At 40.7% G+C, this 50,952-nt stretch overlaps 2 protein-coding genes across 5 annotated transcripts; one reads left to right on the top strand and one right to left on the bottom strand.

The window, feature by feature from the left end:
- Positions 1 to 15,069: 15,069 nt before the first annotated feature.
- Positions 15,070 to 31,879, bottom strand: LOC119741632 (thyrostimulin alpha-2 subunit-like). Of its 4 annotated transcripts, none has more exons than XM_038217462.1 (4): positions 31,749 to 31,879; positions 25,986 to 26,133; positions 16,614 to 16,780; positions 15,070 to 15,856 (listed from the first exon to the last, which is right to left on the bottom strand). In XM_038217462.1, the coding sequence occupies exons 2-4, from the start codon at positions 26,098 to 26,100 to the stop codon at positions 15,758 to 15,760; spliced, it is 381 nt and encodes a 126-aa protein (XP_038073390.1). In that variant the 5' UTR covers positions 26,101 to 26,133; positions 31,749 to 31,879; the 3' UTR covers positions 15,070 to 15,757. The 4 variants fall into 4 exon arrangements, with proteins under 4 accessions (XP_038073390.1, XP_038073393.1, XP_038073392.1 ...); XM_038217465.1 differs by lacking the exon at positions 31,749 to 31,879 and adding an exon at positions 28,361 to 28,675; XM_038217464.1 differs by lacking the exon at positions 31,749 to 31,879 and adding an exon at positions 26,509 to 26,586.
- A 10,004-nt stretch (positions 31,880 to 41,883) lies between these two features.
- LOC119741304 (glycoprotein hormone beta-5-like) lies at positions 41,884 to 47,051 on the top strand. Its single transcript, XM_038217055.1, has 2 exons — positions 41,884 to 42,081; positions 46,697 to 47,051. Exons 1-2 carry the CDS (start codon positions 41,884 to 41,886, stop codon positions 46,907 to 46,909), a joined length of 411 nt encoding a protein of 136 aa, XP_038072983.1. The 3' UTR covers positions 46,910 to 47,051.
- The last annotated feature ends 3,901 nt before the right edge of the window (positions 47,052 to 50,952 follow it).

The raw sequence follows: 50,952 nt of genomic DNA on the forward strand, positions 1-50,952 counted from the left end.
AAATCTTTCTGGTTACCGACGTGCATTTTATAGACAAAATTAACCAATGAAACAATCTTCATTTAACGAAACAATCCTCATTTAACGATGTTTTTAAATTTATTTTGCTACGGTGCAATCAGCAGGTTGGCGAATATTTAGTTTCTCAATTCCGTCCCTTTAATCGAACCATGCGAGTGGAAACTCATAAACATTAATAAACTATTGATGTGCTGCACGATGAGACTTTCACCAAAAGTCGCAAACAAATTATTGCATTATAATTTTAAGTCTAGGCATTTCATCTGATTTCTTTTTCATCAACGTATCACATTTCTTTTACCTACGAAAGCTCATGAGCATGAATGCAAACTTCGGATTCTTGCTTGTCCTTTTAAGTGCTATCTTATACTTTTTCATGAGTTTCCTGACTTTCACTGCTGCCCACCACTGTTATTTCTTTACCAATCTTTTTAAAGAATCAATGTGCAAGTTGGAGTGACTGTCTAAAAAATGAAGTGCTTTCATAACGACATTATGAGTCATTTATTGCGTGGGTAAGCTGGTGCCTAATGGCATATAAATAAGCATTATACCTAAGACAGTGATACACTGCACGAGGTCATTTTGGATAGACCAAGAAGATGCACCGTCATTTGCTGTATTACACACACTGCATTGCAAACAAGGTGAAGTACGAACTCACCCCAAGAATTCATCTATCTTCTTCCCTTGGCCGATTTGTTGTCTTGGATATGGGCGTTCAGTGATCGCCCCATTAATCTTGTAACTTAAAGTCAAGTATAGGTCTACCCTGACAGGAAAATGACGTACGAGAGAGTCTAATTTTTGTTATAGCCAGGCATGTGTTTAATCCATGTTAGACCGACCTGACATTTTTCATACAGGCTGTTTTGGTGTTTATTTACGGAAAAAGTTAAACTACAGTAATAAAATCTGTATTGGTAAATCAGCTGATAATGCGTGTTGCATTATGTGGTTGTCAGTGGCTATTTAGGATGACTGTTACTTTTGATCATCTGAGAACCCCCGTAACGACAGGGCAGCTCTGGATACGTTTTTCTTGTCAGTTTAAACTTCCGTTTGTATGGACTTGTACACTTCAGGCCTCAGGTGCTGCGAGGTTTGACATTTTAGCATTTCTGTTCCCCCTCCCACACAGGTACGTAAACCACGTAGCCTACGGTCGTTAAGCAACCAACTCTTCAACGTAGTAAACTGTCACGGTGGAGCTGAAAAGGGGAGAGAGACGCGTGCAGAAACACCCGTGGACGGACTAGCAACCAGGTGCGAGAACTAAAAACCCTAAAGAACTACAAACATTCTGCCGTCAGAAGTCCTGAAAGATGAGGTTGCGCGTAACACTGACGTGTCTTGCCCATATTGCGGCCATTTTGCTCCTTGAAGGCACAGCTGCAGATTCGTGGAAACCGAAAGCTGGATGTCATTTAGTAGGTGAGTCTTATGTGTTTTTGGTTCGCCCGCTTCTTTGCTTGCTTGTGCTTGCTCTTGTTGCCTACTGACTTGTGTGTTTGTTCGCTTGAAATGTTTGTTTGTTTGTTTGTTGGCTTTGTTTACTTGCCGTAATTGTATTAATCCATGGAATTCAGACAATTGAACCTGAAGAAACCTGTAGAGAGGAGACAATTAGAAGAAAGACAGTTTGAGAGGTGGGAGGAAAACCCCAGAAAAAAATATTCTGGGAAAAACCCACGGAATCAGATAGGGACTGAAAAGCCAATCCACATGTTGGCCCTTGCGGGATTCGAACCCGGGTCACAGCGGTGGAAGGCGAGGAAAGTACCGCTACGCCAACCTGACTCCCAAAGATCTAGCAAAGACCTTTACATGTGAATCACAAGTCAGTCACAATGATAATATCACAAGACACAAGGTCGTAAGTAGCATGAGAACTAAATTCATTTGTTGCAATATGGATTTGTTAGAATGTGACTGCATCTCGTTAAACCTCTGGCTTCTAAAGCTTTGAAAAAAAGTGTGTTGACTTCATTGATTAAAGAAAACATATCAATCCATCATGTCTTGACAGCCAGCCTGTGTGTTGACTGAGAATCTTTAAAATCACAGTAAGCTATCTTTGATTTAAGATAAACTCTGACTGTTCTGTGGTTATGTGATGTGAAATGATCGCATAGGTTACCCCTCTCGAGCCTAAATTTCAGCACCGTCGGAAACTTCCTTTATGCTCAGTTTTAAGAGCCACACGTGGTGAAGTTTCTGAACTTGTCCAATTTGCAACCCCACGTTTAATTAGTTCATATGTCGATTGCTAAAGAAGGCAAATACATGTACCACATGGAATTTGTAATATGGTCAAGATAATAATAGTGCGTTCGTAAACCCCGAAGAAAAGGGTCCGAGTGAATGCGTGCGTTAATGATATATAGCAAGGGGAGTTTTACCCACTCGTCTTGCGTGCAACTATCTCGGCAGTTTTGGCGTCATTATGTTGTTGCCTAGACATTGGTATATCTCCTATTCCCACGGGTATCTCTTATCGGCATTCCATCTGTATACTCTACCTCAGGGTGCATCAGTTTGATAGTGAGCGCTAGCAATTTTCGTTCACCATGCAGCATATTTTGTTGCCGAGAACAACCGATCAGATATGTAATTATGAGGGGAAAGCAAGAAAACGAAAATATAACCCTCATTAAAAATATAAAAGGGGGAAAAGGAACGAAAATTCAGAGAAATATCGAAATTCATTTTTTCGTTCTATCTTCCCAGCGCATGAATCATACATAGATTTTCCTATTGAAGATTTACTTTCACCTTTCTTTTTAAAAAAAACAAAGGTTCTGCAATAGAGTTCATCGATCACAAAACGAAGATAGAATCAGAGATTTCACGATCGGTCGTCATGGTTTCAGCCTCACTAGAAAGCATTTTGCATAATGTCATTATTTTAAAGCATAATAGTCAGAATTGTTTTTATGTCGATATCCTTCTCCTGTCGCGGTTTACGGTGTTTGGATGGAATGGCATGGAATGGAATAGAAGGGCAAATGAAGAGAAGAGAACATAACGGAATGGAACGGAACGGAACGGAACGGACGGATTTGAACGGAACGGAACGGAATGGAAGAACAATTTTAGTCACGCATCAGAAAAATAGGGGAAAGGAAAGCCCTCACATCAAACCCCCAACCCACCAATTTAAAAAAAATAAATAGCCACAATCATCCAAATCTTCTTTTGAAATTTATTGACGCATTGCATAGACAGACCTAAATTGATCTCATATTGAAAACAACCATTATATCGAAATAACAGTGCGTTGCATGCAAACTGAAACCTCATTGTAATCTACTCTGATTTGTTCTTAAAAGAGCCGAGTAAAAAGAATCAAATGATCTCTGACCGTGTGAAAAAAAGAATTGCCGTAAAACAACATTTTAAGAACTCAAGCTTTAAGTGTCACTTTAAGTAATTTGTGATCAGATAATTACAGGGTGAGTAAGAATGATCTGGACCCAAATTTTAAGAACATTTTATAACTAGGCCTATGTAGCCTAGGCCTAATTATCAAAACAAGTGCAAATGAGATAGTTATAGGCTGGTATTTTGGACATATTTGGTGAACGTTTCATGTATATCCATCGTACCATTTTGAAGAAAAGCGATAGCAAAGAACACACGCTAAAAATTCTCTGACCGCGGTTCCATATGGTTCAACCAATTTATTGAAATCACGTACTGATGTGAAGCAATGTAATAACAAATAAAAACCTAGTCATGGTGACTGACTCACTTGAAGTTATTGACACATTAAAAAAAGGCAAAACCAATGGCATAACTCCGCACCGCAGCCACTACTTTGAAAAATTCAAAATTCCTGTTGAAGACAAGGTAATAACCGTTCATATGAAACACTCAGTTTTTTCTCAATATACTCTATTTGCCACAAAAACTGATGAACTTGGGTCCAGATCATTCTGACTCACCCCGTACAAAATCAGGTTAACCTAAAGAGAAGATAGGAAGGGGAATAACTTATGGTCATGATACGTTCTCTTTATAATTGTGAAAGAGATTAACCTTAAGTTCTTAAAAATAACAAGATCTATGTTCTTACCAGATTGCCTAGCGAAGCGTAGGCCTAATCATGTTTGTCAATAATACGAACATGGTTATATTGAACATTCCATACAATGTTCGTCATTCAGTTCAATACACTTATTTCTTCAATCACTAAAGGCCCTTAATCTTCATTATTTCTCATGCATAAAAGACAGACCCGAGCACAAATTCCTTCTAAATGACAGAGTATACTGCATGACGTTGTGGTTTTGCTTCCGTTTTGACCAGAATGAGCTGCACGTCCACTGCCTAAGCCTTTTAGGAATCAGAGATAAAAAAGGGGAAAGCCCGTCAACAGAAATTGAAACAATATCTATATTAATGAAATACATTACTAAAGTTGAATGCCGCTGCCCCAACATTTCCAGGGTATAGGCAGTTGGGAACCCTTGGCCAAGTTTTTTGAAGATTGGTGAAGTTTTCCCATTAGACCCTCGTACAGGCGGCCAACAAATCGAATGAATTAAGTCAGGAGCCGTGCCCCGTGTGACGAATGGTGCTGTCTGTAAGCTTCATCATCAGACGTCAACACGGACGGCTAGCTACGGCTGTTGATTCACGAAGAAGTCGCTCAACTATGTCAGGACACATCCCCCGTCCCCGGAGACTTCTCGACGGTTGCCCACTAAGCAGTAAACCCCTTATCTTTCCGGCTTTTTGAGACCTTCTGGATAAAATATAAGTACACCATACTTACTTTTCTCAAGTGATTTCGAATCATCAATGGAACTCTGTGGTTTTGTTATTGGAAGTGACATTTATGGGACGGTATTTTTTCTCCTCCCCCCTTCATGAAGACATCTATACAATCTTTTGAGGAGTCTTAATTCCCCCTCGAGTAATGTTGTCAATGTACTCAGAAAATAATCACAAAGAGTCCAATTTTGACTCCGTATTTAAGGCACCGTGTGGTATGTTAACAATAATGCATGATCTGAGCATCCATGTCATGCATTGGCTATTAGTATCTGACATCAGTGATTGCATTTCATTCATCTCTGATGTATTTGTTGAGTCGTTCAGCAGAGATATCAGTCTTATAACGACACAGTAAATGTATACTCACCCGTTCGTTTAGCCCAGATTACCGGTCACCGTAAATACTTCAATAAATAATCCTTACTAGGAATACAGCTATCTTGACTAATCTTCAGCAACCTCGTCCCCGTGACGTCACTTTTATTCGTTTCTCATGTCCTGTATTGGATGAATAATTTGAAAATCCAAGAGATTTATATATAACTGGTACTGAGTGGTCTGATGCTATTACAATAGGCCTCCCTCACTGACTAATGCGACCTGACCTACATCCAGTTACTGCAGAAAGTCTGCGTCGCCATTGTAGTAGGCAAATATCGTATAGCGCCACGGGCGGTAGATAGTAGGCAAGCCTTCAAAGCTGTGATGGATAGCAAAAACACACAGCGATGGGTCGGCACGATTTTGAAAACCGTAATCGGCACACGTAGTGACCATTATGCCATTTGATGGAGAATCATGTGAAAATAAGTCCTACTGTCTATTTGCGATGCACAGCAACCGTGGTTGCAGCTAGCCAAACGCTTGCCTACTGCAATGGTGGCCGATCACGGCGAAACCAGATGGTCATAATACTTTAACCTTATACGATTTGACCAAATACTGCAAGTCCGTATTTTGTCTTATATGTGCTTCCGGACTCTATAGTGACCGTTGATCAGGATCCAAAATTTCAACGTGACAATCACACCCATCCAACCGCAAACTATCCTACCAACAATAATGTTGACCAAACTAAAAAGAGGTTTTTTTTAATGAAAATTAATGGGCTTTATATTCACAAAATGCACAGTATACGTTGAAAATAAAACGAGGAGGTACACTACTCGTTTTTGCAGAAACGAAACCGATTCTGTACTAGGTACTCTCGCTATACTATTGAGTCCGAGGTTGAAATAAAGTATACACTGGGATCGAGCATGGAATGCATTGTAATACTTAACCTCGCAAGTATTGCAGTGAAGATATTTGAAGAAGTAAAAAATTATAACCTTGAGAAGAGTCGTGGCCGTTTCGTTTCCAATCACCACTCTATACATGAAATGAGAAAGATCAGCAACACTGGTCAATATTCCCTCGATTTAAAACCAACTGTACAGGCCTATTCCCTGACCTAAAAGTGTTTGCACCGTTAGTTAGGGTTATAATTTTACGTCGGGTGACTTGGAACCATGGTTACCTGTGATTTCAATAGCTCCGAGGGCGTTATGTCGAAATATCTATATGTTTTTAGTCGGGGTCAGTGGCTGCAACATATATAGTGATTGGGAATGCGTAAACGAGCGTCGTGTGTTTTGTGTAGCGGCTAGATTTCAAGTTGAGAGAATGTTGAGAACCATTAGTATTTTTACTACGTTTTTACCGTTCTACAGACTTTCGTCTGTATATTTGTTTAACCCGCGCGTGATATGGAATTAAATAGATTCAATTTCTCTGTTTTGGTACGTGCATGCACACCTGAACAACTCCTTTTAGAGCAACTAAGTGCAACAACGTAAAGTGGTGGCGCTTCCACTTGTCCAATTTAACATGTGAGAAAGGTAATTACTGAAGAAGTTACGCCTCAAGTCCGTGGAAACCAAGTACTCAATTGTGGTGTGGAATGATTTACCCTAATTATTCCAAGGGTATGGATTGAAATCTTAAGAAGGGATGTGAGCTTATCGGGCACATGCACGTTCAAATCTCGCACCCGCTTGCATTTTATTTCAAAAATAGTTTCAGTGTATTCAAATTTTTGACACCGGTTACAAAGACAAGACTTGATAAAATTTCTCTAAAGAAGTACTCTTTCGTCAACAGAGTTTTATAATTTTTTTGAGACATGAACGTCACAGTGCAAAAAAAGAGGCATGTGCTAAATGTTCTTGTTTTCCTTCTCATTGACTCCATGGGCTTAACTAAGGTATCATTTGCAAACCTTGCGTCCGATTGCTGCTTCACCAGATTTCTCCCTAAATTTTGAGAGAGCGCCCTCAATCGTAATAATATGGTCCAAATCAGTGGCCTTGTCCAAAACAGGGTCCAAAGCTACATTTATGGCTAAACTTACACTAACTGTCAGTATGTACCATCGTGTTTCTAATTTTTAAAAGACCTAACCAATTTTTCTATCGACACAGGACTCGGAGCGGCCTGTGCCGGTCGAAATGTGCCATGCCCGTACTCAGCAAGAACTAATAACCAACGAACGTTGTTCAAAGTGAAACTTACTTCAAGAGTCTATCCCTACACTGAAATTAGCATATACCGACTTCAGGGAAAGAATTGTATGCTCCGGTTGGTTGTCAAACTGCACATGTAGTGCGCGAAAAAAAGTGCGTCAGTTCAGCCATAATTCCCGGTGTTTCTTTTCAAGCGGATTTGATGTCTTCGTTGCCAATGCCGGCGGGGACGAGCGGAAAATGTTACGGTTGTCGCAATTGTCTCGCGCTTCGAGTGACAACTCAACCGTTTCCCATGCGAATTATCGTGAGATTTCCATCTTAGATCTCGCTCCATGAATGTATTGTTTAATGACGTATAGGCCCACACTTGTAAGGTTTTGCGGTGTTCGCCTCACTTTCGATTTAAGATGGCCGACTCGGGTTTCTATTTCATTCTGCAGGCTACCAAAAGGAGGTTCGGATACCGGGCTGCCATACTGCCTGGGTCAGGATGAATGCCTGCAGGGGATATTGCATGACCTACTCCTTCTTGTCCGACGAGGCGACTCTGGAGAGGAGTGGCGGTACCCAACTCTTCACATCTCACGGTTCCTGTTGTGTAATATCGTCAACGCATGATGTGAGTGCATGGATCACTGGGCACTACAATTATAGAAGAATTGAATGTATTGGCTCAGGGTCTTCTTACAAGATTTGGAAAACACAAACCCTTAACCCCAACCCTTACCGTTGGCCCTCACCCTAAACCATAACTCTAACCTAACCCTAACCCTATCTCAAACCTAAACCCCAACCGTAACCCAAACCTACAACTCTAACTCTATAAACTCTACACTATCCCTAATCATAGGGTTTCAAGGAATTCTGCGTTAGAAACAATAATTTATGCAATCATGTGACATTTTCGCAAAGACTCTTTTTTTGCGGCAAGGAAACACTCATAGATTTCTATAGGTACTTGCTTCGATGTAAACCCAACTTTACTCGCAGAAAATGGTCAATGACGATTATTGCGTTTGTAGCACTCGTTAAAACATGTAATGTGACTTATGAGAGTTGAAAAATGTCAGAACGGTGCCCCTTTTAAGTATGAGTCTCTAATGCACCGGCCATCATGCGTGCCTATGCATATGCTTTTGTCTTTATGTACACAAATGCTGGACCATTTGACAGTAGTTCGACACTTATAATGACACCTGAAGATATGGCTACCAGTGCTGCATTTGTACCCATTGCATTGGACAGTCTTGCACGATGTTAAAAATCACGACAAAATAATCCTTTGAGTTGGCACACGATTTATAATTGATTGAACCACATCCGAGATTCACATTAAGAGAGTGCCATCCAATTCAAGCGCCCACACTTCATTGCTTCAAGCAGAGTTTGAGTAACTTGGGTTTATAATAGGCAAATGAATCCCCTTTAACCCTGCCACACTTCTCTTGTACATGACGCGGAGTTGGAGTGTGGCCTTCAAGGTATGTTCAAGGTATGTAGGTCTCAGTGTGGTTATTGTCAAAGATGAAATAACTTAAGACATTATTTTACTTCTTTTATTTTATTTTGTATGCAGGTCCACATCACGTTGCAGTGCGAAAACAACCAAGTTTACAAAGACACGTTCAAATCAGCCAGGACCTGCGATTGCGCCCTATGTGCAATGCCTTCAACTTAAGTGATCAACAGTAGTTTTATGAACAAAACGAAAGTATACGTTATTGCATTTTTTTCAACCGAAGTCGGTAATTCTTTTGGCCATTTTTTTTCACCCAGGCACAAGCACAATTTGTTCTTCATAACCAAAAACCAAATTGCCCCTCTTAATTTGAGTATCAACTGAAGTGTCACTGGTCGGATCGAATGATACAAATTACTTTTGCCAAAATATTTTGCTCGGCATAGGGAATACCTGTAAAATACCTGTCAACTCAAAGACATTTTCTTTTCTTGACTTCGGTACCAGACAGCCCTTACAGCATCTGTTAACGACATGACAGCCAAGCGTCTTATTATTTCTCATCATTGAATTGCAACTTCTCAGTCTAATAATTCCCGTGGAGAATGAACGCCTTCAAATATTCCAAGCAAATTATTAGAATCAAAAATTTGAATTACTCCTCTTATTGACTGAGTAAGATAACGGATGAAAACGGTAAAACCAGTTCATGAGGGCGCACGTGGGTCTCAAAAATAAATATAAAGTTTAGGAGAAATTCCTTTGGTGTTTTCGTGATGCAGCTCTTTTTTTAAGACCTTCGGAGTTTTGTTATACACAAAACGTCGATGGGCTTTATACTTTTCAAAGTATAGGACTGAACAATGCTCAATATTCTTCGCAATTTTATGTGATTCACTATCGTATAATTCTTTTGGTACGAGATTTTGTTAGTAGGCCTATAGCAATATTATTAACCAAAAGATAACAGCGTCTTACTCACCATTAAGGGCCTGTCACATTATATGCGCTCTCATAGGAGACCCTACGGCGACCAAAAATATTTACAACCGCAGTGAGGACGCAAGAAAATGCCAATTTTCTGTCTCAAGTGGCCAGAAGGTAGCTCAAGCTACGCTCATACGGCGCTCATCCTGCGCTTACGATACGCTCAACTCGTAATTGGGATTTTTAACAAAACGTCGACGGCGAGAAAATCTTTATTTCTCACTTAACTTTAAAGAAGAAATCCAATTTGGATTATAGGAGCCATTGATGGTTTACTTACGGTGTTTCTTGATACAGATGTGTTTGTGTGGTATACTGCACATAATAATGTAGGTCGGATGAATAATTGCGAGACGGAATAATACAATAAAGAATATTTCATCATGAATTCAAAAGTGGCTGTTTCGAGGCAATTTTTTTGTTGGCGCAATGTAGGCCTGTTGTGAATCCCTCAATTAAGAACACGTAAATGCGTCTAATCGTTCTATTCGGATCAATTCATGTAAACCAAATAAGCCTATATACTTTGTTAATGTATCAATTTCTAAAAGGTGGCTATCGCTGTACCGATTTCCTCCGAGTATTTCAAGGAGACCGTAGGCAGTAAACACAGTAAAATTGGGCCCTTGTCTCACATAGATCTGTCATATTCTGGGCTGCCTAAGCAATAAAAAACAAACCTATACCTACCTTGTTTAAACCCCCATGAGTCAAACTGAAGGACACCCCAAACCCTAGCCTTTGTAATCTTGTATGCCTAGCTCCCGCAAAGGACTAACACAAAAGTGCACATTTCTATTTTTTTTTCAATCGGCACACGCTCATTCAGGATGACGATCGCCCTCTTTCGACACGGACAGCAAGATTCTGTCATCGTGTAATAAGTGACCTATACCCTTTGTGATCTACATTTGAAAAACCTCTAGTGCACTGACTTGCTCAGAATGCTTGGCACATTTAACATTAAATTCTCCAGACCAAAGACAATGTTGCTAATCACATGATTCGGGGGCAAGCTCTTGCATAGTTACATAAGAAACGCTCAGCATCAATACATGTTCACAATGAGTGAGAATGTCACAAAGACACCAGACCATGCCGGAGCTGGGGGTTGCTGGCATAAGGCTTGCCCCCAACACGTCACATAGTAACAGTCTCTTTGGTCGGGAGAATGCGAAGTTAAAACGTGCATAGCATTAAAACGTTCCAGATTTTATTCAAATTTAACTCGCAAAAAGCTTATTGTCTGGTTTCAAGACCCAGATATTCTGACTACTCAGATACAGGGTCAGGAAGGCGTCAGTACCACATTACCATAACAAGCAGGATGACTCCCATTTCAGTTTTTCTAATACGCTTTCAGGAAGTTTGCGACAGCTTGGGGTTTTCTGGGTGTACAATGTTTATCTTTATACGAACCATACGCCTTTCAGGATTGTTATTCCTGAAAAAAAATAATAATATACCACATCTCATAACGCAACCACACCGGTTATCATTGACTTACCTCACACTTTCCAAATAACTCTCAGTTGTTTAAATACCAACGTGGTTCAGCTTCCTCCGACCTTAGATACCCATTTTCCCCTCTCATCCATCAGGTCAGGATAGGTTTAGTTCTCATATGATACATCAGGTTACATGTGACAATAAAATACAAAAACTTCGGTTGACAAAGCGATATCAATTGCATGGAACTCAATCTCCCGCCACATCCGAGGCTCGCCATCAAATCAGATTTTCAAGAAAACTTTCAAAACTCACTTGTGTTCCCAAATCCCCCTTAGAAATGTGTACACATTTCAGTTCTCTTCATTTATTTTTTGTTGTAAAGCGCTTTGATCTTGTTAAAGGTATATTGATAAATATTTTATTATAAAAAACAGATTCAGATAAGTAGTTATCTTGATTTCAGATCGCAATATGAAAAACAAAGTACGCATCTTGTTTTCGGACTGGGACTTGGCCATATATGATTCACTGTGTCATGCAAGGGCGGATCCAGAACACATTTTTTTTTGGGGGGGGGCAACAAAATATTTTCCACAAAATGGGGTCCACTCGGCTTGGGTTTCGGCGCCCACTTAAGAGCCCCCAAAAATTGGATTCTAGATGCTCTGTTGTGCGATCTGAGGCGATTTCTCATAACTTTAACCACTTTTTGTTTTCTAGCAAAAGATGGTGGTGTACGCAGTGGCTGTTTTAATTATTTTTTTTCGACGTCACTTTATAAAAAGGGCCCGTTGCCGCCCCCGGTCCGCCCTTGGTGTCATGTTGATTAGTCCAAACTGTAATTATTACTCCTCTTCAAGTAAATCTTAATTTTGAAGCCAAATACATGCTGTAATAAAATATAGAAACCTGATATCATTGAGACTCCCCGTTTTCTGTATTGTCAGTTTGCGTGATTTGAGTCCATTGCATATTGGCCATAAAGAAATATCTTTCAAGACTCGCCGTCACGAGTCATCCGTGATTAAGTTAGCAAAGGTTGACGTCAAATTAGCCAAACGGCTGGTCATGTCTATGGTCAGATTTGTTTTTTCTCAAATTCGTGCTCGATACAAAATTAAATAAAACAGCACTTACATTTTGTTAGAAACTGATTGATTTGGAATTTGTTGTTCCTTCATTTAATGTCCAATAAATATGCCACCATTTTAAAGAAGAAGGAACCTATATGTGTTTCTACTGAGGTAAAGGGCAACTCAATATACTTCCACAGTTTCGTTATATTTAGGTCGATTGACTTGATCAATTGGACTCCAGACAAAAAGGAAGCGCTGTTTAGGTTCACGAGCTTTTGACAGATAACATTTATTATAACAAATTGCGAGTATAGACGGTCATTTGGGAAAGATAAAACACCAAAGAGTTTTATTTTACATCAGAATTGTTTTTGAGAAATGGTTGCGCTTTGATCTTATCACTGCCTCACCACAATACATTTATTATATATATATTTTTTAATTTTTACAAAAGCACAATTTTGATATGGTGTGATCGCCAATGATGGACACTATAACCAAGACATGAAGTGGCTGACAATGTTAAAGCTTATAATCCCGAACGATGACGTATTTCAGTTAATGAGGGCGCTTTCCAGACGGCTTTTTGGTGGTAAAACGGACGTAAATTCAAGTTCTCTAACGTATCGTTATATGTTACAATCATCCAACATTACATTTTAACAGTTGTTTTTTTTTTCAACTGATTACAAGTTATAAAATCTGAAGAAAAAAATGACTCAAAAATGCGTGATCTTGTATTAATTTTGTTTCGTATCCGCAGTTGCATCGCAATAGCGCCCCCTGTCGATCGAAACTAATTATGGCCTTTATGAAAGAATTAACAGTGAAAATGTTTGTTGTCGACTGTCATGCGCAAAAAAATGGGGCAGCCTAAATGTTCGTTTGAAGATTAAATATTTATTTTATATTTATGTATGAAGAGTATTCAAGCTACTTTTTTACGATTGGATTTTGCTTTTTAACAATGTTTTCAAATGGTGACTTTTTCTATGACAATTGTAAACCGCGTCGGTTGCTTTGTCAAAACATGTACATCTTTAAATGGCGAAGCGTTATACTAATCCATGATTTTAGATTAATCCAAATTTAATGTTATTTGTTGATTTCACAATTTACCCTATCCATTCTTAAACGAACTCTCTTGAAATGTAAAAAAGTTAAAGCGGTCTGACATTCCGACCTTAACAAGATGGGAACATTTAGGGCCCAATTGCATGGCTGTGCTTACTGTTAGCGAAAAATCCCTGCTTACTGTAGCAGAAAATTCCGTGCTTACGGTAAGCATATTCCACCGGTTCGCCAGGAATTTTGGCTTCTGCGCATGCGTACATCCCGTTACTCAGGATTATGTGCTTACAGGGTTAGCACAGAACTTTTCTGCTAGCGCGGTTAGCACAAATTGGTGATCGTAAGCACGGAATTATGTGGTTAGCAGGGCCATGACATTGAGCCCAGGCCGCCTTATTATTTAGATTTGTATATTTCAGGTCAATCCAGTCAAAAAGCAGTTCGCAGTCTTATTCATTGTCACGACCTCTGAATGTGATGACGTCATGGTCAGATCTCCATAAGGAGCCTAAATTGGAGAAGATGCTTACACTTGATGAAAGACATGCATTTCTTTCTACAATTTTATATGTACAACAAACCACGATCTGGGACTGGCGTTGGCATGAAACTTGCAGCGTTGTATGTCATAATCAGAAACAATTATTGACTGTCTGTGCTAATTTTGAGTTTTACCCCGAAAACAATTCCATATTTCTATTTTAAATTTAATTGCTCTCTTCATGTAGTTATTCACTTTTAAATGAATGGAATATCGGCCCACTTTTAGTTCTGAAATAATTAATTTATAAGTCTCGAGTTGTTTGCGGCTCGACACTAAGTCAGTTCTCACAGGTTAGACTGGTTCCAGCCACACCATCAAGGTAGATAATGTAGGTATGCCGGACAGCAGTCTACTGACAGGGAGGATTCTGTTTGTGCGCTACAGAAACCCCCCCAAAAGAGGGGTGCACACGCATGATATAGAAAATATTATTTGTTGGGTAAAAAAAAAATCTATTTTTTTTGCAAAGTACGGGCAGTACATCATTAACGTTAAGTTGGAAAAAAATATGAGGGAAAAAATCGTAATCTATCAAACGAAAACGAAATGCACCACAAATTTGGCCCATTTTTGCCAAAGGTTGTGAAATGTCCGAAGCTTGACCTACATAACGTAAGCCAGCTCATGGAACAAACCGCACAAGAACAAGGCGCAGTTATAGCCTTAACAAGATGGTTCAAATAAAGGGTTAAACAATCTTGAGAGCGAAAATCCTTTTAAGATCTTTGGCCGTAGCGATTGAAAACAAAATGAACAAAGAAAGCAACACTGCTGGTTGCGATTGACATTTTTACGAATAAATTCAGAATTATGCACGCATGCGCATAAATATGGGCCTGGCGGCCAAAAGCGAAAACGGTCTACTGAAAATGTGCAGTGGTTCAAACAATCGAGTCATTTTCTCTTAATTTGTCTAGGATTTGTTGCTTTTTTAGAAACAATAATACGTGTGCTTCGGGGTACCCGTCCGCAAATTTTGGGGCCAGTTCGCGGTGCTTAATCGCGGCGGGCTTAACCTTTGCTGAATCAGACCATAATTGAGTCGGGGTGAGGCCCGCCGCGACTCAGCACCGCGATTAGGCCCGAAATTGTATGTCTTACATGGGGTTATACATGATATAAATGATATAATAAGTGATGGCAAGAGTACAATTCTGAGTGGCACCTTCATGAATAACGAGGAATATTTTATTCAGTTGAAAATGTTTTAAAGATTAATATTGAAACTCATCTCAGTGCAGACAACGGAGATAATAAATCTGATAAAGCATACCCAGTGCTGAGTACTATTTGATTCACTGTTCACTCAAGTTTGTGGCCGTTGAACGTCATTAGGTAGGGCAAGCTTCATTACGGCATAATGATGACACTGGTAAAATATTGACCTGTAACGGTATGTTGGACAATCGAGTTGGGCTTCTTCCGAATTACTTGGGTGGGGCTGGCAATAGCTCATGCTTCCACCAAGGCAGCTGAATCCACCTACCAATAGACAACTGAACCACTGCTGGCCGTAGCCACGTAATTCAGACGCAGCCTTACCGTCATTACAAGACTGCCACATGGTCGAGAGCAAGGCAAAAAAAGTAAAATTAATGACAATGATAAATTCTTAATATTTCTCTTTTCAAATTAACCTTTTTAACATTTGGGTTCCTGATACGATGTTCCTAAATTAACAGCGCCAACAGAGGACGCATGATATCCACCCTCTCTCCCCTTAATCTGTGTCCCTAATCCCCATTGTTTTTAATGTCTGGATCTGATCAGAAGCGAAGACTGAAGAAGGTTTCCAAACGATGAAAAAATAAAATCAATCGAAATGATCTCGAATCAACCTGGGGTGTTTCACAGGGTACTACGAGTCGTGGGAGCACAATGAGCAGTCGCAAGTGGCAGCTGATTTGTACGTCTGTGTAAGTTGCTTGTTGTCTTCACATTGGAGGATTACTATCACCTGGAGGGTCAAAACAGACAAAACGACTGTATTAAAATCCTTTTTGGGGGTTGAATATATAGAGTTCAGAGTGTCCGAAGCCTTGATGTAGTATAAGGGTAGCTCAGCACTGTATCGAGATTATACCGTCGCGATTGCCGGTAGATTATTATTCAAAGAAACACGAAAGTTTCTTAGCAAGTCTTGTCAAATGAACTCAATCAACTTCTAAGCCAATTTTGCTTTATGTTACCAAGGTTTCAAACAGCCATGTCTTGTCCAAGAATAAATAATGTAATATGATTCCCCCGAGCGGATTCGAACCCACTGTCTATTGGGCACAGCTGGAGAACTTCAGCAGGCAGATGTATAATCTTGCGTTTTAGATCAAGTCAGCATATTTTCTCTTTCCTCATAGAGAGTTTGCACAGAGCGACATATTGGTGGACAGATCTTTGTTACTCTGTGATACGTATGACTAGACGCTTTGAACTTTCATTGTCAGTTAATTGAAATAAGAAGGCCAATCATTACCAGCTTAATTTTACGCGAGAGGTATTGTTCATGACAAAGTGGCATAAATGAGGGCGTAAAGAAAGGGAGGACGGGCCCCCCTTAAGAGCCCCCTATAGTGCTCTCTTGTGTCCCTGGCTCTCCAGAAAATGAGGAACAATGCACCTCTCCCCTGAAAAATTGGACCCCAGTCACGGCATTGTCGATTACTTCTTATTGAAACAGCCCAATCACCCTAAGCCCCTGGTATACTATGCCTACTTACGTCATGAGTGGATCGAATTGAGCAGCATGAGCCACGCGTCTCGTAGAGTTTATCTCCCGGAGCCCCATAGGGCGACAGGCTGGAGTAGCTCAAACAGTAGCCACGGCAGGCGTTCATCTGAAACGCCACCATATGACAGCCAGACGCCGATGCAATCTCTCTATAACCTGCATGAAGAATGACAAGGAATCCAGGATGAGACAAGTGAAAGACTTGACTGAACATGGCGTGGCTGGGTTTGGAGACGTGAGGATTTTTGGGAGACTGCCAATTTTGAAAGAGTTGATTTCTGGACTCCCTTTGACAACATCGGGAAATTTAAAATAAATTTCAGAAAATATCGGCACAAAATCTCCCCGAAATGCACAACTTGGTGGTGCTGGTGGGGGATGAGGAATTATGTCAATTGAAAATAAACACACATTTCGAATAAAGTAACTGTTGTGGGGCATTAATAACTTTTTTTTAATCCTCTCTAGAAAGAAGAGCAGCAATACCCTCGGTTCCAAGGATGATTTGAATTTGTCTTCTTTAACATTGATGAAGTTCGAGTTATCCGATTCTTGAGCGGAGGAAGGATAGACCAGTTCAAATTAAATTTGACGGGTATCAACTCTGGCATTTGGAAAAGATATCTAGGGAAAAGACTGGAATGCCTATAGGCCCTTTTTCATCTCGCCTCTGCATTCAGCCATCTTTCATTTAATCCGTCTGAATTTATAACGAAAGCGACAACTGTCATGTATGGATCCTCGTGAAAAAGAAATTCAAAATATGTAAATTTATTTCAGAAGGTAACAGAAAGGCGGTACCAACAATTTGCATATGTATTCGCTCTAATAGGAAAGGTATCGTGTAGTTTAATATTGCAATATTGCAGTGGAAATAAATTTAATACACAAAAATATAACTCAAGAGGCATTCCGAATGTATTATTTCCACAGCCTCACCCGTCAGGTAGCAAAAGATCAAGCAACTTCGAATCCAGGGAAATCAATTATAATACTGATGTGATAAACGTCCTGAATTGGTGGGAATGCTTTCTAACTCGGGATGTAGTATACTTGACGTTGAGTTGCCCATGCAACTGCCAAGTGCTGTTTGCAGTAAAAATCATTCAATCAGGCACTCTAAAAGACGAAACACTAGAGCTTGGTTTTGGAGATCGGTTCGTTGGCCGTCCAGTTTCGTTTGTTGTTGACTCCAACCTTAGAGTAGTTTAACACAATTGATGGAATTGTAACTGTCACACACACACGCAAGCAAATGCGACTTCATCAATTCAAGGTTTTGCTTCACTCCGAAGAGATCTCTACGATATCAAACACTGCTTTGCTTGAAATATGTTCAAGTTCGTTTGTTGTTGACTCCAACCTTAGAGTAATTTAACATAAATCCAAACAAAAAAAGCGGCCTGACGTTTCGATCGAAACAAAATCTGCTTCGGAGGCAAAATTACAGATGTACAAGAAACAAATATGTGGGGACTCACAAGCATGCAGGGTTGGAAGGAGGAACACAAAAAGGTATTAAATATGGGAACAGGTGGGTGTGGATCAAAGGGAAAGGAGTAGAAGAACGAACAACGGACGGATTACGGTATATAGGGAACAGACCAAAGGGGGTTCGTTGGGGAGAGGGGGTGTGGGGCACACCACAATGTTGGTGAAATAACAGGGAAAGCAATGGAAGGACAAACAAGGAACGGATTAAATAGAGGACAGGCCACGCGGGCTAAATTATGGGATAGGCCGTGAGGGTGAAGATTACATACAGGGACTGGTCAGGAGTGGAAGGAGGAGAAAGGACGGATAAAATGGGGACACATGTTGAAATGATGTTGAGCCCATATGGTTGAGTCGTCCGATGACGATTCATCCACACATTCTCCCTGTTGAGGCAAAATAATTCCTTGTGATGGCCAAGTGATTCTATACCCTGCAAAATCAAAGCAGAAATGGAATGGTTAGGGAGGCTGAAGTGGTAGCCAACAGGGGTGTCCAGTCTCTTGGTGTTAACAGTCGATTGATGACCATAGAAACGTTTCTTGAGCGTGTTCTTGGTCTCACTGACACACTGCACTCCACGAACCCTGCAAGAGATGACATATGACATTACATGTGTTGCAAGTGATGTTACCAATGGTTCTGTGAGTAGTGCCGGAAGAGTGGCCAGAAAAGGAGTCAGACTCCTGGATGTGGATCTGGCAAACAGCACATCTGGAACTGTTCTTAAAAGTTCCATGCTGGATGGGAGGGGGTGCACATTGGGGTCAGGGGTCATCACATTGGGGTCAGGGGTCATCGGTGTGTCAGCAACGTTTTCAGATAGCTCTGTGCTATCTTTTTTAAATCTGCGTTTTTAGCTATTTTTTGTTTGCCATCTTAATTTCTCTTGTTCATGAATGTATTCTTAACTGCTCCAAGTTTCGACTGAGCCGTGCATTTTTGCACTTTTAACTTTTCTTCGATGATATTTTCGCTGTTTTTGATGTGACCACCTGGAGTCTTTTTGATGTTACATATGTGCATGCACCCTGTTTCGTCATCGGACTCGTACTCGTAGCAAGTGGAGTGGACCCCTTTTTACTTATGTGCACTTTGCACTTTTTAACTTTTTAACTTTTCTTCGATGATATTTTTACCATGGGTAACTTCAAAGTGCCATTCTTCGTTATTTTTGGAACATGTTTGTGTGTGATTCTGAAGCTGTTTTCGCCTATGGAGTTCAATGACACAGCCATCATCAACTCATTTGATCGATCCCACTGGTCATCTACCTTCCACCCGTATCACCCTGGGGTCACCAAGGACATGCCGGTGAGTTTGTTCCATGTTGCAAGGTTATCATCAAATTGCTACAAGTACAACTTTGCCGTCAAAAACTTTAATTTAACTGCACACATGAGCCTCCTTTTGCTACTCTTGTCTGGGGACGTCAACACAAATCCCGGCCCCTATCAACCTAAGTATCCATGTGGGATTTGCAACAAAGCTGTCAAGTGGAAACAACGGGCAATAGAATGCGAAGAATGTAGCATATGGTTTCACTTTGATTGTTTGTCCATGAACAGTGCTACGTATGAAGTTTTAAACAACCATGAGTCCTACGCATGGGTGTGTTCCACTTGTGGTTTGCCAAACTTTGCCTCATCCCTTTTTGACTGTACCGAACAATTTGATCTGTCAAACTCGTTTGAGGCCTTAGCGGGTAGTAATGGTGGTGACTTGAGTATGGAGATTCCTGATACAGTGAACTACGGTCGTGGTGTGGGCAATCCCACCCATAGATCTAGCCCCAACCCTCGTTCAGCTAATGTCAGACAGAAGAAGACATGTAAACCCAAGACAAAATCCTTCAAGATTCTCAATGTAAATTGCCAAAGTGTGAGATCAAAACTTGACAGGTTCCATGTACTTCTTGAAACTGAAGATCCAGATATAGTGACCGGTACCGAATCATGGTTAAACAGCACCATTACTAATGGAGAAATTTTCCCAACGTCTTACCAGATATTCAGAAAGGATAGGCAGACAGGGGATTCTCACGGTGGCGTCTTCCTTGCTATCAAAAATACACTGATTGCTAATGAAGAGATTGATCTCCAAACTGACTGTGAAGGAATATGGGCTAGCATACGTGTTCATGGTGTCTCGCCACTGTATGTAGGTGCTTTCTATCGTCCCCCTACATCGGATGTGGAGTACATAAAAAATCTGGATTCTGCCCTCAGTAAAATCCCTCGTAATGCATCAATTTGGTTACTTGGGGATTTTAATCTCCCTGATGTGAACTGGGATCAGCATAAATTCAACCCTGGAGGGTCTTACGCTGGACAGAGTAAGACCATGATTGAAATTGCCCTTGACAACAACTTGAGTCAACAAGTAAAGCAACCTACCAGACTTCATAACATACTGGACTTGTGCTTCACTAACTGCCCTTCCTTTGTGGAGAGTACCAATGTCATCCCAGGTGTAAGCGACCATGAAGCGGTTGTGGTTAACATACTAGTTAAACCAAAATTAGTTCGCCCAGCAAGAAGGAAAATACTGCTGTATGCCAAGGCCAATTATGCTGCTTTTGCCGACTGTATTAAGGATTTCGACAACAAAATGACACCCGACTACGTTGCTCAGAAGGATGTTAATCAACTTGTGAATGAACTTGACCATGTCATTCAAGATTCCATCAGCAAATTTATTCCATCCAAAATGACATCAACCAAGTGGAAACTGCCTTGGATAAACTGTTCTATCAAAAGGGACATATGTAAGAAGAAGCGCCTGTACAGGAAAGCTAGACAGCGTGATACACCCTCTGCATGGGACGCCTTCAAAAAACACCGTAGAACGACTGACCGCAAAATTCGGAAAGCCAAGAAAGAATACATCCATGATGTCATCGGCTGTAGTCTCCAAAGCAACAACACAAAACCATTCTGGAATTTCATCAAAGCCCAAAGACAGCAGATGTTTGGAATCTCCACATTGACTGATTCATCTGGTGCCACTGTGATCTCTCCGATTGACAAGGCTAATGTGCTGAATGAACAGTTTAGTTCAGTTTTCACAAACGAAAACCTGGACAGTTTCCCTACATTACCAGACTTGGACATACCCGACATGCCAGAAATTCAAACACATCCAATTGGGGTAGAGAAATTACTGAAAGATCTGAAACCAAGCAAAGCACCAGGACCTGATGCCATACCTCCTAGAATCTTGAAAGAGTGCGCCTCAGCTTTTGCACCAGTTTATTCCAAGATCTTCCAAAAATCACTGGATACTGGATGTTTACCTAAAGCTTGGCTTGAAGCAAACGTCACGCCACTTTACAAGAAAGGTGATAGGAAAAATCCTGGTAATTACAGACCTGTGTCGTTGACGTCTATTCCATGTAAGATACTAGAGCATATTTTATATCATCACATAATGATTCATCTCGACAAACATCAAGTACTGACGGATGCCCAACATGGTTTTCGCAGAGGTCGCTCTTGTGACACCCAGTTAGCTGCTGTGACCCACGACTTGGCTGGAATTCTTAACAATAAGAGTCAAGCTGACTTAATTGTAATGGACTTAAAGAAAGCATTTGACTCGGTGCCTCACCAACGTCTTTTGAGGAAACTCCACAACATCGGCATCAGGAACAATGCTCTGAAATGGATTGACTCATTTCTCACTCAACGTCACCAGCAAGTTGTTTTGGAGGGCACTTCTTCAAACAAGTCGAAGGTCATTTCTGGGGTTCCACAGGGGACAGTGCTGGGTCCTCTCCTGTTTTTAGTATACATTAACGATCTGCCACAGAACATCAAATCGCATGTGAGACTCTTTGCAGATGACTGTGTCATGTACCGGGAAATAAAAACTGCAGCAGACCCTTGCATTCTTCAACAGGACATCAACACACTTGAAAAATGGGGAAAAGATTGGCACATGTCATTCAATGCCTCCAAGTGTCACACCATGAAGATCACCCACAAGAAGAACTCAGTCGACTCCAGTTATCACATGGGTAATGCCAAACTACTAGAGGTTAAACACCATCCCTACCTGGGGGTTGAACTCAGTAATGATCTCAAGTGGTCCACTCACATTGATCAGATCATCTCTAAAGCCAATCGTATGCTCGGGCTACTCAAGAGAAACATCCACCACTGCAACAGTAATACCAAGTCCATTGCGTATCAGACACTAGTCAGACCAAGGCTAGAATATTGTTCCGCCATTTGGGATCCTCATCATGCGTCGGATAAAAAGAAATTAGAAAGCATTCAACACAGAGCAGCTAGATTTGTTATGCAAGACTACAGCAGGGAGTCAAGCATCTCAGCAATGATGAATAAACTCAAATGGGACACTCTTCAAGATCGAAGGACCAAAGTTCGATTAGTCACACTCTACAAAGAAACCCATGGGCTTACACCGAGTAATATGGAAGATTATCTGAACATCGTCAACTCATCAAGGGGGGTTTCTACTAGACAGACCGGACCTTTCTCATATAGAGTCATCACCACAAATAAGGACTGCTTTCGTTACTCAATGTACCCAAAGACCATCCTAGAATGGAATCAACTTCACCCTAACATCCGCTCTTCACCTGACATTAAGACTTTCAAACTGGCACTGGACAACATCAACATTCAAGACCTGGCTTCCAAAACCCAATCAAGAATTTAGTTGCTGCACACCTGACCCTGACCAACGTACGTCGACAACCTTCTAGGTGTTTGTACGTTTATGGAACAGAAACAGAAACAGAAACAGAAACAGAAACATCTAAGTAGGGGAATTCGGCTCGTCGTATATTTGCGCGGGCGCCTATAGTCCAATACCGGGTTGTCGGGTATGGCGCGGGCAAGGCGATCTGAAGTGTGGAGAATGTGATGGTTGTCACTAGTGATTTTACGAAGCGGAGGGAGACTGGGGTGAAAGGTTGTGACCAAGGAAATCTTGGTTTTGCACTGGGGACCTTTTGTTGGAGAGCCAAATGTCTGGGAATAGCTTTGGCTCTGGCAATAGCACGTTGAACTTGGCGGGAGCTGTGACCCCTGGTAACCAAGTTATTGTTCAATACACTGTGCATGATGGGAGAAATCAGAATCATCAAAGCAAATCCTTCGGAGTCTAAGTGCCTGGCTGAACGCTATACCAGTCTTACAATGCCTAGGGAGACAACTGGAGGAGTGGAGGTACTGGTGGGTGTCTGTGGGTTTCGAATAGAGATCAGTGGTTATGAGTTGTCTTGCTTTAGGATGTTAACGTCCAGAAAATGGGTCTGTTGAAATGAGTACTCTGATGTGAACTTGATGGTCCTGTGGGAATTAATGTGGTTAGTGGAAGTCACCAGATAATCCTCATCACTGGTCCAAATGAAGACTACAACATCAATTTATCTCCACCAGATCCAGGGACGGCAAGGTGCTGAGCCAACCATGCGTTCTTCGAGGTCACCCATGAAGAGGCATGCAAATGAGGGGGCCATGCAAGAACCCATTGCTGTCCCATGTACCTGTAGATAGTGTTCACCCAGGAAGATAAAAATGTATCAAACACAGTTTTGCTTGAAATATACAAAAAGAAACAATACAGCGATGTAGATGCTCTTGATTGATATGTATTTATTAACCTTTCTCTGTATGGTACGGATCGCGAAATCGGTAACACAATCAATACCGTCGATCACTTTCGCCAGGCCCCCAAGTGATTCGGCACTGCATGGATCACGGTGTACGGTGTTTTAGAACCCGCAGATCAAATATATTTTCCTTGGAGACCGCAACCGCGTATAATGATAAAAACGACAAAACGGAGTGAATCTCAGGCAGGTAGTAGGACTTCTGTGACTAGGATCTTGGATCATTAACTAGATTCGCGAAGTGACATCCATGAGAACCACACAAGGTGGGTAAAAGAGTCGGACATCAAGATGGAGTGACCGCGTTAACCGAAAGAAAAGGCCGGTTTAGTTCAAAAAGGTCGAACTCGCTACGGTTCTTTTCCACTCATGCCTCGTCATTTGTAGTTATCTGAAAAAGGACCAGCTGCCGAATTGTCGAGGAAAACGTCTTGCAATGGATTAAAACAGGACCGGAACACATAGCACTTTGTGTCTCGAGCCGACTGTCTTGCAGAGGACAGCTAATTTGTGTCGAAAATTAGTGCCCAGTCGGTGGGAACAGTGTACCGGTGTCAAGGCTAATCGACACAACCCGCTGTAACGTTTCGTAACCAGGTCACCACATCGCGTGCCTAAATCGTGTGACGTCGCCCCCGTATTTTAATTTTGGCCCAAATTTAACATATAAGGGTAAAGCCCAATACTTAGTAAAATCTGTTACGTGATAATGACAAAATCGATTTTGGATTCAGTATACTCTTCAAAAGTATCTCTTGAACTGAAAAATGAACAGGTAGTTTTTTTCTGGTCACAGAGGGCCAGCTACACATCCTCTGTAATCTCACTGACTGACTGACTGTGACTTGTGATTTAAACTTGCTTAAGCCTTACCTTGGCAAAAATGTCTCGAAAAAACTACCTGTACCCCTTCGAACAAATCGCCGACCGGGATCAGCTGTTCTGGGCGTGTCTATTCTTGTTACATTAGATTATGTTTTATGTTAGATTTTGACTTTTTACCCTTATGGATTGGAAAAACAGTCAAATTAATTTTGTTGGCGCTCCGCCGAAAGGTTTGGAAAAGACACTCACTTCTTTGATAAAAGGGGGAGGGCAACACAAAGTTTGAAGGGGCAAAAGAAAGCTGAGAGCAGTTGAAAGAAGCCTTAATTCTTTTTATTGCAGTGCTTTGTTCTAGATTCCCATATGGTTTTTGTTTACACTTTTTAGGTTCTCATGTAAGATTTAAAAAAAAAAATAGAATCGTATCCCATAGACAGTTTAACTTTAGGATTATCGATTTTTAATATTGTACTGCTGCTATTTTTTTAACCTGCGAAGAAAACATTGTCAACTCTTCGGTTTAGTTGGAAGCTCTTGGCTAGCTTAAGTAGATCTTGTCGAATGTAATGGCTGTGAGGACTCTCAACAAACAGATTCATGCTACATTTTAATTGAATTTAGCACAATCTTTCGCTGAATTAGCATAATGACTTCTGAATTGAAGACGCTCACGTGACGTCACAGGTCAGTGGTCATACACACGCCCGCCATATTGGACGTCTACGGTTGAAGACTAGTAAATAAACTGCCACAGACCCCAGTGATAAATACGCCCACTTCCAAAGTTCAGCAAAAATACTCACAACTCTCCAATGTGTTTGGGACACATATCAAATTCAGACTCATGTCATCATCTTTTAAATTTCTGTTCAATTTTGGGGGGTTAACGTATGACTTTTGAGAGAAAAATCGGATATTGACCGTGACAAATACCGCAAAGCATGCGCGTTACGCATACTGCAAATCGATCGAGCACGCTGGATGCCCAATGATGGCGGATCTTACACTGTTCACGTGATAATGTCACGTGGATGCACAACCTCAATATTAAAGTCCCATTTCACTTTATTGGAAAGAAGTTTAGATGGCTTGATTTGAGCAGTACATTCTAACGTAAAATAACGATTGGCTGCAAGTGTGAGACACATGAAAGTTCAAACACCCCCTCGAACCACTCGGTTATGTAGTGAGCAGACCGTGGATATTTCCGTTTGAGTGGTACCAAAAGAGTGGAAACCATCTTTCTCTATATACCCGAACATCTCTTCATTACCCTCGGGCTTTTGAACTGCATGCGGTGCCTATGCAGTTTTTTGAAGAACCGTTGGTTTCACTAACGATTAAGGGAATAACAATATAAGTAGAATGGAACAAAGCAAAACAAAAAGAAGAACCCACCTACAAGATGACAGCCAGGGCTCTGCCAGTACGGGTCCGCCGTTGCGTCGGTGATGAGGGAACACATGTAGACGGACAGTAAGACCAACGTGACGACAACCTTACACCACATCATTGCGATATCCGACAACTTTAGAGAGTGGGGCCTCTGCAAGACAAGAGAGTCAAGGAGATAAATGAATCTGCCGCCGATCTGCCTTGATGGCCCAAGCTTAGGAGATGGATCACTAATTTATCGTAAAAGGATGTCAAAAAAAATTATAGGTGAACGGTTGCTGACGCGGCGCTGTAGCGAGCCTAGCGAGGCAACGGAGGCGTGCTATGTCAGTGTTTATATTATAAAGGAGTTTTAGGTAGGGATGAGTGGTAAATATATTGTTTGAAATAAATTCAAGGAAGTTTGTTGATGGTTAAGCCAGGCGTGGTGAACGTGGGCAGTAAACCGCATCCCGGAAGTTCTTGGCTTGAGAAGACATTCTGAAAATTGGCGTCATCCTCTCTCGAAACATGAACGGCTTTGTACCTTGTTCCTCAGGTGTTATGTACTGACCGTCTATTCCAGACAATGTATCAACATCAGTGGTAATTAAACTACACTATCGTCACTGTGCGGCAACCATAACATTATAAGAGAAATTGAGCAAACATCGTGCTTTGGTGACGCAATGAAATTGCACTTTACAACCGTGAGGTTGATACCCATGGGAACAAGCAACGTGTCATAAGCGTAAACCAATTTGCCTATCAGATAATGGTCTTGTGACATCCTCTGACTTTCTTAGGGGGATGGTATCACTCATCTTGTGGGAGGCCTCCCGCCTTAATAAATTGTGGCGACGGCGACTGTGTTTTTTGTTGGTGGCTGTAATTTGTCAGGGGCTACCGATGCTATCCTGTTTGTCACTTCATTATGTTGAAAGTCATCAGTTTGTGTCATTAATCTTCATGTTGATGATAAAGTTCGGGGAAGGAGAAGATTCCGTGAGAGAAAGGTTCTGGCCTGACTTTCAACCTGATGTACGAGTGGACCTGCAATCGTGATTGGCCAGGGTAAAAGACGTTCTCTTGTCTCACAATTTCTCACGAGATCAGGGAAAGGAAAACGGGAAATAGGTGAAAGTGAAGAATTAATACCAGTCACAAAACTATCTGCATGGTAGCATACATAGTATATGGTTTACCCGATGTTCCCCAATACCTATGTTCCCTAATACCTATGTTCCACCAAATCCTTAGGGTTAGGGTTAGGGTTAGGTTTAGGGTAAGATGGTTATGGGAAACATAGGTATTGGGGAACATAGGTATGCACCCCATACGTGCACGCACGATTACACAGGCATAGAAGTGGGTATTTCCTTTGTTCTCGTGTACTAACATTTTGCAATGTCGCACACTAATGTCAAAATGCTCTCATTTTAACCAGAATTAAACCAGATTTCCTGGGCTGAAATTCGGACTTAATATCCCTTTTCTAAAACTTTTCCATTTGCGACGGATCAACCCACCTTGGAAATTGCTAGTTTTTGAGTAAAATCCATATATCTATTTCGTGAAAAACTTGGTGGGCATTCCTTGTGGGGTACCTCCCATTGTTCCGGTACCCCATAAGGCAGTGTTTATACGTTCCGAGTGGTTCGCATTGGCAAACTACGGTTTCGCATAAATACCATTGTATCGGCATTGAACAACAGGTGAAATATACACTATCAAAGTCACAATTGAATTGACAACACTTTCCGTTGGACTCACCACTCAAATTTGTTTCGCAGGGAAGTCTCTTATTCTTTTCCCTACGCAATAAAGGCCTTTATACAAACACAAAAAAGAGCTAGAAAATCTGAAGAAAAGAAAATATTTATCCTGTAGAAAACGAATTTACATTACATGGACGATGTTTAATTTTTTAAAAGGGAACATGTCTAGTAAATAGTGGGAGCTCCATAAATCATATTATTTTGTATAAGCACAGAAATACTCGGAGAACATGAGGTCATTGCTATCGGGTTCCTATCATCGGCAATCATGGCTTGGGCCTGACAAAAGGGCAATTGGACTTTAAGTGAACTTTGATCTACATGGGGACTTTTGTATGCGCACCTGTGCTGAGATACGAGAGTTGCAGGTTAAACTCCCGCCCCAGACAATTTCTTTGCTACCCTTTGATTATCAGAGAACTAAATTTCCGTTCGTAGCTCTTTTTGTTTCAACGTTTTGCACGCTCACCAAGTAATGCTCTTCAATTTGATATACGGACTCTGTCTTAGAAAGCTTCTTACTTTTCTGCCTCGAGTTTGCAAAGTATTTCTTTTGGGGATGATGATAGTGTAATAAGGCAATTGTCCTGTGCAGAGCAACTCAAGAGCATTATCACTCACAGTCCTAAGTGCTGTTTACACGGCGCTTCAGGCAGTGGCGTCGAGTATAGGAGAGCATCACAGACCGACTTTGGTAATCTGAGCCCGGCTGGAGAGAGTTTAGTTGTCCCTGTCTTCCTCTATTTTTCCTTCCCCTTACTGGCTCGGGCTTTTACAGCAGTTTCAATTGAGCGTTTCAAAGTAAAGATTGCGTCGGAAAGGCAACCTTCCATTTCCATCCATCAAAGTGCAACTACGCTCGGCCGAGGAGAAGGGAAAAACACTAACTATAGGCCTAACAGACCGAAGCAAACAACGGCGTAAGGGCGGGCCAACTCTTCATCCCGCAATAGTGAACAAGCGAGCCGCGCTCACCGGTGTTTGCCTTGCGCAAATTGTGCAGGATATTCTTTCCCTATCCAGCTCTCGCTCTTTTTTTAGCAGCCGATTTTTTTTTATCCGGTCCTTGTGTCAATATTTCCTCAGCCTTATTACACAGAGATTAGACACGAAATTACACCTGCTTCCCAACAATGCTTCCTTCCTGGAAGAAAACAAATGAATTCGTGCGACGAATTAACATACTCGTAGAAGGACGTGCAAACACTGTATTGTTGAACACATGCACAGACTTCCGCTGAGAGTGACGTAGGGTAATGAACTTTCCGGCTAAAAGGCTAATCGCTAATTATTAAAATATTTTTCTATTTAATGTACTTCGAGGAAAAACGGATGAGCATTTCATTGTATCCAATTTGTTACATTCCTCTCTGATTAATGTTCTTGAATACAAATAATATATACAGAACGACTCGTTATGGTTCAATGGTATTTTTTTTTGGGGGGGGTGTCACAAAAGACATCGCTTGCGCACAGTAGAAGTTGGAAATTCCCTGCTAGATAAAGCATTCATGTTTAATTAACAAGATTAAACATCCTGCTGTCAGGGTACGATATGTCATTTTGATTGGTCATGTTTGGACACACGGGGATTCTTCGCATGGGTGTCGAAAGATTATGTACACAATGCAGGATACATCGCGAATGGTGACATTTCAACTCCTTCCATCGTATACTTTGACTTCAAGCCTGTAACATCCCAGTAATGTTATCTCAGAGCCGGATGATAAACAATTCTTGACCCACCCACCACAGTAACCATTATTACATTGCTGGATATTTTGCTGAAACCTTCCGGGGTTTAAGAGAGTTTTTTTACAACAATATCCATGGCATGCAATGAATGTAATCAGTTTTTACATCTCTCTCATGCTCAGTTCCAGCCATCGCTTTTAACGGTTGGTGTACTATTCAGGATATGGAGGCCAGATCAAAAGCCATGAATAAGCACAGCGTGCAATGTGACCGTTAACAAGCGGCGAGAATTTACGGAGATAGAGTTTTTCCGGGCAAATCGTATTTGAGTACAAGCATTGTATTCACTGTGTGGACTTCCGAACAAAAGAAGTCCACACCAGGTAGCAGCGACGTTATGTGGACTTGCACACGTCCACACAATGTTTCCGCTTCTCTGGTTAACAGGTTTAGAGGCATTTTTGGATTAGGGAATCATGAAAACAAAATTGGGTTGAAAAGTGTTTTCATTTAATTCACAGTGTGAGTAAAATTATTTTTTTATTCAGAGGTTTTCTTTTAACTACACGAAAACAAAGGAAAGTCCGCACTAGGTATGTAACGTAAACGTGTTTGTTACTACGTGTGCGAAATATCCTATTTTCTGCATTTACTTTGTTTCTTGAATGGGCTTATCTTGCAGTCCAGAGAAATTACCAGCTTTTGTGAAAGAAACTACAGCATTACAATTTATAATATATCGAAAACACCCTCAAATTGAATACTACAGTATGTCCCCAAAAAGTGTCCGTCTGACTATTTTTGAAATAACTGGAAAACCATGAAGTAACATTTTAATTGTGCAGATACTTCTTATCCTTGGCCTAAATCCCTTTGAGTATCATTTAATTTCCCACACGCCTCACCACACAATTGTCAATTGATCACAATAATATTTATGGACACTGTGACCAAATTTCTTACCTTAATCAATTTCAGGGCTGTGTTATGTAAGCTGTGTAAAATCCTGCATGTTGTGAAAAGAAAAGTTGATGTGGTTTTGGATTGGAATCATATGCCATGAACATTAAACTGAGGTCTTGCCATGATGATTGATATAGTCAGGTGGCTAAGATCTAATTTTTGACAAGATCGTGACCGACTGGTCCAAAGCACCTAACTTGGCAGATAGATTCTTATAGCCATAGAGAAGAAATTTAAAAGGGGAGACACATGTAATTCTTTTTGGAAGGGTGCCTAATTTGCATAATTTGTTAATACCTGCGTGTAATATATTTATTTCCATATGGGGGTATATTTTAAAAAATAAAAACAAAAAGAAAAGAAAAGTGTATTTTGAGGATTCTACTTACATATCTTTACTTAAATAACATTTTCCAAAGCATATAAGTGACTGAATAATTATGAGGACATAGTTACGATCCAAAATTGCTACTATTATGCCCTAAAGTTGCGCGCATTTACCTTGTCTCCAGATATCATCAATTGGTCTTGCCAAACATCAGCATTGATGAACTTCAAATGTTGCTTACTGGTATAGTTACCCTATTAAAACCTTATGCAAAATCATGTGATATTTAGCCCAGAAAACAAAAACGGGGGAAAAACGAGGTGTCCGTAAATTCCCAAAATTATTGGTGAGAAAACGTTTTGGCGTAGACACACTTATTGTAAACAACAACAATCTCAGTAGTGTATAGTGGGTATTTGACCCCGTTTTTATGAGGAGGATCATGATCCTTATAGAGGACAAATGGACAAATCGATCATAAGATGGGGATTATCGCTGAATGATTATTATTTCTTGAAGATAATAGTACAACAGAAGGGGAAAAAGGCAAACGACCATGCAGACAACGCGCGCGCGTAAGTGAATAATTTTTATATATATTACATATATTTTCTATGTATGTTGTTTTAGTAACTTGAAGCGTCAGTATAAACAACAGAATATATCAACCCAATTCATGGATGAAGGCGGTTACCAATTACTTTATGGGCATACTCTAGTGAATGAAACTTGTTATCATTATTATTTTTACTATTATTAAGCAAGCGACATGTTATCTTGCTCGTTTCTTGCTCATTTGCTCTTTTCTTACTCTTTCCTAGATCCTCGAAGAGATTCCTTGATCACAGAGCAATTGAGCAAGAAAAGTGCAAATGAGCAAGAAAAGAGCAAGAAATGAGATAGAAAAGAGCAAGGAACGAGCAAGAATTGAAGACTAGTAGTTTTTAGAAATTCTATTGTAATTTTTAAAATAATAGTATACTGTAGTGCCTTTGGTAGAAAAGAAAACAGTACGGTATGTACCTTGTAAAACTCAGTCTGATCCTGTCCTGGTCACAATCAAAATACTATGCTCACACTTGTGTCTACGACACCGCTAATCCCCAGAAACGATGCACATCGAACGTTCTTCAATTGACACCGATTGCCAGTACATGGAGCCTATTTAAAAGCACCGTGAATTAGCGTTCTTTCGTTATGGACGGTTATTCATGACGGTTTGTCATGACAGCTCGTCATGACGGTCATCCTGTCCAATCACATTCCTCGCTGAAACGAAGGGGCGTGATCAATAGAACTTGGCCGATCAACTGGCTCCTCTGTACGGTAACCTTTGTCATTCGTAATAAAGACTTTAGATTACTATACACACAAACACACAGCCAGGGACTGCCATAAACACGTCGAATGCAACAACAATGGGAAACTAAAAGCCCAGTTGTTCACTTTGAATGAGATTAGTGCGGGAGTTTCAAAAGACGTACGAGGCCATAGGCCCTACATTTATTTGCCACGCAATGTTTAAAATTCTCAAAGAAAAGGTGCAGGAAGAACCCTCTTTCAGGCAGTGACTGTCTTAGGGCACCGATGAACTCGTACAGAAATATGAGGGATTACAGGGTTTATTGCGAGAATAACTTGGCAAACTGTCACCACTACATATAGTTTTGAATCCAGTGCATAGGTTTATAATTAAACTATGTACATAAACTAAGTGTTTTCAATTTACAGGCAGCGACAGCTACAAAGATAAACAAAAACAATTAAAACGAAGTAACCTATAACATTCTTTCCGGAAAAGCAAAAAAAACACCCAAAAAACAAAAAGAGGTGTGAAGTTATATTTGCTATTACTTTAATACACATTTAACAAAATGGACGTCTGCAGGGGTGTCAATGGGGGTGGTGGGCAAATGTCCCCCGCCCACCCTAAACAAAATCAATAATTGAGAATATGCTAGAGAAAGTAAAAGGATTTTAGGGGAACAATTTGCTTTGCCCCCTGCTACAAAAAATCCTGGCGACGCCCATGCATAGCCAGGGAGGGAGGGGGGGGGGGGGAAGGGCGAAATAACAACACTAATTTTAGTCCAAACACTACTCTCTCTTTTTCGCCATAACTGATTGCAATAGAACCTCACCAGTTTTCATACCTAAATGCAGAAGTTTCAACAGTTCGTACAATGTGGCCTCGAACCATTCCTTCGTTAGCTCGGAGCAAAATTGTATTATGCCCTGCAAAAACAAGAAAGCTATATAATAAAAACATGTATTTTTCGATAATAAGCATATGATACATAAACTCCAAGGACTGAGGCTCCGTCAAACTCCAAATTGAAGTCTACCGACACTGTTTCTGTTTTTGGAGTAGTCAATATGTGAACCCCCCCCCCCAAAAAAAAATAGATCACGTCTCCAACATTAGGCAGCTTTTTTTTCTGCTTCTCATACTTTGACTGAATGGCTGGCTTTTGTTGGAAATGAGAGGGGTGAAATTATTGTCCATTTGTCTTTGATGAAAACTTTTCTTCCTCGTTTCTACTCATGAATATGAATTTGTGATGACAAATTTTTGTCAAAAGCCAGCCATTCAGTCAAAGTATGAGAAGCAGAAAATAGCTGTCTAAGGCCAAAAAAAAGTCTCCGGTTTCTGGTATGCGCGCGCGTCGCCGTAGCCATGTGCGTCGGCAAAATGAAAAAGGTTTTTTTTTAATAAAAGATGATGTCTTAAAACCGCCAAACTCACTGGTTTGACTGGAATCCTGCTGCTGCACTATTTTAACGTGTTTTTAGATGGGGTTATGATCGAGAATAAGCTTTATGTGGCCTCTCTGGTCTCCCATAATATTTGCACTAAGTTTAGTCGGGCACCACTTGCAGTCATCAGCCGACATTTGAAGCAAACAAAAACAGGTTAAAAAAAAAGCCGCGTCACCGCACCACTTTTTGGGCAAGCTCCATACCAGAAACCGGATACTTTTTTTTTGGCCTAATATTGGAGACGTTCATTTTATTGTCGGTAGACTTCAATTTGGAGTTTGACGAAGCCTCAGTCCTTGAGTTTATGTTTATGTAACATATGCTTATCATCTAAAAATACATGTTTTTATTATATGGCTTTCTTGTTTTTGCAGGGCATAATAAAATGTTGCTCTGAGCTAACGAAGGAATGGTTCGAGGCCAAATTGTACTAACTGTTGAAACTTCTGCATTTAGGTATGAAAACTGGTGAGGTTCTATTGCAATCAGTTATGGCGAAAAAAAGAGAGTAGTGTATGGACTAAAATTAGTGTTGTTATTTCACCCTCCCTCCCTGGCCATGCATGGGCGTCGCCAGGATTTTTTGTAGCAGGGGGCAAAGCAAATTGTTCCCAAAAAATCCTTTTACTTTCTCTAGCATATTCTCAATTAATAATTTTGTTTAGGGTGGGCGGGGGACATTTGCCCACCACCCCCATTGACACCCCTGCAGACGCCCATTTTGTTAAATGTGTATTAAAGTAATAGCAAATATGATTTCACACCTCTATTATTTTTTTATTTTTTTTTGCTTTTCCGGAAAGAATGTTATGGGTTACTTCGTTTTAATTGTTTTTGTTTATCTTTGTTGCTGTCGTTGCCTGTAAATTGAAAACACTTAGTTTATGTACATAGTATATAAACCTATGCCATGGATTCAAAACTACATGTAGTGGTGACAGTTTGCCAAGTTATTCTCGCAATAAACCCTGTAATCCCTCATATTTTCTGTACGAGTTCATTGGCGCGCGCGCGTTGTCTGCATTGTCGTTTGCCTTTTCCCCCTTTTGTTGTACTATTATCTACAAGCAATTATACTCATTCAGCGATAATCCCCATCTGATGATCGATTTGTCCATCGATCCATGACGTCACTTCGCCTCAGACACGCCCCGTTTTATGATCCTCGTTGGGCTTACCGATATGATCCTCTATGAAGATCATGATCCTCCTCATTAAAACGGGGTCAAATACCCACTATACACTATTAATCTCTTATTGGGGGGGGGGGGGATTTCGTTGAACTTGTTCAAGTCCCCACGTTACCCTTCGCCTAGTAGCCCAATTTACGGACACCTCATTTTCTCCCCTTTATTGTCTTTTGGGCTAAACATCAAGATGTTATAAATTTTCACATGATTTCCCACTAATTTTCTTTAGGGTAACTGTGCCAGTAAGTAACTTTGTGAATTTGAAGCTCATCAATATCCACGTTTGGCGAGACTAGTTGATGACATCTGAGGAAAAGGTAAATGCGCGCAACTTTAGGGTAAAATAGTAGCCATTTTGGTTATTTTCTTATGTCCTCGTAATTATTCAGTCACTTACATGCTTTAGAAAATTTTATTAAAGTAAGGATATGTAAGTAGAATCACCAAAATACACTTTTCAGAAAAAATTAAAAAAAATTATTCAGAGGTTTTTTTTTAACTACACGAAAACAAAGGAAAGTCCGCACTAGGTATGTAACGTAAACGTGTTTGTTACTACGTGTGCGAAATATCCTATTTTCTGCATTTACTATGTTTCTTGAATGGGCTTATACTTGCAGTCCAGAGGAATTACCGGCTTGTGTGAAAGAAACTAAAGCATTACAATTTATAACATATCGAAAACACCCTCAACTTGAATACTACAGTATGTCCCCAAAAAGTGTCCGTCTGACTATTTTTGAAATAACTGGAAAACCATGAAGTAACATTTTAATTGTGCAGATACTTCTTATCCTTGGCCTAAACCCCATTGAGTATCATTTAATTTCCCACACGCCTCACCACACAATTGTCAATTGATCACAATAATATTTATGGACACTGTGACCAAGTTCCTTGCCTTAATCAATTTCAGGGCTGTGTTATGTAAGCTGTGTAGAATCCTGGTTTTGGATTCGAATCATTTGCCATGAACATTAAACTGAGGTCTTGACATGCCAGGCAAATGATTCCAATCCCAACCGCAGCCCTTTTCACAACATGCAGGATTTTACACAGCTTATATAACACAATGATACTCAAAGGAGTTTAGGCCGAGATTAAGAAGTATCTGCACAATTAAAAATTTCCAAATTGACTTCATGGTTTTCTATTTATTTAAAAAAAATAGTCAGACGGACACTTTTGGGGGGCATACCGTATAACAAAATGAAAAACAAACAAACAATAACAGTGTAAATACCGTGACTATAGTCACTGTTTGCTGACGGCTTAATTCCGCGTCATTCCTTCACCTCCCCCCCCCCCCCCTATTCATATTACTCTGTCTTGAGTGCACTTTAAAATGCATTGAGTCGATTGGTCGGACGTAAGTACGAAATGGTTCACGGACAATGTCAAACAAGGATAAGAAGTATCTGCACGATTACAATAATCCAAATTGACTTCATGGTTTTCTATTCATTTCAAAAAATAGGCAGACGGACACCTTTTTTGTTACTGTATAACAAAATGAAAAACAAACAAACAAACAATAATAGGGTAAATACTGTGACTATAGTCACTGTTTGCTGACAGGTTAATTCCTCTTCCCCTTTTCCCCCTGTCCATAAAGCTCTGTCTTGCATGTAATTAGCCTACTTGAGAGTGCACTTTAAAATGCATTGAGTCGACGGGTCGGGCGTAAGTACGCAATGGTTCGCCGACAATGTCAACTAATAAGGAATGTAGCATTTCCGACTATACTTACCCAATGAATCACTACGTTCAGTTGTCATTATGCCTGAGTAAAATGCAACGACCCACTCTGAACAGAAAAATATACTTGTTGGGATTGAGCCGAGGCGTGTTGTAGCTTGTTCTGTTTGCATTTTGATTGCATATGAATCAACCTCGTCCCCAGGGTGTCGAGCAGTACGCGCCCACCACTGCCTGCTCTCTCACCCCGGTATTGGATCATTAATGCATGTGAACGATTTTTGAACACGTATGCAAATGAGGAATAGTCTGGTGCCTGCATGTGCGTTACATTAGCGTTTGTTTTTGTATGCGGTGTCTGGGGTAAAAACAGCATCAATTCGTGGCGCCGTGAGTTATGAAAACACGATTTTTTTTTGGAAGTTCAAATCAGGCCCGCCAATACGAAGTATTACATTTCATATTAATATGAATAAACTGGTAAGAAAATGAGTATTATTGAGAAGGCGTGGACGTTATAATTACAATGATCGTGAAAACACGTAATGCACGTTGGAAATAGCAACACCAACTACACGATATAAATCCATCATTAGCTAATTGCAGTATCGAATCAGGATACAGGAAGAAAGTTTCCTGTTCAGGGCCTACTATTGGAAACGAGGTTGGATATAAAATAAGCACTGAGGACGAGGCTGCATATGAATATACTTGTATGTCTTAAATTGTTCACGGCCGCCACCAGACCAATTTGAAGAGAACAGATGTAACAACCGTATACCCGAAAGAACACTCCAGGAAGGAGCGTAGAAAGAACATTTTCCCCTGCACTGCCACTGCAAAAGCTGGGTGGGGGTGGTGGAGTCAATTCGGGAGCGTACCTATGTTCCCTGGTCCCTATGCTCCCCGGTCCCTATGTTCCTCGGTCCCTATGTTCCCCAGTCCCTATGTTCCCCGGTCCCTATGTTCCCCGGTCCCTATGTTCCCCGGTCCCTATGTTCCCCGGTCCCTATGTTCCCCGGTCCCTGTGTTCCTCGGTCCCTATGTTCCCCGGTCCCAATGTTCCCCGGTCCCTATGTTCCCCAGTCCCTATGTTCCTCGGTCCTTATGTTCCCCAGTCCCTATGTTCCTCGGTCCCTATGTTCCTCGGTCCCTATGTTCCCCAGTCCCTATGTTCCTCGGTCCCTGTGTTCCTCGGTCCCTATGTTCCCCAGTCCCTATGTTCCCCAGTCCCTATGTTCCCCGGTCCCTATGTTCCCCGGTCCCTGTGTTCCCCGGTCCCTGTGTTCCTCAGTCCCTATGTTCCCCGGTCCCAATGTTCCCCGGTCCCTATGTTCCCCAGTCCCTATGTTCCCCGGTCCCTGTGTTCCTTGGTCCCTATAGTGACCCCATTCAACCCTTACCGTAACCCTACAATGGGTTGATATGTAGACCAACGTCGGTCAACATATCAAGTTAAACTCTTTGACAAATTCTTCGCAATTGTTGGAAATTTATTACCCAAATTAGGTTATTTGAAACCAATGTTGGGTAAAATTATATTGCCCAACAGTGTTTTACCCATTAATTTTTTACAGTGATAAGGGAACATGGGGAACATCGGGATGAACCCAGTCACTTCTACGCGGCACATTTGCCTATAGACTCAGATTTTTTTCTATCAGAACAATCGTTTCAGCCACAAACGGCGGCTAAGGAAGTGGGGCACGCATCCTCTCTAGCGACGCATGTACTTTTGACATGTTCTTGATCTTTACACAGATTTCATACATCGCTTTATCAGAGATGTGGAAGAGCTTTTTTTAATTTTGTATCAGACATTTTGAAACCTACTCCCACAAACTGAGGTTTTAAATTCCACACAAAAGAAATGTACTCGAAAGGCAAACGGTTTCAAACTTTTAAGGTCTCATGCACTTTTCTTCTGCTTTCATAACAAAGGATGAAGACTCGGTGATAATTGTATTTTTATGCGGCCTCTGATGTAATTGTCATTGGAGTTCCTCTTCTGAAAGACCCGAAACTGTTTACCAAACAACCAAGCCTACGCAGCAAACTTTCTCAGAAATCCATCGTAATCGTTTAGTACTAAATGTCTCTCAGCTCGCAATAAAACTGACGCAAAATACCAATAATAAAAGGCAACCGCATCCCCGACCTTTTCCCCACTCTATCCTGCTTTCTTACCTGCCTGACCTAACGATATCAACCTGAAGATAAACAAAGTGGTTGGACAGGATAAAGTGATCAGACAGACTTTTTCTTTGATGAAAAGCGACAAGAACGGAGGCAATAGCGAGTGTTTTACAAGATGCCTTCCTGAGTATTTAGCGACGGCACAGACTAAGTAGTGCAGCCACGGAGCTGACAAACAGCGCAGTGATTACTGCGATTTGCCCTTTCATTTCAAGTTTCTCTCCCGTACCATTTTCTAGATTCCCCTGGCAAAATAGATTTGATTTTTAAATTGCTATTTTCCTTGCAATACAAATCCACTTTTGAATGAGACATTAAGCGAAAAAGTACGCCCACTTTATATATGGAATAATTTCTACTAAGTTTGAATTACTTGCGGCACGACAATAAGTCAGTTCTCGCATGGTAGATTTGTTTAATACCGCCACCCTATCAGAATCTATAATGAAGGGACCGGAACCAGTCTACTCGCAGGGCGGACCTAAAATAATGTGCGCAAATGAAAACCAGAATAATACCTACTTTCAGGGGGTTAAAGACGTAGGACTACAATAAATTAAAAAAAAAGTTTTCTTCGTTAAAATAACTCATTTAAGTTGAACATTTGCCAGAAATTTTTTTGAATTTGTTAAAAAGCGCGAGGAGAGCATAAAGGTTTATATTTGTTTTTCTTCCAAAGGGGCGGGATTTTCCCCCGAGGAACAATACATCAGTGGAGGTGGTGACATGAAGGGGGGGGGGGGGGTTAGGAAGAAACTAGACATTCGCAGCTCACGGTCAGCAATAAGTCTGCTTGAATTCAAAAGGGATTAAAAGGAAAATAAAATAAGGAGAAAAAGCAGTGCGAGCAATGGAAAAAGAAGAAAATAATACAACTACAGCATCCCAAAAAAAGTAACAGGTTTTTTTTTTACATGTCTTTTTGATCATGCAGTGTGTGACATTTGAATGGAAAAGCCTGCTTAACACCATCTAATTCGGCAAAGACAATGGCTGCAGGGTTTCACAAACAGTAGGTTTACGGTTCGTTGCTGATACGTCCTCTGAAGCCCAGATCCCCACAATGATAGACATGTTCTCGGAATCCATCCCCTGGCAAAATAGGCTGTCACAACAAACCTTGATTTCTCCTAGGAGCCCCTGGACTCAACATCAAATTCGAATCCTTTAAGCCACTAGTGCTAGGCCACGTACACAAGCCCCCAAGAGAATTGTCAATTGCGAGCTAATAAAAAAGGAAATCGACCACACTTAATTTTGTTGTAAAACATAGTTTTCCACTTGTTGTTGGGATGAACTTGCTTGCAACCATTGTTCAGAGACGCAGACGAGCAGCTGATGAAACTGCACGAGAAAAATTGTCAAACATAGCGAGCCCACAGGTTTTCGACAACTTATAGAGGGTGTGTGCTTCGCTTCGGCCGTGAGTTGCACAGCGGTAGTTGTCTCTCCAGACTCTTCCCAGGACGTAAAAGGTTAGCATTATTAACTTTAATTGCACTTTTTTGCACTTCAAATAATTCAAAACAGCTGCTTGTCAGCTCTGGGAAAACAAATGATCATTGGAGATACGTATGTTAAAACCATCCGCAAAAACTGATAGTTGATCATTGTTTTGGCATTTATGGGTTGTGCACTTTGGTCTTTGAAACTGGGCGTTGTCGATTATATAACAGGCAACATGAAAGCGTCTTAAGCAACGCCCTATTACTCTCACTTCAAAAATATTTGCACATTTTGCCGCTTGAAAACTAGAGCAACCTAGTCGTTGTATGTCTAGTCATCGGCAAGCAGCCGTGTAAACAAGGTCCAGCATAGTCAAAGCCGACAAAATAGTATGAAGACGCAAGGCGGTAGTGTAGTCTTTCTTATTTTCTATCCAAACATTTTTGCTTCCTGAGCCGGAGTGAGTTAGCTTTGTCTGGGAAGAATTTCTGGTAACACTATCAGATACCGTAAAGCACAATGAATCTAACAGTAACATCATCAGGACGAGAACTGTTTAAGGAAACTCTACAATCTCGACTTTGTTTTCATTCACAACATACCGCGCAAACGGTTCGTGAGATTGGAGGACATTCAGTCCGGTTTTGGTTTTTGTATTTAAAACATTCACCCACTGAAACTCTGAATTTTGCAAAATCATTTTTTCTTGTTTGATGCTGAAAAATATTGAATTTGAATTACAAAATCAATGAGTTAACTTAAAAAGGGATTACAGCTTCAACTATTGTTGAATTTAACGGTCGTTCAAATCCTCGTATAAAAAAAGCAAAAATCCAACTAGATTCATCTTACACCATAAGGGCATTATTTGCCTGTTACATGCATCTTTCATTTCGAATTGCTTTATCCTACTTTTTGTTTGTCGAGTGACTGAACAGACAGCGTCCATCTTGGATATAAAATAAACCGCCATCGGTAATTGGGGCCTGTCATCTGACTACCAAATCCACAATATGGTACAATTATGCGAGTAAAAGGAACTTTTATCTACCAAGATGCAAAACCCGTGAAATAACCGCACAAAATGGTAATGCAATCGGCAACTTTTTTCTGAGCCTCGTGCATCTGCCATGCTTCAATGTGGTTTTCTATGTGTTTTTCGGTTTGAAGTGTGAGCTTTCATCAGTTTGCTCAGTTTTTTCTTAACTGTACATGGGATTTAATTTAAACAAACGTGATCCTAAGGTGTGGGTATTACTGCGAGGTCAGCATGGTCATCAAGTATTGAATTACATTATCAGGTATTACAAGCGAGTTTAGGGGGGGGGAATGCCTAACTTTGAACCCAATCAACTACTATGTACATATTTCCAAAGCTGGTGGACCACAACTAGTTGTTTTTTTATGGCTAGATATACACATTCAAAAGAAGCTTTATCATTCAAATCATTACTCCATATACTATAATGGTACTGAAGATCGCAACACATGATTACCAAAAGTGTTTTTTGTATTGTAGTTTGTAACTATACTCCTGTAAGTTTTGATACAAACTCAAAATATCCGTTGAGTTGGCATCTTATACCCAGCACAATTTGTGATTGGTGCCCTCAGTGTCACATATCTTGCTGCATATGTGATATCTGATTGATAAGGGATTTGAAAAACCAATTGTGTGACTATAACCGATCAACGGAAGTGCCCAAAATGACGCGTTTTAGTTTCTACGTTTTCGAATTAAAGATAATGCCGTATCACTACTACTCCATATTCCACCCAAAATGCGACAACAAAACTTTCATTTGCCTGAAATGCCTTGAACGTATTTGATTGTTTGATGTATCGGCAGGGTACTTGCAAAGAGTAACATGACTTCCCTCACAACTCACGCCTGTCTATTGGTGGCTACCCTGGTGCTGATGTGCGCATGCGCACTGGCCATTGACCCCGGCACGGCAACTGGTTGCTACGTGCACAACGCAATGAGGCACACAGTCGAGAAAGATGGCTGCCGACCCTACGAGATCACCGTGAGTGGATGCTGGGGTCGATGTGCCACAATTGAGGTAACATGTTGATATGAATTTTCAATTATATTCTAATTCTATGCAGACATATTCCTTAGCAAAATGAGCAAAGACGTCAATCTACTCACTCCAGCTTAAACCACGTCCAGTTCACACGGACTGGTTCTAACCGTACAGTCATAATTAAAAACAATAGTCAATCATAGTCCAGTCATAATATAAAAGTACATATTGCAGTAAAAAAAAGTTTTTACTATTTAAGTACAGATACCATGGTTTAAGTGCCTTCCATGAAGAAAGTTATACAATGAAAGTATCAAACGGAATGTAACGTAATACGTGCGAATTACGAAACAACGTATATCGCATAGCGCGAGCGTTTATGATACGCGCATATTAGAGACCATAAGCCGCCTTTCCATGTTCGCGTGTTTTTTTTTATCCATGTGCGTCGGGACAAGTTACTTGTTAATAGGCTACCCATTTTGCGTGGTTATTTATCTGGCACACCATGGTCAATGTGCATTCCAAACCTAAATGTTAAGATTTGTTATACCTCTGTCTTGAATACTGTATTTTCATTGGCCTAGAACTATCACATGTAAAGTTTATAAACAAAAAATGAATGGCACACTCCCTGTGGGATGTCATATAATTACGTGATATCCCACACGGAGTGTGCTGTAACTTAGTACGTACGGTACATGTGTACGGTGTGAGACACTTGTATCGTTGGTACCCACGCTATTTTCACCATGCTTTCACGCATGGGTGGGAGCAGCGAGCTAGCGGACGATCAGCTGTTTCGAGCACGCGACCTGCATGTGAGTTGACGTTTGATTGTCATGATTGTTGTGTTTATTGCTGTTTGTTTTCGTGATTTTTATATCAAAATCCAAAAAAATCCAAGACAGAGGTATAAAAAAAAACCAATTGTTGACTGCTGTGATGTGGGATATATGACTTTTAAACACCCTCGGGTCGCATTGCACCATCGGCTTCGCCTCGGGTGCTATGCGCCCCTCGGGTGTTGAAAACGTCAGATCCCACATCACAGCATGCAGTCAACAATTGCTAAATATAAAATGTTGATATAGCCCTCTCTTTTTTTCCGAGCCGTAAACGTATCCCGTACCCGCACCATTCCTAATGGCCCTACTTTTGTTACCAATCGGATTGGCCATACCAGATAATTGTCCATACCAGACCGGATTATTGGTTCCGTTGACCTTTAGCAGCACCCATTCTCTGACGCGATCTCCGACCGATTCACGTCACAAGTCGTGTGGGACGTCATATGGGCTGTCAGACAACAGCTTTCGTCATTCTCGAGTTGCCCGTAAATAAATATTGTGTTAATACTTTGCGGACCCATCAACTGATGAAACGAACACCGTCTCGTGTCAATAAGAAGAGGAGCCGATTGTATGGATCTTTACTGCTGAGCTGAGCACAGACAAACTTATATACAGTTTCACCCCAGGGTATAAAAGGAGGTTTGTTTTAATCCTACAAAAAAGGCCAATTGGCTTTTTTGCCGAATAATTAGGCATAATTAAAAAAATAATATAATAATAACGTTATCGTAATTTCTTTGCACGATGGGAGACATCGGTCACTAGGGAGAAATTTTCATGTCTCCCTAATGTCACAGCCCCCCTTTAGAGGCACAATTTTATTGTCGCAATTAGATTATATTTTGTTGCTCATGGTCTAATTAGTAAACATACCGAAATTCGTGGGAAAAGGACAAGGGAATATTGGGTTACGGCACATTTAAGTTTGAAAAATTGTGTGCACAAGTCTATGGGGATGTCTCCCAAATGTCCAATCCAGGGTAATTATAATAATTCCCGTTCCCAAGTACCCCCTCATCGGCAAAAAAAGTACAGTTGGGGGTGACCGACCGACGCCATCTTGCCTGACTGCAATTTTGCCGCGACGCGCGGCCGTACCATTGCGTGTACATAGCACAAATCCCCTGGTGTACGTGCGTCACACACAAAGTACAAGGAACGAGGCACGCCAACCAACTAAATGTCCTGCCCATGGGACGTCGTTGCTAGGTAAAAGGGCGCCTTCTTTCGTTGACGCACGGAGCCCATAATGGTGACTATTTTAAATAAAGAAGTGATATATTTAGGTTCCATGAAATTTGGTGGAATATTTCTGATTTGCAACGGTAAGTGTTCCTGTAGTGATCTAATTGAATAAGTTTTTTAAGCGTTCGCTGGTTCTTCTTTAAGACAACGCCATTTTCTTGCAGATATGAGGTGAACTCTGAAATTGTTCACTTTTGTTTCTCAGCGTTAGAGATATAATAAGCCTTACACCTTAAGAAGAAAGTCTGAAATTGTTTTGAGCAAATGCAATACATATTTTGATACCTGGATAGGGTAGAACAGGCATTGTTATTGGAAACAAAACCGTGAAATTGTTGAAAATTAGTTCCTCAAGATTGATACTGTACCATCCCCGAAGAGTCACGGTCTTTTTATTGGCAAGAAAGGACACTTTTTGCAAAGGAACTCTATTATATATCTACCCTAAAGATAATTTCCCCTGGTAGAAAAGAGGATCATATAATATAGCCTGCGTTAAATTCTAGAGGGAAATGTACCACACAATACACTCACCACAATGATGTGCAGGCTATGAACGACAATCAATTCAAATTAGATTCCATTCTCTTGTCGATTGTCACCCACTTTCTTGTTAGAATCGCACTCAACAGAATAGACAAGAAATATGTTTTGACTTGTTCACACTAACCCCAAGACAATTCATAGAACAATAGGCTGTTCGGATCGACAGCTTTGTAGCTGAAAATGATCAATTCATGGAGGATACAGCTTGGAACCTCTTACTGATGTCATAATAGGTGCTTAGCTATAGCAACCATGTACAGAATGTGTACACACACATGACGGGGTACCGTACACTGACTGTCTGACAGAAGCCGGGGGCAACGTTCGTCCAAGAAGAATACATATTTAGCCTACGGCTGGAAATACGTATGCGTATGCCACAAAGTGTCCCCCGTGTCAGAAGTAAACAAGTGGGGTATTCTGTCTTTTCTCAGCAGGAACAGCGCGACATTAGCTTAGTTTTCTTTCAATCAAACCTTAAAAACAAGATAAGTAAACAATATGAAAAACAAACATTTCGGCGATTCAGGACGATGTGACCCTTTAACTGCACTACAATCAACTAAAACATCCAGCTGACTCGTTTGAACCTTCTTAAAGATATGCGACGGAAAGGAACCCCCCCCCTTGTATTTGCGATTGTGTTCCCAGAATCTCAGGAATCTAGGGGATGTGTTAGGTAAGAAAAATCTAGAGTGGGTACATAATTATAGGGACATGGGGGGGGGTACCCCTGTCTCAAATTGTGAACGGTATAAGCTGACTGCATACCTGGTCTTGTGCAAGTTTGTCTCTCTTCGAATTAATCTGACTATCTAAGGTTTTGAGACAATAGGTCTGGTAATATTCCACTATGTTGGTCTTATTTACTTTTTTTTCTAGGACGTCTTAGATTTCCGTGTCTTTCATTTCTTCTGCACGCGTCCATCCGCATCCACACAACGTCATGATCTTCCCAGTACTTCCCAGTGCTTATCTGAATTGTTTTAATTCGTATGTCACTCCAAATTCATTGATGACGTCAGAGTTCGAAATCCCCCGACGATACTTCCTTTGATAATTTCCTGTGGCATAATCCAACCATGGTCAAACTATCAACAACGACCTCTTTTTTTGCGCGCGCGCGGGAAACGATCAACGCCTACTCATCCATTCTATTGTAACAACCACAACGAAGACAAGTAAGCCTTATATTGGATGTAGTCTAATAAAAACCAACCCATATCTGTCCCTTTTGTTGACAGGGAAAACAGGTATCGTCATTACACGTTGGTACACGAATGATTGTGTTTATTTTTTCCATTATAATAGCGGCCCCCACATAGCCTTATTAAAAAGCATATTGTTGAAAGCTATAGAGCCCCAGGTCCTTCGTGGAATGTTTAAAATTAGATCTGAAACAAAACCTGAACACGTGTAATGATTCATATCTTAAATAATGGCTAACTAAGACGAAAACACACAAACTGTAATCGATCTGCAATTGACAACAAAGGAACATTTCTAGGCATTGGCTTCGAGGAAAATGAGAGGCACAATTGTGGATATCCTGTCCTTTCATTGGGAAAAGACGGATTTTTTTTATAGAGCGTATGTAGTGCAATGCAATTTTCAAAGCTTGATATTTAAAATGGATATCCACAGAAGTGATGTGAATATCCGTGCTGAGACTCAGCAAAGGAAAAAAAAAGTAATGGTAAAACAAAGTGGTTACCCGGACATTATGAATTTCTTAATTATTTTCACTTTGGCCAGTAAAGTTAAAGGTTAATGAACAAATTATAGTCGAAAAGATCGTGTAAGTAGTGCAACCGCATACAGTGGAATAAAACCGTCTTTCTCCTTGCTTGTTTCCTAGATGTAAGGGACACTGCTTTCACTTGGTTTTAGTAGCGCTCAAAGTTACGTCTTATCTCTAAATAGTACTGATGCAAAACCAAAATTACTTAAGTCTTATCTGTGACATTTTTTTCCTTTTTTTAAATTTCTTCTACCCAAATCGTCAGGTTCCGGCACTCGAACCCCCATTTGTGACTGCCTCCCACCCCGTGTGCGGCTTCACCTCCTACGAAGAGAGACACGTCCAGTTACCAGACTGTGACCCCGGGGTAGACCCCACCTACACCTACCAGAATGCCCGCCGGTGCGAGTGCTCAACCATAGATTCCAGCAACACCATGTACAGCTACAGACCCGACTATTTCGTGTCCAAGAAGTAAATGAAGACCTCCCAACAATTTGGATGAGAGCATGATATTAAAAGTGCATTTTATGGTGTAAATTAGTTTGGACAGGAAATTGACCTTTTTACCATGATTCTTCAATTGGAATGTCCGGGCTGCGATTTGTTTTCCTCAAACGACATTTTTTCCCATCTTCTGATTGGTGCATTACATGCATATCTAATGCCTTGTTCTCCACAACACAAACCCAAGATGGGCTTTGCTTTCCTCACTTTAGTTATTTAAAAGGTAAGCATTTAAAAAACGCTCACTTGGATTCGAACTCGGATCACCTGATTAGAAGTCAGGACTACTTCCTACCAGTCCACGAATCAGCTGCCAATCGTCGGTGATTTAAATACCATTATTCCTTGAAAAACTTACTCCCTAAAGCCCTGGACATCATGATTAGCATAACGCAGATAGGAAGAGTGCCCTCCTTTGATATTGTCGGCTCTCGTTTGGCGTCCGGGCTACAAACCATTGTCACTACGATGAGGGATCCCTCTAATATTAGCTAGTTTTCTTGCTCGCCTCCGCTTTCCCCACAATAGAAACCTACGATGCTTCTTCCCCCTCCCGTGTCTCTGAGTTTAACTAAAACAAGTGGGCCTGATCATTTTGTTCAAGTTCTCAGAAAGCCAAAGCAGTATCTAGAAATAAAGCATCTTGAAATGTATTTTAGAATTATCCCAAACGGGGTCACACAATGTGAATCCTTTATGTGTTATGCCTCCATTATAGTGGAAATGATTACAATATCCCCTGGTGGGTGTTACAAGAGGTCGCTCAGATACAGATGACGGTGGCCCCCGTTGCTTATTTATTTGCGTAAAGAAACACACAATTCAGTGGGGAAAAGGTATTACGTGTTTTTCTTGTGGTATCCTGCATAAATGCGTTTTATACACAGAACTGTAAAGAAAAATCCAACCGAGTTTCTATGCATTAATTCATAACCAACCCATACTCTCTCTCTCTTTAATTTTGTTTACATCAATTTTTTTTCAAAAAAGGAAGTTATTCCCGTCATTTTCCCACCCCCTATTTAACCAAACTGTGCATGATTGATTGCGTACGCTCCACTTCGGACATGTTCGACATTTCCAACACGTTCAACCGGTTCGTACGAGAATAGGATAATCAGCTGTTGCGATTGCAAGAGTCTTATTACAAAATACCCAGCGGAATACAACTATAATGCCAAGGGATTTCGCTTATGAATTGTCCAGTTCAATATCAAGACGTGTTCAAACCCTCCAAAGCTGAGCGGAACCCCGGGATGATGACTGACTAAGCTCCTTTCCCCACTTTTTCTTTGAAGGGGAGTGTGATTGTGTTCGATTTACTTGGCATTTCGCGAGCAATTTATCGATAAGTTGTAGTAATTTTCCAAAACTCAATCCAAGCGCATCCCCATCACCGTTTTCAGGTTCTTCTTTTCATTTCCCTCTTTGTTTTGCCACGTCATACTTAAAGGGAATGACGGCCTGGGATGCACCCACTTCGGCTATCAAACACGTTTAAAAGTATAATGTCGTTTAAAAGTATAAACGTCAACACAACCATCCTTTAAAAACCAGAACGAATTTCGGAGGGTCACAATTTTGTCCCCGCAAAATCTAGCTGTTCAGTGCTAGTTGTGATCCAGCCGCATAGTTTTTCGCACTCTGCGGACATGTAAAGAGAAACATTTGATGTGTATTTCAATGTGTGTATTGTGTACCACACACCACGTGTATACGCTGCATTGATTAGACACGACTTGAAATAATACTTTTTTAGGGAACGGTAAGACATTAGGTTTGTTTCCTTTCAGCCAGACCTTTACAAATAGTATATGTAAACAACCCAAAACATAAAAATCGGGGATTTCAGGCCGGAATACCACTCTAAGTCATATTTGGGCGACTTGAATGCTTAAGTAATGGAAATTCATGTTTCACATCTTAGATGTGTTTGACAAGATACCACGTAAGTGTAAGGAATAGCCTGCGGTGCATCTGATGTCTGTGCACTCTAGCGTCACGTTCTTGGCCCCTGGCACAGACTGGCAACGAAATTGGCATCAGATCGGATCGATCGAAAAAGCTGAAATGTCAGGTTCTTGTGAAGTTTAACCAAATGATGAACGTCAAATGTTCTAAGACTGGAATTTCTCAAACTCTTCCCTTCAGTAGCACAAACAGCAAAATATAATGCAAAGCATTTAATAATAATAATTATTATTTAAAATACGGGCAATGGTACGGTACCCTATGGAGGCATTCTCATAGGGCTGTGCACAATTCACATAGTACGTGGGCACGTACCCCCGCGATTTTTTGGTATGTTTATGTTTTGGACAACGAACAACGAAATAGCCTATTACGAATTTAAAAAAAAATGTCTCCCTAATGTCCAGTGTCTCTGTTAGGTATAACTTATGACGTCATGTCTCCTGAAGGGTACATTAACAGGAACTAACTAGAAGTTTTGCGCTTGTTCTTGTTACAAAGCAGGGTTATGGTTTTTAGTACATTAATCAATGTCACCGTTAAAATGGCAGAAAATTGTCAAATCTCGGATTAATTTATCAGTTAATGCATGTATCATTTGTATGGATTGATTGGCACTTAACGACCAGTTTGATGACGGCACAGCATTTGGTTGCCTGACACCAAATGTTGGTATCAGCATTTGTGCCACAATCAACGCTTTTGAGCAATGAATGATGGATTTGAATAAAACAAGAAAAAACAAGATCATCTAGCGTAACTTCCGGTCTGATGACGTAATCATTTGGAACCTTCGCAAATTGATTTGCTACTGTCCAAAAAAGTTGCTCTGGTAATCTGATCCACATTTTGGAAAATGGTTCTCAAATAAAAACAAAAACAAAATCAACTTTGCTTTACGTGCCTGTAGAGAGCGCCCTTTCAATTGATGACATCATCATGACTTCTTTGTGTGTGTTTTTGCTAAATTAACTTCCGAGGTGGTCCCATCATGCATGACGAGTTCTATTTGTAATCAGCCCCATCGTCCAAGAGTCGAACAATTTCAAAACGGTGATTGTGTTGAAACTCGAAGACCAATCCCATCAACTAAGGCCAAAAAAAAAAGTCTCCGATTTCTGGTATGCGCGCGCGTCGCCGTAGCCATGCGCGTCGGCAAAATGAAAACGTTTTTTTTTTCAATGAAAGATGATGTCTCAAAACCGCCAAACTCACTGGTTTGACTGGAATCCTGCTACTGCACAATTTTAACGTGTTTTTAGATGGGGTTATGATCGAGAATAAGCTTTATGTGGCCTCTCTGGACTCCCATATATTTGCACTAAGTTTAGTCGGGCACCATTTGCAGTCATCAGCCGACATTTGAAGCAAAAAAGTCAGGTAAAAAAAAAAAAAAAGCCGCGTCGCCGCACCACTTTTTGGACAAGCTCCATACCAGAAACCGGAGACTTATTTTTTTTGGCCTAAGAATGAATCGTACAAAAACCGGATATCGAGGCTGTCCGGTCAGCCAAGAAGAAGAAATGATATAAGGGTGACTGCCCGAATGTCTGAAGGTTCTTTAGTCCGTAAGCTCGTTAGTCCGCCCTTACCATGGACCACTTGTGGGGAACCTGTCCTTTGTTCGAGGTACACCACAAATACAATCTTTACAAAAAAAGGGTACCCCGCAACGAAATCTTTAGAAATAGGGACAATGGGACAACAATGGAGGTACCCCGAAAGTCCATCTGGCAGGGATGTCCTTAGGTTCGATAGTCAGAAGGTTTGACAGTCCGAAGGGCCCATAGTCCAAAAATAGGATAAGGTCAAATAGTCCGGAGGCTCGATAGTCCGAATAGAAAATAGAGTTCAATAGTCCGAATCGACAATAAGGTTCAACAGTCCGAATTCACAGCCTTGAACACTATATATTGTCAATTTGGACATCTAAACCTTATTTTTGTTTCGGACTTTTATCTTATTTATTTTATTTATTGTAATTTTTAACGAGGGTAGTCCATTTCAGTTTAAAAAACTGCTTTCCAAAGGAGCCCTCACACT

The sequence above is a fragment of the Patiria miniata genome, unplaced genomic scaffold (genome assembly GCF_015706575.1).
Source record: "Patiria miniata isolate m_02_andy unplaced genomic scaffold, ASM1570657v1 HiC_scaffold_5, whole genome shotgun sequence".
In the NCBI taxonomy this organism is placed as follows: Eukaryota; Metazoa; Echinodermata; class Asteroidea; order Valvatida; family Asterinidae; genus Patiria; species Patiria miniata.

What these genes read in the sequence shown, in the direction of transcription:
- LOC119741304 (XM_038217055.1), top strand. Translation starts at nt 41,884, where the DNA reads ATGACTTCCCTCACAACTCACGCCTGTCTATTGGTGGCTACCCTGGTG. An exon ending in GTCGATGTGCCACAATTGAG is followed by an intron (nt 42,082 to 46,696) that starts GTAACATGTTGA and finishes CCAAATCGTCAG; the next exon opens with GTTCCGGCACTCGAACCCCC.
- LOC119741632 (XM_038217462.1), bottom strand. Translation starts at nt 26,100, where the DNA reads ATGATGTGGTGTAAGGTTGTCGTCACGTTGGTCTTACTGTCCGTCTAC. An exon ending in CCCTGGCTGTCATCTTGTAG is followed by an intron (nt 16,781 to 25,985) that starts GTGGGTTCTTCT and finishes TTCTTCATGCAG; the next exon opens with GTTATAGAGAGATTGCATCG. An exon ending in CAATTCGATCCACTCATGAC is followed by an intron (nt 15,857 to 16,613) that starts GTAAGTAGGCAT and finishes TTGACCCTCCAG; the next exon opens with GTGATAGTAATCCTCCAATG.